Source organism: Fringilla coelebs (assembly GCF_963513975.1).
Source record: "Fringilla coelebs genome assembly, chromosome: 6".
Classification (NCBI taxonomy): Eukaryota; Metazoa; Chordata; class Aves; order Passeriformes; family Fringillidae; genus Fringilla; species Fringilla coelebs.
Window position 1 is genome coordinate 23,863,981 of NC_140034.1, and position 70,534 is coordinate 23,934,514.

At 38.9% G+C, this 70,534-nt stretch overlaps 4 protein-coding genes across 6 annotated transcripts; 2 read left to right on the forward strand and 2 right to left on the reverse strand.

The window, feature by feature from the left end:
- Positions 1–998: 998 nt before the first annotated feature.
- On the reverse strand, positions 999–10,882 carry PNN (pinin, desmosome associated protein). The gene is made up of 9 exons (XM_084207841.1): positions 10,728–10,882; positions 10,361–10,432; positions 9,642–9,710; positions 8,484–8,556; positions 8,306–8,400; positions 6,349–6,430; positions 4,602–4,757; positions 4,381–4,519; positions 999–3,359 (listed from the first exon to the last, which is right to left on the reverse strand). Exons 1-9 carry the CDS (start codon positions 10,838–10,840, stop codon positions 2,074–2,076), a joined length of 2,085 nt encoding a protein of 694 aa, XP_084063967.1. The 5' UTR covers positions 10,841–10,882; the 3' UTR covers positions 999–2,073.
- A 610-nt stretch (positions 10,883–11,492) lies between these two features.
- On the forward strand, positions 11,493–16,762 carry TRAPPC6B (trafficking protein particle complex subunit 6B). The gene is made up of 6 exons (XM_084207501.1): positions 11,493–11,926; positions 12,009–12,076; positions 13,126–13,243; positions 14,722–14,805; positions 15,819–15,912; positions 16,589–16,762. Exons 1-6 carry the CDS (start codon positions 11,846–11,848, stop codon positions 16,618–16,620), a joined length of 477 nt encoding a protein of 158 aa, XP_084063627.1. The 5' UTR covers positions 11,493–11,845; the 3' UTR covers positions 16,621–16,762.
- Positions 16,763–16,840: 78 nt separating this feature from the next.
- On the reverse strand, positions 16,841–25,519 carry GEMIN2 (gem nuclear organelle associated protein 2). Of its 2 annotated transcripts, XM_084207868.1 has the most exons (10): positions 25,379–25,519; positions 24,809–24,893; positions 23,614–23,703; positions 21,653–21,712; positions 21,386–21,496; positions 20,773–20,817; positions 19,987–20,055; positions 18,540–18,650; positions 18,279–18,337; positions 16,841–17,960 (listed from the first exon to the last, which is right to left on the reverse strand). In XM_084207868.1, the coding sequence occupies exons 1-10, from the start codon at positions 25,498–25,500 to the stop codon at positions 17,921–17,923; spliced, it is 792 nt and encodes a 263-aa protein (XP_084063994.1). In that variant the 5' UTR covers positions 25,501–25,519; the 3' UTR covers positions 16,841–17,920. The 2 variants fall into 2 exon arrangements, with proteins under 2 accessions (XP_084063994.1, XP_084063995.1); XM_084207869.1 differs by lacking the exon at positions 19,987–20,055.
- Positions 25,520–28,620: 3,101 nt separating this feature from the next.
- SEC23A (SEC23 homolog A, COPII coat complex component) lies at positions 28,621–56,914 on the forward strand. Of its 2 annotated transcripts, none has more exons than XM_084207930.1 (20): positions 28,621–28,717; positions 32,163–32,402; positions 34,173–34,230; positions 34,487–34,573; positions 35,764–36,000; positions 36,100–36,179; positions 37,070–37,214; positions 37,557–37,715; positions 38,521–38,636; positions 40,009–40,132; positions 41,220–41,300; positions 43,002–43,091; positions 44,322–44,428; positions 45,386–45,539; positions 46,268–46,345; positions 47,305–47,466; positions 48,923–49,009; positions 50,484–50,639; positions 51,219–51,284; positions 55,475–56,914. In XM_084207930.1, the coding sequence occupies exons 2-20, from the start codon at positions 32,182–32,184 to the stop codon at positions 55,562–55,564; spliced, it is 2,298 nt and encodes a 765-aa protein (XP_084064056.1). In that variant the 5' UTR covers positions 28,621–28,717; positions 32,163–32,181; the 3' UTR covers positions 55,565–56,914. The 2 variants fall into 2 exon arrangements, with proteins under 2 accessions (XP_084064056.1, XP_084064057.1); XM_084207931.1 differs by having other exon boundaries at positions 28,648–28,725.
- Positions 56,915–70,534: the final 13,620 nt, after the last annotated feature.

The window sequence follows — 70,534 nt, forward strand, 5'->3', positions numbered from 1 at the left end:
ACCATCCAATTTTTTCCATAACCCCTGTTAATGTGTTGCTCTGAAACAGAGGTTAGAAGATTTGCACACTGACTCCAGTACCAGCCATTTAAACATGTAAATGCACTACAGCAGTGAATCACACAAGCTCAAAATAAGAAATGCTAAAATTATTCAACATTACAAAAAAGTGTAATTAATTTAAAAAACTATAATGGCTTCCAAATGCAATCTGAAATTAGTCAAAACATGTAGACCAGTAACATTTACTCAGTTATTCAGTATTATGGGGTTTTTTTGGTAGAACATTGTTTAACATCTTCAATAAGTAATTTGAACTTTCTTTTGTCCTTCAAAAAAAGACACCACATTAAACCACAAGATTTCTTGAAGGGAAGGAAACATTGTTAGAAAATACTGACAAGAATAAAAATTACTCTGTTGCAGAGAGACAGACGCAGATAGGATATTGAAGTAGCAAAGGGACTGAAGAATCTGAACTCCTTGAGAAAGGGGAAGCCTGTGTTTTCCCACTGCCTACTTGTGCTGCACTCCATCCCTTACTAGACACATTTCTTGAAGTCATGACATTGAGCATTTCAGAACACATAAATCTGTCACTACTGTTGAGTTCAGATGAAAACTGACACCAAGCTAGAACCTGGCAACCACCTTCCAGAAAAACAGGGCGTACGTGGCATTTGGTACACTAAACCATGCTTGTGTGTCCTTCCATACTGAAATCTTTCTAGGATTTCCTGGTCTGTGATTTGGCGTATCAGATAACACAATTCTCTTCCTGTCAAGACAGCATAGATTAGAGCACTACAGTTTCATAGTCAGTTAATAGACAATTAAAAGCCTTAAGAATAACTTTGGATACAGAGCTCGTAAGGTACAGCCACCTGCAATTACAATTCATACTTTAAATGTAGAAAGCCTAAGGTAATACACCTGTTAATAGAAAAGATCATAGGCAACAAGCGAGTAAGTAGTCTACAAAGCCACATTTATTTGCACATGTACAGAACAGAGTAACAGATGTTATTGTTTTCCATACAAAATTATATAAAAACAGTATTCACCTTCATAGATAACACTATACCACCTTAGGTTTATTAAATACATTCAGAAAGCATTCTTGCACGCACACAACATTAGTATTAGGTAGTCCCAAGTAACTCCAACACTGCAATGTAATTATTCCTAGTGGTATGAAGGGATCAAAGATTAGTTTGCAACTAAAACAAAAAGAATCCTGGTTGAGAAGCAAGCTGAAGTCTTTCTTCCACTGGCCACCAAAACAAGGATTATCATTGAAGAAATTAGCTATATCTAGAACATAGATGCAAATACTACCACAGCACCTGCAGAAAGCAGGTAAGAGTGGTTTTCCAGACTGACTTGAGCTGCCTTGGCCAGTGTTAACATTCCCATTGAATTACTGCTTGCCTATGGATCGGAAATTTTTATAAAACTGGAAGATAGAATTGACTAAGAGCTTGCAGTTACAGAAGAAAACAAAACGTAGAGATTCAAATCAATTACTTTGCCTTCCTACCCAGCACTGGAGAGATTATTTGCTTTACTAGGTCTTAAAATGCTCATTCTTGCAAGGAATAGAGGGGAAAGGCAAAATTTTGTATTTCCTGCAATGCTGCCTTCCTACATATAATCTAAAAAGAGGAATTTAATTGTCAACAGGACATCTCAAACAATTTATTTAAAATGCACATTTATTTCTACAAAAAAAAGTGTATGATACAGAAGAAATGATCACATCTACTTTAAAGGTTTACCTATTAAAATATACAGAGGATCTTAATGAGTACAGGATATTTAAAAAAAAGATGCAAAGGAGTGTTAATCTTTTATTTTTACATTTTCAGGAACTTCACATAATTTTGGTAAGTAACCTTTTACAAAATTATGTAAAAAGTACAAGAATGCCTGGTAAACAGTCTGCATTTTTCCAAAAGATTTTTTACAGCATGCAATTCTTAAGGCAGCCTTCTCTTCCTCCTTACAAGGAATCCTTTCACTCAAATAATCTTCTGCTGCAAAGATTAGGCTAAGGAAGCTTGGTCTCTTCTGTTAACGCCTTTTGTCTTTCCTGTCTGATTTACGGTCTCTTTCACTCCGTGAAGTTCTCTTGCCTGACCGACTACTTTCTGATATAGATCTCTTTCTATCAGACCTTGAACTTTTATCCTTTGAGCTTTTAGTATCTCTGCTACCACCTTTTGAGGACTTGTGACTTCTGTCTACTCCTGAAGCATCCCTTCGCTTCCTGTCTGTGCTCCTTCTGCGTTTTCTATCTCTGTTATGCCCCCTGCCTCGGCTTCGACTTCTACTCTCACTACTGCTAGAGCTACTGCTGCTACTGTCCCTGCTCGTACTCCCACTTGTAGTGCTGCTGCTGGTGGAACTGCTCCGACTGGAACTGCTGCCAGTACTGGAACTACTTGCACTGGTAGTACTGCTTGAAGTGCTACTGCTACTACTGCTGCTGCTACGGGCATGACCAGTTTTGTTCCCTGCCCTACCCCTGCTTCTACTCCTAGTCTTACTCTTACTTTCTGCACTCGGTGTCTGATTCTGCTCTGCCTGGGCCTCAACCACCTTTACAGACACCACAGCATTTTCATCCTTGTCTGTCTGGGGCTCTGTATCCTGAGTGGACTGAGACAACTGAGGTGATTGTGCTAGTGGCACAGACTGCGGCTGAGATAGAGCCTCAGCCACAGATTCTGTCTGAGCTTCAGGTGTTTTCTCCTGTGTTTCTTCCAGTTCAGCATTATTTTCTGTTTTAATACCTTTCTCCTTCTTGGGAGAAGGAACACTACACACTTTTTCTGGCTGAGCATCACACTCTGTTTCTGGTTCTATTTCTTTGCCATTTTCATTTTCTACAGGTTCTACACTGTCTGCCTCATTCATTTCAGCCACATCCTGATCATTATCCACAGGCTGAATGTTTTCACTTTCCTCTTTTACAACTGTGACCTCCTCATGCTGACCATCCTGTTGCTTGTCATTCTCCCTCACCTCAGTAGGCTCTTCTACTTTCATCTCTATGTCATGTTTCTGCTCATCCTCTTCCTGTTCTTTTTCTGCATCACTATGCCCTGAACCTGAACCTATTTTTCCCTTTTCCTCCCCTACCTCCTCCATTTCTACATCATTGTGCTGATTACCTGTCTCCATCTCTTCCACCTGCTGAGCCACCTTACCCTCTTCCTGCTCCTTGTTCTGTTCTTCCTTCTTTTCTTCATTCTGCACCTCCTGATGTTCTTTTTCCTTCACAGATTGTCTTCTGGGTCTGGCCTCCATTTTGTTAATCTGCTCTGCAAATTCATTTCTCCTGCTTTCAAAGAGCGCTAGGGAATAAATGCATAAATAATAGTTAAGATAATCTACAGACACTGAAGTCTACTTACCCTTTAACTGTGAGCTAGTAAGTTATCAAATTGTCTAACTTATAAACATTACAACCTTGTCCTTTCTGAAGTAGCAAGCCATTCATGCATAATGAAAAAGATTGCTAGTTACCTTAAGAAAACAAAGCAAAGGGGAGAGTAAGCTCAGCTGAGTATTCAAACAGTAAAGCTCTAAATCTAAGCTAACAAAAACTTTTTGACATCATTAAAATCAAACCAACCAACAGTATATCAAAAGAATACCTTAATTTCCCAGTATTTACCTATTAAGGTTATACCTCCTAAGGCAAACAAAAGACAGTCAAAAAAAAGCAAAAAGCTAGCTAGGTATTAAGAAAGCTTAATAACTGTAGGCTATCCAGACAGGTGAGTTATCTTCTCTTACCCCCAACCCCACAAAATAAAGAAAAGCACCTAAGAAAAAAACCAAACCAATACATTCTTAGTTAAATAAAAAAAGAACAGTAAGACTACCATCAATCGGAGCATTTTAAATTGTTCTCCAAAAGAAAAATATAGTCATCCTGTGAAACAGAAATGAACACACATTGAGGTAAAAAAAATCATCATACATTTATAATGGTATGATTAAGAAAACACTTCTCAAATGCTTTGTAAACACCTGCAGTTCCTTGCGTCTTCACAGAGTCTGCCTTTTCAAAAATGAAGTTGCTGCACTTGGGTACATCTGGGTACTAAAGCCAATATAAAGGACTGTTTTAAACACATACTTCTGAAATTCTGCATACGCAACTTTTGACTTCTTGTAAGAGACTCAAATCCCATTCAATACAAAAATAAGTCACTGAAAGATTAATTTCCACTTATGATGAACACCTGCTTAAGAAAATAGTTTGTCCTAAGCAAGAAATTAATGTATTTAAGCAGAGACTTAAAGTAAATTTGTATAGCAAACAAAGGGAAGCAAGAACAAGGACCTTTGTATCACAAAGACCCTTACCATTCATCTTTTTCTGTGACTCGTCCATCAGCTTCTGCGTAGCAGGACACATTCTGCCAGGTATGTAGAATAAATGAGGTTTTGTCTTTGTTCTTATGTATTTAATTATTTTAGCATTATGTTCATTCCATTCTTCTTGCTGAGAAAGGAAAGAAAATAACCCTGAGATACACAAGAATTGTTTAAACAAGAGAAAGATCAAGAACAAAACAAAAACTCACCAACTGAGCAAGCTCAACCTTTTGCTCCAATAACCGCAGCTCTGTCTGTTTAGCACGTCTTTCTTCAAACAGTTCTCGCCTCTCATTTTCAACTTGCTTTCTCTCTTCCTCTGCCTGCACTTCAAGTTTCTGCTCAATTTCTTGTCGTCTCTTTTGCTAAAATAAATTAAATTTTTTTTTACATCAAGAGAAAGTGTTCTAGTTTGATCCACTTAAAAATCTTCAATTATTTACACCATTAAAGGCATTCTAAAAACACATTAGGAAATACCTCCTAAACTACAGCAAATGGAAGAAAAGAGTGTCACTGCTTGCTGGCACCTAACTTTTTGTTGGTTTAACTATACAGTTATGGGGCCCTGTGAATTTCTGTGTGCTTTTCTATCTTTCAGTTTGGACTTAAATTTTCAATATAAGCTTCAATAAGTTGGGGTTTTTTCCCCCAGTGGCAGAAAATAAAAGGAATGTATTTGAGCTATCAGGGAAATCAGGTAAATTTCTCACTTGGGAGAGAAAGAACTAAATTCCCCCAGAAACAAATGAAGGACTGGAGACTGGTGTTTGTGACCAACAAAAATTAGATTGTGAACACTTCCAGTATATTATTTGCTAATTATATATATTACTACTATCCAGGAATGCCGTTTGTATGCCCTAGACTGCCATGTGCTCAGATTGTTCATAAAAAAATAGAATTTATTGCCTGGACGACAAAATAGCTGTGTTGTAAAACTCCTCAGGCCTCGACTCTGATTTACTGCAAGCGTTTATGTATGAACAAAAAAAAATCTCCATAGGCACTCTCAGAAAAATTTTATAAGGAGCAGTAACTCTTCCAAGTCTCTGTGCAAACACACACTGCTATAAATTAGACAGGACTCCATGTTTCTAGACCATCCTGATAAACAGCTTTTTGTTCTAATGCAAGCAGACAAAAGTGAACTTTGGTCTTATGTGCCACATGAAGGGTTAGGTAAACCACCCAAATACTGCATCTGAAAGTAATCAATACCAGCACTCTGAGTCAGCTCTGCTGACACTATAGAGAAAACGTTTTAAGTTTAAATCTTTCTATCTGCTTCAACTGGACTGCTGAAATTTGAACTTTAAAACATTGTTTTTAATCTAAAGGTTATTAGCGTTAACTGAATAACTCATTTAGTGCCACAGTAAACAAGTACCACAGCCTTCACAAATTAAAAGGGAATAAGGTTGCCACCATCCCATATACAAGTTTTTTTGAAGTAATCACTAAGCTATACAAAGCCTTTGCTTCAGTACAATCACACATTTATTTATTAAGATCAGAAATCCTCGTTATCTGTACTGGAGCAGAAAATACATTTTTAGACAGATAGCATAACCAAGCATAGATTTCTGTATACTTGGTTATAATTTAAACATCTGGAACACACCAGGGTAGGCACTGCTGCATCAATACCGCATCTCTACTATTTCCAGAAATAGCCTATGACTTCCTAAATAGCTACCTGTTTAAATTCCATTTAACATTTCCTTTTTAGTTTCCACAAAGGTCAGAAACAGGGTTACAAAGTCATAGTAAGAATGCCTCTCCTGCCTCCCACCCTCATTCCCCTGAAAAAACAAAAAAAAAACCTACATGCACTCTCACCAATTTGCTGCACCTGCAACCTACACTGTAGGGAACTTTCATTCTTACTTGAAATAACTTAACCAAACAATTTTGCTTTATTATTTACAATCTGATAGAATTAAAAGTAAGTACCCTCTCAGTAGCAATAGCAACTGTGGACTCCTGTTTAAATTTTTGAAGAGTGCCCATCAGCAAGCCAAATATACGTCGATTCCTGAAAAGAAACAAACCCACAACAAAAAGAAATTTGAGATTCAGTTCAAGTACTAAGATTTTCATTTGTCTAAATAATCAGAGAAACTTTCCACCCCAAGGCCATTATCAACAGAAGACATACTGTCTGTGCCAACACTCCAGGATATAATTTACAGTGACATATCATTTTGCTTATGAGTAAGACACAGCTCTTATGTGTAACACAGAACAGCTAGCACTGGCAGAGCTGGAAGCCTGCACATTTTTCATCTAGAAATAACACTAAGGAAATATTTTAAAAAATCTTAAAGCAGAGAGTACTGAAGAAAAAAGCCAAGTAAATACAGTGTGAGCTATCAATAAGAAAGCAAACTGGGTTTTCTAAAAAGCATAAACTTCCCTCTCCACAATCTGCTTAGACTATTAAGGAGAAATGGAGCCGCAGGGGAGTGAAAGCTTATCTATCAGAGCTGCCCAACAATGAGACTGTGCTGTGGGATGAAAACAGAACTGCTCTCATCCGATTAGGTGCTGTTTTGAGAAAAATAAGTAAAAATCTTCAACAAATTCCCTTCTTCTGAGCAAGAACTAGTTTCTTGACTTTCACCTTCAATTTATTTTTATTCAATCCAAAATTAAGTCTTTACAACCTCATGCAGACTTTCTTGTTTGCCTTGAACCTGAAAAAGTGAGAAAGGAAATGCTACCATCTTCCCGAAGTACCACTCTATTACAGTGGCACAATCCTCACATGGAAAGATAAAACAATGTTAAATAATAGAAACAGGAATAGAAATTGAAAGCCAGAGATCACTGAAAGTGCATTTGTATATGAATGACATCCCAGAAGACATTGAGCAAAATCAGGAGTTCAGAGGATGTTGTCCTCTTAAAGAACCTCCCTCCACCACAATTCATAGAGACTAATACTGGTTTTCTCATCTCCCTAGAGACTACTGAACTAAAAAGCAGTAAAACTCCAATTCTGAGGAAACAAGCTTTTAGTGCCTGAAGATCTAAGAAGTTCAGTAAGAATTTTGAAGTCTCCCTATAAGGGAAACAATTAGAACCTAGTAAAGGAAGACTCTAAGTGGGGTTATAATTAAAAGAAGTAAGTAAAGTGCCAGTTTTCTGTGCCAGTTGATCTGTGGGGACTTATCAGAGAAGATTTCTATAGTTCCTTTTACCAGTTCTAATTCTTCTGTTTATTTGGGATATAACTATCACTGCACCAGGTGACTTGCAGTCTGAAATGGATGGAGTCCAGGAGGTCAAACACAGTTGCAAATTTGATTTTCCAGTACCTCTTTACCAAAAGAGCTGCATTTCAGTTAGAATTTTAACAGCCCTGAGAAAAATACAACATAGGAAAAAGGAGATACACATAGGAGGAATCTAAAAAGCAGCAGGTGAAATGAAGGCAAGACTGTACACACAAGAAATCAAAGTAACATGAGAAAAGAAACATGATGGAACTATTTCATTTTAAAAAAGAGGCAGAGGGGGTGAGGAACCATACCCAAAAACCTACTTCAACCAAAAAATAAATGATGAGCCAAGACAGCTGTAATAATCCAAGACATTAAGCAAGCAATGAAGCTACAGATATTTCTGTCTTACTCAAATGACGTGAAAACACTAGCACTAGCAAACCTGTTCCTGTAGGTGGCCTGAAAAGTAGAATCCACGTCAGTTATGTGAACAATGCACAGGTTGCTGCTTGTGAAGTATTTTCAGAGAATACTTTTTAAATTAAATTTTCTACCATAATGGTAACTCTTCAACATGATCTTTGATACACAACAGCTTGTGTGCAATATCTTTTAAATCTAAAGCTACTTTCTATAGCAGAACTCAGAAGTATCATGTTAGTGTAAAAGAGATTTCTGCATACCTTTGTTTTCCTTTCTCATCCATATTTTGATCTTGTATAAGGTCTCGACGTGTTCGTTCTTTGGAGGTAGCAACAACAGAAGATGGCAACGCTGGCTGCAAGAAAGAAAAACAAATGGCTTTGTTCATCGTGTTGCAGGTAGGTTTGCTCTTGCACAGCTCCATTTACTATATATTACCTTTTTAATATCATCATCCTCTGCGTCGCTTTCTTGGCGTGATTCTCTTCTTGTCCGACGTTCTCCACCCAGCCTGAGGAGGAAAGCCAGTGGTCATCAGAGAACATGTATTTAGGACAGAATCTCTTCCAGCATGAGAAAAATACAAGCATGTCTAGTCAGAAGAACCAACACTTGGGTGAGAATCTCCCCACTGTTCCAACAACCAGTAAGCAACATTCTACAGAAAGAATCTATTGTTGATGAAAATCAATGAGACAAAACAGTTTAAACTTGCAGAGTAATAAAAACAGAAGAATCCGCAAATACCATAATTGACTTTAAAAAATACATCTGGAATTTATTATTTTAAATGTTTGTGCATTTCCAGAAACCTCTAAAATGGCTACTGGTATAAAGGGATCATTAGACAGATTTAAATGCATTGACATGGAAAGGTTGGTGTAATTTCTTAAACAGGAAATGCTGTTCAAGTTACATACCAAATACCTATGGAAGAGAAGCAGATGGATTACCACTTGAGACATGTATGAACTAAGGCTTTGACAAAGAGCAAGTTAAAATATATAATTTAAATTAAATAAATCCTAAAATAAATAAAGTTGAAGCTTTTTCCAGCTTTGTGGCACAGCACTTTCCTGTTTCCCAGCTTCCTTTTCTGCTAACTCAAAAATTCCAAAGTAAGCTTTGCTTTGGTCAAGAACTACCACTGCACATTAAGTGCCCACAGCACTTAAGCTCACTATTATCTGTCACATCTGATAAATTTGAAACCAGATGTGAAAACTCAAAACCCGAGTCCATTGTCACATTGCCTGTATTCAATTTGTTGAACAGGTCTCAGTCATAATTAATTTGTGTTCACTGCAAACAAATGTCACAACTAAGAAGAATGTAATATAGCAGATTGTAAGCCAAATAAAACAAATATCTTTGCATTGCTATATCTTTATATTACTGCTACCACCTTTATGTTGCTCTAAGGTATGAAAAAGATTTCACGGAGTGATTTGCTGTCATCCAAATTATTCCCAAGAAGTCTTTAATAAGTCATCTCCAAAGAAGACACTGGAAGTCCCCAGTTAGTACCAGTTTTTGGTTTACTGTTACAAATTCTCATTCAGAAAAGCAAGTTGGCTGCATTAGTTTTTCACTCACCTACTGGATGCACCTTCAAGATCCCTCTGCTTGGCTGGGGGTCCTCCTCCACTATCCGAGAATCCACGCCTAGAAATAAAACACTTGTGGTCTTAGAACAAGTTAGGTTAATCCCTAGACCACTTCAAGTCTGCACAAATGAATTATAATTTTGCTTTGTAGTCATGATTAAACATAAATTTTACTCAGCTCTATCACCATTTACTGTCAGTACTGCAGTTGCTTGTGAACCATCTAATTTCACCTTGAATTTCTGCACTTATTTAACTGAGTAGCTACATTGAAACAAACATCCCATTGTGTTCAAATAATCTTATCTGCAGTAATTTTCAGGATGTGGTTTTATCCACATGTATTTTAAAATCCCTCCTAGAGCCCCTACCAGTTTTTAAATCAGCAAGAGACTGATTTTGAACGACTTCAAAGACAAGGTCCCAGCCACCACAGTAACTCCATTCATTTTGACGTTTCCCTTATTTTTCAGCCTAACAGCTGAGAAGGTCGAGGAAAGCCACCCATTTAGACTTATTTCAACTCAAAATGAAAAGATGATTTAGACTTAACCCCCAAAACCCCGCAGGGCACCTCTGGCGCTCATTCAAACAGTACCGCAGCGAGCAGCGGAGGTAAACGAGGAACACACAACACTCAGCGCAATGGCACGAACCACTGCCAGGGAGAGGATGGATCAAACTCCGCTGTCCGTTCTGCCTCCTTACCTTAGCAATAAGCTCCCGCGCCCTCTACCTCCACCGGGGCCTGCGAGGGCTAACAGCCTGTTTTGGGGGGGCCTGAAAGAGACAGTAAGCGCTGTTAGTGCTGCCTGCCCGGCCCCGGGGCGCCGTTGCCCGCCCGGCCCAACGGGCCTGCGGCCGCTCCGTCCTGCGCCCCGCGGCCGTGCCCCACCCCCGAGGGCCAGAGCTCCCCCATCGCCGCCCCAACGGAGCGGGCACGGCCCGCAGAGGGACGCGGGGACCCGCGGCCGGCTCCGCGCCGCCCGCCCTGCAGGCCCGACGCGCGCCCCCCCGCCGCCCGGCCTTTCCTTCGCGGGACAGCGGCGCGCCGGGCGCTCCCCACCTCACTCACCTCACATCATTGGGGTCCCGGCCCGTGAGCTTGCGGATATTCTCGTCCACGTGCTTGAGGCTTTCCTTGGCTTTCTCCAGCTGCTCCTGCAGCGCGCGCACCGCCACCGCCATCCCGCCCGCCGCGCGGCCTGGCCGGGCCCCGCGCGAGGCAGCGCTGGGAAACAGGGGGAACAGGCCCCGCCCACTCCGGTGGCCGCGGGCCCGGACGGCGCAGCCAATCGCACCCCGGTGGCCCCCTCTGACCGCCAATCACCGGGCTCGAGAGGAAGGGGCACGCCCGCCAGGGCGGCTCGCCAAGAGCGGTCACCAATCACAGAGCCCAGTGACAGACTGGCATCCCGGCCGCCCAACTAGCGGAAGGCTCTGCCTGCTACCTCGACGAATTAATGCAGGAGCCCGCCGGAGTGACGTGACACAGAGCTAATACGAGCTCAAGCGTCATTTCCTTGTAACCCAATCACAAAACCACTTCGCGGCCGCTTGTTCCCACCCACCCGGGACACATCCTGCTTTCCCACTCTCAATGGGGCCGAGGAGCTGGCACGCTCGGGACTAGGGCGAGAGCCAATCACCGCTGAGCTGCCAGACGCGGCTGTGCCCAGCGAGCCAATAGACGGGGGCGTTACTTGGCGCTGGCCGCGGTGGCGGCATGACGGGCGGCACGTGCCGGGGCCGCTCCTGCCCTCACACCCGCCCGGAGCGGCGCGGCAGGGCAGCTCCGCCCTGCGCCTCAGGCACGGCGGCGAGCCTTTAAACCACGCTCTTCCCCGGCTGCAGCCGACGTCGCTCTGCGGCTCCCCGCGGCGGGCAGGGGAAGGCACGGGCGCTCTCTCGAAGGCAGTGACACACGCGGGCCCCGCCTGGCTCCAGCAGTAGGGTGGGCGGGGCAGCTCCGCAGGAGGGGCGCGTTTGATCCCCGCCTCCGGCCTTCGCTCCGGACCCTGCGCTGCCGGCGGCGCCCGAGTCCGCGGACTCTGCAGAGCCTTAACCCGAGAGCCCAGCCCCTTTCCCAGAGCTTGCCCGGCGGGGAGAACCGGCCCGGCCGACGCTGCTGGGCCTCAGCCAGGATCTCCCGCGGGTGTCCGGGCCCGTCCGGAAGGGGCGGCGGCCCCTGCGATGGCGGACGAGGCGCTGTTCCTGCTGCTGCACAGCGAGATGGTGGCGGGGCTGTACCGCGCCGCCGAGCAGGGCGAAGGGGTGAGTGGGGCCGGGGCCGCCCCGGGGCCGTCCGGCAGCGGCCGGGGCTGACGGTGCGGCCGCGGCGCCTTGTGTCTTGCAGGAGAACGGGCGGTGCACCACCAAGCTGGAGAGCATGGGCTTCCGCGTCGGGCAGGGGCTCATCGAGAGGTGAGTCCCCGCCGGGCCCTGGCAGCCGCTGCTCGTTCTCGGGGCTTTCACCTCGCCGGTAAAGCACACCTGCCCGGGCAAGGTGTGGTGGTTTGGCTGGACGGAGAGTGTGTTCCTATTACCATCATTTTCTATTGTTTTGGCATCTCCTCTTTTCGTATCTCATTCTTGTGGGGACCTGTGTTTGTGTATCACGGGACGGTTTTAGAGTGTGTTGTTTTCCTAGTGCTTCCCGTCATGAAAACCGAGTAAGAGAACATGGTTACTTTTAATACTTACAGTTATCTTTAATTCTACTTTGTGTAGACTTTTGCACGTTTCCTGTTTCTGGTACGTTTTGTGGCCTCGTTCTTTTTCTGATTTACTTCTTGACCGTAATTTTATGATTGGTCCTTACTCTATTTCATTTTTGTAAAGTGCCCTCAGCCCTTGCGGCTCCGCGACTGAGCAGCTCGGGCCCTTTGGGGACGATGTAACTCCGGCGCCCTCGTTCCGAGGTCGTGTGCAGACTCCTGGGTTTCTGAAGTCATGCTTTTGTTGAATAAAGTGGTCCTTTGGTGCCAGATAAAGACCCTCAATGACGATCCGAAATAAGCAAGAGAAAGAAGTCCCTTCTGAAAAATGGGAACAAGTTTTATATACTTGTTCTTATGTTAGAGCTCTTTTGCCTAATTGAAGGACACCTTTCAAGAAGTAGTATAGGTGTGAGCATTTTGTTTATCTTCTATTTAGATACTCTTTTGAAGATAAAGCTGATGGAGCCCTTTCCACCTTTCTGTATGTCAGCTATGTTTGATACTCCTGGAATTAAAACAATTTATTCTGCTATCATATTGAGGATACTAAGATAACACTGTGTTGCTCTTAAATTAAAATACTTTATGAATGGACAGTGAGGCTAGAATGATACTGTACAATGGTTGGAAAACTAATTTCTATAATAACCTCAAAAATGATGTTGTATAGTACCATTAAAAAATTATTTCTGTGTTTAATTGGTCAGGTTATGTGTACCATCATTATTTATATATTTCTCACTTTTCTCTCAGGTTTACAAAAGACACTGCCAGGTTCAAGGATGAATTAGATATTATGAAGTTCATTTGCAAAGATTTTTGGACAACGGTATTCAAAAAACAAATAGATAACCTAAGGACTAATCACCAGGTATTAATGCTATAGATTAAGATTAGAAAGGTGGTGAGAGTTTTGAGTTGCTAGTGCATTTTTTGTTTTTCTTGATCTAGAATTAATTGCCAGATAAGAAACCCAAAATGTTCCATATTTGTTCTGTTTAAAAAGTATGTTTTTCAATATTCATATTATTGTGTAGCTTTAGAATGCACTTTAATAATTGCCTATGATATCTTTATTGCTACTCTGTTTGAAAAGACTAAATGCTTTGAATTTCATATGCACTGTTGCAGTGTTACAGAAAGGACAGTAATGATTACAGCTGATGAACATTTAAACAAGAACTTTTTAATCTGTCTCTTAATAAATGTTAGTAAAAAAATAGTGAAAAAGTGATGTTACTCTCTAAACATCTATTTAAATAGAATAGCTGCAGTGAAGTGATTTTTTAGTTTGAATAATATTAAGAGTTTTCAGCAGTTGAGACAGTTGTAATCTATTGAAAATACTTGTATAAGAAACATTGGAGAAACTTCTCAGATTTGCATGTTGGTGACATTCGCTGTATCCATGTGCTTTCCTGTATCAACAGCCACAGTTCTTAATGCCAGATCAAAATAACTTAAGGAGCCATTTTACTAGAGTAAAATATCTTTTTTCTCATTGAATAATTTGGTTTTCTTATGGCTACTTCCCTGTTGGGAATGTTCTTCTTCCCAAATTAGGAAGAAGAGAATTTGTACAACGATTGTGCCAAATAAAATAGGTTTTATTTTTCAGTGACTTATCAAGTAATAAGAGATAATTATTACTTTAGAAACCTGGGGTTTAAATTCAAAAAAGCTGCAGTATTGACCTTAAGGTCTTAATTGTACATACAGCCTTAATTTAAGTTCATGAAATTCTGAAGTAGCACAGTCAGTAGCAAGGAAATTAACATGGCAGATGTAGCTAAAGCTTTACTGTGTTTATACTTAATTTATGAAGATGCATATTGTTGCACTAAATTGTATTGTAGAAAACACCAGACTTTTACTTTCATTGTCTGCTGGGTGTTGTCGCCTGTACTGCTATTAAGAAAAATAATTCCCACTGAGTTTGAGAATAAGAATAGAGATGTGCAAAACCCAATGAAGATGAAGATTTGTATGTAAAAATCAGTATGCATTTGATACATTACCAAAGACTTTCTAGTATGGAACTTTTTTTTCTGGTCACTGGAAGGACTCTTCCAAGAAGAAATGTACATAAACATTTTTAGGGGTAACTGATCATATTGTTATCTAGGGTTTTTTTTTGTATACTCACAATTAAGTGTACTTTCTTTTGCTATTCCTTGTAAGTAAATAATACAATTTAAACTTAAATCACATATGTCTTAATCTACAATTTTATTTTTCAGCCTGACATCATATGTATTTTATCTACAAATCAAATCCATTCACAGAAAATGTGGATTTTATATTACTGCACATTTAACTAAACCTCTCATTTTTTTTCTTTTTAAACAGGGTATTTACGTCCTTCAAGACAATAAATTCCGTCTCTTGACACAAATGTCTGCAGGAAAGCAGTATTTAGAACATGCACCAAAGGTACCCTTCGATTCTCTGTGGGGGAGGGTCTGCCAGTTGCATTTTAATTACCTTCATCTATTAATAACTATACATTTTGTAATTAAATAGAAACTTCTGATGGGCACCTAAAGACATGCCTTCAGAACATGTGTGCTTTGTAGAAAGGCACCCTGTTTCAGAACAGCGGTTTGATTTATAGTTCAAAAAATGGTCTTGGTTATTGTGAAACTTGCTGCTGTTACATTTGAGTTACTTCATGGTGCAAGTGCTTGTCTGCGCTACCTGCCACTGTCACACAGATTCTTTCTCTTCAGGAAGCATGTGTTCTCAGAAAGTTTCTTAAAAATTCCCAAAACACATTTGGAAGATGCTATTTGTTACATAAAACAAGCTTCTGAGATGATGTGAATGTTCAGAAAGAAATTCCACCAATTAAAATTAGTTTTGAGTGCAGATGCTGAGTTATGGTAATAGCTCAGGTAAAATGAGTACCTCTGCAAAACCTATCATAGAGCACTTTGGTTCAGGTGGATTAAAAAATGGGACATTCATTGATTCTTGATCTTAGTCCTCCCAACTGGCTGCTGTCCTTGGATTTTTTTTTTTTTGTTTTTGTGTTTGGTGAAATGTTTCTTCTATTTTGCAACACACATTTTAAATATCTGCAGGTGTTTGTATTCTAAGGTATGGCCTGCACAAGAATGCTGTCTTGAACTGTTTCTCCTTTGTTGACTTCAATACCAGTTGCTAATTTCTGCCAAGTCTTGTGAATAATTGATTTAAGGATATTAAGTTCCTACAGGTTTAATGGAAAGAAAGGATGACTCAAAATACTGCCTCTAATGAGAACAATCTGCATAGTGAGCTCTACCAAATACTGGAGATATCTACTAGAGACCTGGCAAAGTCTCTCAAAACCTCCATGGTTTTCTGTTGTCCAAGTATTAAGTTGTGTTCTTGAGTACTTATTTGCAATCTTTATCAACAAGCTTCACTGTTAACACTCATCTGAAGTGCAACTTTTTATTTAGTATTTAGCATTCACCTGTGGACTAATCAGAGGAGGTCTATCAAATCTGGGAATAAAGAGTATTGTAACAGCTGAAGTTTCATCAATGCCTGCATGTAAGTAATACTTGGAGTATTCAGTTATTAGCTCACTTGGTAACTTTCCTGACTGTGTTGCTGTTATAAGCATTTTTCAAGGTGGGATTTGTTTGAAGCTGCTGGGCCATAGGAGTCCATGTGAACTTAAGGATATGGCTTGCTACTCTATCTTTTAGTATTTAGAAAATATTACTGACAGAGGATAAGCCTCCATGATGTTGAGTGGAAAGCAAAACTAAAAAGTTGTATTTACATTTAGAAGCATCAGATGTGTCAGGATGTGTACCCAGAAGGTTATTTGCACAAGTGAAGCTCTTTCTCTATAGAAGTCATTAAGGATGTTAATAAGTAAAGACCATTGTAACTACATAAGCTGCTCAATTAAAAGTTTGCACAGACTTAGCACAAATTTTAGGTTTAGCTGACAGAACTTCTATGATGTGGGACATGGTCAACTTACAGACAAAAAGAAAAGAGAGAAGCTGTTCAGCATGGAATTAAAATTTAAATGCTAAATTTAAATAATGGCTAAATTCATTAATGCTAAATTGAAATAATGGCTCAACTGCTTACAATTAACTGTAAGATTGAAATGTTCCTTACTATTCCTTTGAAAAAAATTTTACAAGAAAATAATTACTTGGAGAAATAATTCTAATGGTAATAATGTGATCTGACTCTGCTTTTCCTTCAGGTAAATTTCAGGTGATGATACAGAAGATGTAGAGCACATTCAAATCCGGGTATCTACTTTAAAAAGCCTTTGTATGTGGATTCAGTATCTTGGCTCAGTCTTGTATATAACATGTAAATTATGGCAGTGTGCAGCACAATTCCAAAATATATAATAAATGCTCATAGAAATAACTTAACACTATGCTTGTGTCTTGGTATGAAATTTATTCTGTACTAAAGTAATACCTTATACATGGTAAAATCTGTGTACTCTACATATTCAGCAAAACATTTCAATTACCAAAAGAGCCTGGAAGACCAGAGACAGAGTTTGAGAGCAGAGAAGAATCCTGACCAAGACTAAATTTGAGTAAGAAACAAATGCATGTTGTGTTGCCCGACTTGAATGCCCAAGTGTTACCTTTCCCCATTCACTCCGAACTGGGAGGCAGTGATTGCTTTTGTATTTCTTTGATGGAGCCCGCTAAGACGTGAGCTAACAGCTCACACATCATTAAAGATACTGGGTGGAGACCTTTGTTTGTAGTTTGGGGCAGTAGAAGAAAACTTGTTTTTACATAGTTCAGGAGTTTCTCCTGTCCCTGAAATTAGCAGCTGTTCCTTGTGTCAGAATGATTTATACCTAAGGTCATCTATACTGGCCAAAGAAGGAAATTTATTCCACCTTGTTGTGCATAAACTCAATATTAATTGTTTTTAATTGCTATCTACGGTTTACTTCTGTAATGTACTACTCAAAAAGTAGTAATGTTTACATTTTACTGAAACAATTGTTTCACTAACATGCTGGCTATAGTTGAACTGCTAAGAAGTGCTAGAGCTCAGGCACCAAACTTGATAAAACACATTCAGCCCTAACTCTAGATTTCTATAGGAAGGCTGCCATTAAATAATATGGAGTAAGAAAACCCACAATGTTTAAGAACAGTCTTTAAAATCCTTTAGTTTTATTTAAAAAGTCCTCAATAAGTCTATTAGAAAAAGAATAATAATTTGTAATGTAACCTCAGACTTCACTTAATAGCAGTGTCCATAGATTACTCAGATTGTAGAAATTTCTAACCAAGAATGTAGTTTACAAAGATGGGAGCTTGAGAGATCATGCTGGACACTTCAGTTACCACTTTACAATGATGGTGATGATGGTGTTGGAGACACTGACAATCTCAGCTAAAACTCAGCTGAAGTTATTCACAGCTGTCCCAAATGCATTAGTGGGAGGGTGTTCTGAAGGGATTGTGTAATAGTTCAGGTCTGAACAGTTCAGTGTCTTGCTGTTAACTCTGGTAATGCTGTGGCAATGCAAAATACTGGATGTTCTCAAAACAGCCTAGGAAGGCTCGTCAGCCAGGTCACGTTGATCAAAGTACCTAGGAATGAAGTGGAATATGGTAAGAAACTCCAAAGCAATATATTCCTTACTTCAAGTTGTCCAACCCATTGCTTTCTAGCTCATCTTTTAGTGCTTCTATCATAATTATGGCTTCATGGTTCAGGGGGCTCATCTCTCTTTAAGGAATACGCTTATTTTGTTCTTAGGTGTATCTTAAATCCTTTCAGTTAACTATATTTGTTGCATTGGGCCAGGGTACTTTTATTTACTTTCACTTTTAAAAGGATTTAGGTTAGTACAAATAATCACACATTTATGCTGGACATTATTGGTTGAGGTGTATAAGTTGCATTACCTACTAACTAAGCAGATTATCAAGTTCAGAGCTGATATTTGTTCTTCATTCTTGCTCTCCTGGAAAAGAGAGAAATATTACAGCAATTCTTTTGTTAGCTGCATCAAATAGAGAAGCTGTTACATGCCATGTTATGTGTATTTCTAGTCTTCCCTACATTCTCAAGCAAAATTAAGACATGAAAAATTAAGACTTCTGAAAAATGATCCTCTTTACCTGCTAAATTCACCAAGTCCTCTGCACAGTTTTATTAAATCTTACCTCCAGTGCCCTGACTTCTGAACATCGTCTTGCCAGCTGTCGAATAAGGGAGTGAGCTTCAGGCAGCAAAGGTTTTTCAAGGCATGCCAACAGTGCATAAAGCCATCTACCCTGTGAAGGTTCAAATAAAAAAAAATTTAATTCTGAGCATTTCCTTGAAGATTCAAGCAATTCATGTTATATAGAGCAGGACTGAAGTGTAGGTCTCAAAACAAAACTGCACTCAAGTGCTATATGCAATAATTAAATTTTCAAAACCACATTAGACACTACATGGTAGTGAATTCTGTGTCTCTAGATAAGATTCTTGTGAGCCCTACTCCTGGGTTTCCTGGCATTTTTTTGAATGCCGGCTAAGATATAAATTATTACAGCTGATGCTATTATAGTCTGAAAGAAGGATTATTTTAGTAATATCTAAACTGTTACTTGGCTATTAATGTTTCACTTCACCATCTGTGAAAAAAACATTCCTGAAGACTGAATGCATGAACTCAGATCTTTATGGAATTAGTGGTTAGATCTTGAAGATTTGCACCACTGTGAAAATATGACCTTTGAGTTTTACATCTCTGAATTCTACTGCATTCTTACAAACCTAATTTCTGGTACCAGTCTAACTTCATAATTTAATCACAGTGTCTAGTGGCCTTCATTCTGGGACCTAACCTAAAAGTCATTGAGCACATTATCTGCAACAAATATACTGGTTAAAAAGAAAACAGTCTTCTGCAGGAAAGGACTGAACATGAAAGGTCTTTAAGTGACTGAAAAAAAACAGTGAAACTATGCTAAGCATCTTGTTATTTTTCATTACTCTTTTTCTTTGTGGTACTGAAGGGGATGAGAAGCATCCATCAAGGTGCTCTGTAGATATGGTGCTCTTACACAGCTGGTCAATCTAGTTGAAGCCAAACTCCACGCCAATGTGGCCTGTCAATCAGGAGTTCTTAGTAGGTTTGATTTGTCACCTTTATGAATGCAGCTAAGCCTTCTGGTCTGTCCTTACTGTGGAAAGATTAAATGTGTCTTTGCCAGCACAGTGTAATGTGCCTCCAAACTAAACTGGAGTTATTGGTACAAAGTGTGCAGCACCCTGACAGAACCAAAGCTGCTGTGATCTCTCTCCTCTCCTTAACCCTGATACTCATCAAGCCTCGTGGCTGAAGTTATGGGGCGAGTGATACAAAGGGAGTACTGAGGGATACAGAGGAAGTTTGGGTACTTTTTATGTCAGTATCTGTTAAGTTTTATAATTTTAGCCTTCCTAGAACAAAGGTGAATACTCATTTTAGTATCTAATCAAGAAAGTTTTGAAAGCAACAATATGATACAACCATCTAGAGAACTCTTTAGAAAATTAAAATAATTTAATAGAAAACTGCAAACAATTTATTCTTTGCTTAATGTATTCATGTGCAAGTAGTTAGAATAAGTTAAAAATTACCAGCTCTGGAGTAAATTTTTTCTCTCCAAACCAGCTTATCAGGTATTCTAAGACACTGGTTACTGTTGCCTTCAAAAGAGGAACAGAAAGAGACAATATAGTATCTGCAATGTTTTGTTTTGCTGTTCTTCTACCTGAAGGATTTTATTATATAAAAAGTATTTCTACTCCATAGTATTTATTCCAGTTTGAAGTTACACGTAAGGGTAAAGTAAGTGTTAAAGTACCACATTTTGGAAAGAACTTTGTATGAAATGAATTAATTGCCTGTGTTAATGAAAAGTTACGGGTAAGTAGCTACAGATTGGGAAAGTAGCATCACACTGACTGGTTGGTTGGTTGGTTGTGTATCATGGTGGCAAATGGGAAATGTAGTAAAGGAAAGATAAGTGTGATTCTTCTAGCCTTGCAATGTACATAAAAGTTCACAATCAAATGGAACTGCACTTAGAACACTAAATGAGAAATTTAAAAACATTGTAAAGCACCTATTAGGGTATTCAGCAAAAATTCAAGTATTAACTGTTTGAATTAAATGTGCTATAGAGAAACTACAACAACAAAATACTTTCAGAACTAGTAATGAAAAATCTATGCTTGTAAAGTTATTTGTAGCTGAATGTGAGATAACAGATATATTTTTTCCTTCTGAGTGTACAATTAATAGAATCTGTAATAAACAAATGCCTACTCTAGGCAAAGAAAAATAGGTAAGCCCTCTGCAACAGAACATGAGAAATAATGATTTAGGCAATGACACTATATGATTCTAAGGGGCAGGCTTACCTGATTCATCCTGCTTACAATACTTAGCAAAGGGGGAAAGCCCACCTGAAAAAAAAACAAGTTGGAAAATGCAAACATTATCACAAACATCTTTGTTCTAATTTAGAAGACACTAAGATTTTAATTTGATGTTCAGACACTTGTAGTGATTTGAAAGTCTGTTCTGAGCTTTGAAATTTATTTTAAAAGTATCTTCAAGAAAGTTACAGGTCCAGTGAAGTATCAGAGCACCTTGCTTCTACTGTTACTTGCTAAAGTTTTGGTTTTACAAAATGATGTCATAAAGAACATGTTTGTAGGGTAACCACGTATCACTATGCAACAAAACACTAAAGCAGACTAGGAAGAAAGCTTCCATTCTGTTCAGTGAGAACAAACTAATGACTTTAGCTGACAAGAGATGAAGGAAGTCTTCAAATTTTGACTGAAAACACAGACTTAATTCCTGCTTCACTTGGTTTCTGTACATCATAAAAAGATGTACACTGGGACTTTCTGGGCTCACCAGAGCTTACTTTCTATTTGGCACAAAGTGGTAATAAACAGCAGAATTGTTTCTGGTAGTTAGTCTAGAAAATACCTGCTGAAAAATAACTAGAAGTCCTATACTCACCTTCAAGTAATCAATTCCTAAATTTTCATTATCAGATAGTGCATCTATTTCTGAGTATACTCTTTCCCCGAGGCAGAACTTCTTCCAGCCTTCTTCATCCTCTGATTTTGGCTGAAATAAATAAAAATAAATGAAAACTGTGTAATACTGTGTTTTGAAGACACTGGAGAAAAGACTTAAATTGTTGCATGCAACTATAAAGCAAGATTAACTGGATTCAATAACTGGGAAAACAAACCACAGAGCACTGATATGAATTCTACTCACCATAGTAACATTGCTGTCCAAATGTTGTGACCGCCAGTGATTCCTGTGCTTGTTCAGGCTCTGAGAAATTAAAACAAAGTCAAATCCCAGTTTAACTCTGCAGATATTTTATCCTAGCCAGAAAGGCATGAAAACTATATTTTATGACTTTCTATAAATCAGTAGATGTATAGCCAGCACAACTGGCTAAATAATTCCCATGTCTCTTAGCAGAAATGTAATTAACAGTCTCATGCTGGGATTTTGGAAGTAATGTTAAAGCTGAAGGCATTTTGAAGTCTATTACATAAGGTTAAGCCGACGTAGTAAGCTTCAACAGTCTTCTAGACTTTTCTTTTTAGAACAATCTTAAGAAAAAATCCACTTTGATTTAATCCAAAAGTACACATAAAGCCAATATCCTGTTTCCAACAGTGGTCTGTATCTGTATCAGAGGTCTACAGAATTGTTTGAAAGAAGGCAAGTGTGCTTTCTTAGCACATTTCTTCTACCTGGCAGGAAACCTGTGTAAACAAACTGGCCTGCCTAACAGTTACTTGTAGAGAGCTGTAAATGTTCTGTAGCAGAAGGAATTTGTCTCCCACTCTGCTTGTTCCTGTAGCTGTATAAAAGACCACTAAAAACGCTCAAAGTAACAGCAGCTGATGCAGTGGTTGAACAAGTGAATTCTCATGCTCTTTTTTAAATACTTTTTAGGAGAGTCTCATATTTTACAGTGTTAATTTTGGCACTGATAAGACAATTGATTTGAGCATAAAAGAAATACCTATTCAGTGAATAAGCCTTTAGATGTCAGTCCCCTTAGTTCTGCTAAAATCTTAGACTAAGCCTAATATACAGGATGCAATGTGACCCCTCGCAGAAACAGGGGTACCTCAGTTACTGTTTACAATGTAGATGCAGTGGTACAGATCTCCTCCTTCACTAAATTTTCCTCCCTGAAAAGAAACATGGTGCATGAGCTCCTGCAGAGTTCAGTGCTAGAGCAGCTCCTAGCTGGTCACACCTCAGTACTTGAGGTACTCCTACACACTGGAGTCACAAATGACCTCTACTTACATTTTTATTATATTTTCCATTTCACCCTGTTTGAACTGTGCATAGAGAATAGAAGAATCATAGATTTGGGTTGGAAGGGACCTTCACAGGCCATCTAGTCCAACCCCTCTTCTATGGGCAGGGACATCTTCAACTAGATCAGGCTCAGAACCCCATCCAATCTGACCTTTAGTGTTTTGAGGGATGGGGGATCCACCCCTCTCTGGGCAACCTGTGCCGGTGTTTCACCACCCTCATTGTAACAAAATTCTTCCTTATATCTAATCTAAATCAACCCTCCTTCAGTTTAAAACTTTAGTAAAGCTTAGCTGAACTTAGAACCTTTACCCTTTGAGACGGCTTAATTTTCTGTTTTTGTTGTGTTACTTCAAGCAGGGTGCAAATATATCAGGAAAGATTTAAGTCTGTGCTAACTCGACAACCTTACAGATACATTTTACCAAATCAGTATGTCTCCTCATAATGGGTTGCCACCTCTGTCAACAAGTCCTTAAATGGACTGTATGAATGGACTTTATGAATCTCCTGATGGGTTAGAATCCACTTGGCTCTTAGTTCATGTTGAGTTCTGCAGAACATTTCCTTCTAGCATAGTGTTTTAATATAACTGCAGATCAGAGGGTTTTTTGTCCTTCCTCAACTATGCCATAGCATTTAATCTAAATACAGACATACTTTTGTTGAAGGAGAATATCTTAAACATGACTCCCAAGAGTTTTATCAGAGGTTTAAAAGCCACACAGTATATGCTCAATTAGCTTTCAAGAACTTAAAACTTTTGCCTATAAACATCCATCCTGCTACAAAATCACAACACTTCTATACTACATATAGTTATCCCCTGTAGAGCACAGATATGTTCTATCCAGACCGTGCCAGGCCCCTCACAGACTATCTTGTACCTGACGAACAGCTGAGAAATTGGCCACTTGCTGCTGCTGCCACTTGAGCGTTGGAGAGTATCCTTCAGGAGCAGGCTGACATCCAGAAATCTGAGAAAACACTGGCAATAATTATAATGTAAAGAGAGTTTTATAAGAAGAAATCTTAAGAACAAGAGAATCAGTAAATGTTTACTATCAGATAAATAATATCCTTGAAATCTTCATCTAAGAAAGGTAGACCATATCCAAGGATGAGTTAAGATTTTGGTTTAGACAAAATTTTTTTTGTTTAACTTTTTTCATATGTACATAAGAAGGAAAACTAAGTGTTCAAAATACTTTGTCAAAGAATTACTTAAGGTCTTCCTTTCAGCAATTGTTGTGCTTTAATCTCCCTGCTCATAAAAAGCAGGATGCTGTTTCCTTATCTGGGACAGATACTATCAATCTTCTTTGATAGTGAAGTAGATATAACCTCTTTAAAGATTAGCATGAAAGAGTTACTAAACAAAATCTTTCTACAAGTGTTTAAGAATGTCACTACACACAGATGAGACAGATGAAGAGAATGGCTACAGAAGTGACAAGGTCAGATCAGTACTAGAAACTTCCTTTGAGAAATCTTATCGTGAAATCTCAGATTACATCATTGTCATTGGAGAAAGGCAAACTATTTGAAAGTAGATTAAAAACCAAGCTGGCAGGGCAGTGCAGCAACAAAAAAACCTGCTTCAACAGATTTGTTGGAAAAGTAAGGAAAAGTTCCAATAAAATATTCCTCCCAAAAGGAAAGAAGTGGTGCTAGAGTTTCATCTAACTTTAGTAAAGTTTAGCTGCACTTACTACCCTTATGCTAGATATAGACCTAAACCCAAAGACAGGTATGGATATATTTTTCTTCTAAAATGTATGCAGGTTTTATGATTAAATAATTGTGAAATTTAATGCAACATTTGATTTCCTCAGACAGTAAAATAGTCTGTTGCATATCGAATAGTATGGGGATTATCAATTTAATCAGTGAGAAAGACTGCTGTTAGCCAGCAGTTGAGCAGGGGTTTCTTCAAACAGATTTAATTCTGTAGATGCTTTTAGAATCTAGCAGTGCTATTTAGTTATGCCAGTGACTCCACCAAATTAATACAAACATCATTATAGTAGCATCTTCCCCCTTTTTTCCCCTCTCAAAACACGCAAAGGCTCTCAAACTTACTGAAATGTTTACTGTCGGTTTCTTTTTCAATTTTCTGGGATCTATTTGTGCCACGACCACGTCAGGACATCGAGCTGCTTCAATCCTACAAAACAGAATCAAGTGGACTGCATTTTTTCTTTTCTGTAACAGGTCGATATATACCGGATGTCTTTAAAATATTCATAAAATCATGGAGGGACCAATGAAGATCATTGAGTCGAACTCTATGCACAGGAAAGCCCAGAAATCACACTCTGTGCTCGAGGGCGCTGTCCAGATGTTTCCCGAACTCTGCATGCCTGGATCTGTGACCGCTGCCCTGGGGATCCGGTTCGAGTGCTCAACTACCTCTGGGTGAAGAACCTTTTCCTGATATCCAGCCTAAACCTCCCCCGACACGGCCCCCCGTTCCCTCGAGCCGTGTCACCGGTCACGAAAGGGAAGAGATCGGTACCGGGCCCTCCTGTAGGTGTGTAAAACACCGACCCGCGGCCGCCCTGGCGCGCCCGGACACGGAGCCCGGCCCGGCAGCACCGGCTCGCGGAGGGGTGACGGGCCCGGCCCCGGCGCGTCCGCCCCGCCACTCACTGGACACGCTTCAGATACTCCTGGGGCGTCCTGGGAGGCACGGTGGGGTCGAAGTCCTCGGCCAGGTCACAGTCGCCCACGGGCAGCAGCCGCGGCATCAGCTCCTCCAGGCCCGGCTCCATGGCCGCGCCGCCCCGGCGGCAGAGCCCGCCCGGGTCCGCTGCTCTCGCGAGAGCGGCGGGGCGGGCCCGGCCGCGGCCGGCGGCGCTCCCGCGGAGCCCTCGGGCCGGACCGGGCCGTGCGCCCCGGAGGGAGCCTGCGCCGGGCGCCCCGATGGGTCACGGTCCGCTCTGGGCGTCTTGGTGCCCTGGAAATCACCGGAGGGGAATAAAGGAAATACGGCCAAAGAGCAGTGGCAGACAGGGGTTTGCCAATTCATCGCCCATCAAACTAGGCCTGTTTTTGTGGTGAACAGGTGTAAACCTTTAATGACGTCCTTCATTAGGCTCTGTGCCATTATTCTAATACACTGTAGTTTTTGCCAAAGGTTCTTTAAAGCTCACCCATCAGTACGCTCTTAGTTTACCTGTGAACACCCAGTATTCATAATTGTCCCTTCGTTGAAATGCTTTGAGATTCGTGGTTCAAGTCAGTTACATAGAAGTTAATGATTATAAATTTACACAGAGTTCCTATTCTGGAAGGGTCACACAGAGTTGTTGCTGTGTGAGTTTTTCTGAGGACTATAATGTGGGAGCATCCACATGCCAGAGAGGAAGGTAGCATTTGCAGGAAGGGGCATTGTTTCCCAGGTAAGATAAAGAGCTGTAATCCTTTACGTTGCATATTATGAAATTCCTGTTACACAGAATGTCCATCACTATATTATCTCTCCAATTAGTTCTGTATGCAAAGTCTATTTAGATTTAATATTTCAGAGTAGTTTTAGATACATCTGACATAAGTTCAAAAAAAGCAATTTTTTTTTTAATCCCCTGCAAGTCTGTATTTCAGTAGTTCTAAATAAACATCTACCTTAACTCCTCCTCTCCAATGGCTTTTGTTTGTTTTAAGCTGTTTCCAAAAGCACCTACGTGTACCAGTGAGTTTTTTTTCCTCAAACCCGGATCTAACGTCCTACTTGAGGACGTTATACAACAATTGCAGTCACCACTAGAAATAAAACGTGCCTACTTAAGCCTACAGTGCTAACTCTGGGAAGGCTGATGATCAAAACAAAAACTTTGGTGAGTCCACCTATATAAAGTTCTTTTCTAATACTTTAATAATATTCAGAACTTATTTTTCTTATGTGTTGTAAAGTCCTGAACTATGAACAGAAAGAGAATCCACAGGTATAAATACACTTTAAATATACTTTCTATCTTTAGATTACTTTTTCTGGAACTTTCCATTGGTACTTGTTAAGCAAAGCAACATATTAATTATTGCAGGTAGTCTTCCACAGGTAATAAAATTGTTCCTAACATGTCTTACCAACAATGCTGATGCAATGGCTAGCAAATATGACTCAGTGGAGAAAGAGGAAAGTGAAACTGGAAATATATATATTTTTCCTCAACTGCTTAGGCATTAAGGAAGAGTACTTATCCAAAGAAAGAGTAAGCTGCATTAACGGATATGCCCCATTGGCTTAAAAACCAAAACAAATAACAAAGTAACACATAAATTCTGCATAATGAAAAATTAAAATGCTTTCAAATCTACATTCTAGATATGAATATGGGGAGCTAACGAAATATTTTCTTATAATGAGTAAATGAGTTTATTTTCTACTTCTTTTCTTTCTCCTTGATTTTCTCTGTGGTTTTACCATCATAAGAGCTGCATGACTTTTCTTTAAGTTTAGAGCATTGAATTATTATGTAATGAAATTTGTGCTGAAGATTAATTAAAAATACTGAATATATTTTATTTGTAGTGAACTTCCAGAGTAGTATACTTTACTTTTTTCCCTTCTTGCCCTTTGAGTGTCTTTAAATGTCAGTTGCCTCTTTTTCTCCTATAGAATTCATCCTGCAGTTTAGACTTCAGGACTTGCCTATATTTTGGGTAATTTTCTGAAAATGCTTCACAAGGTATTTGAATGCTTTTGAAATTACAACACTAAGTCACTTTCTGTGCATCTGATTGAAGTTTGCAGTGTTGTGGGGTTTGGGGATTGTCTTTTTTTTCTTTTTTTATTTTGAGTTCAGAGTGAGGATGGTACATGTCAATGGCAAGCTCTTGCTTAATACTCCCACAAATGGCAGTGAGATTTGTGGGTGAGAAAATTTAAAATGCCTCCCGTAAATTCTGCTCTTGCTTAACTGTTCATGTTTTTAGTCTGAAGAGGACTGGTAAACCAGACTGGAGATGGTAATGGCAAAGAAATTCTATCATAATCACATCTGACATATAAGAAAAGAGGATAAGGTTATTTTAGTCATTTGTATTTGCTTGGTGGTCACAGAATGTTTTCTGAGTCGCAGTAGGGGAGGGAGGATATGGTAGTCAGCAGAAAGTTTTTCAGTCGTTCCCCATGTCTGGATAAATTGCACCAAGACATCTCAGGAAAGACAGAGGTTACTGTTCTGGCCTTTCATGTCAGGCTTTTTAAAAACAATTCCTGGAACTGAAGAGTCACTGTAACTTGAGTTTGGGGATAAAAAGCTGACCACACGAACAAGATAAAGGGTTGTTTCAGGCTAAAACCCTGAGCAATATAATTTCAATATATTTCTTTTTTCCCCCAGGCACTCAGAAGAAATACGTAAACAATCTTCCAGATTAAAAAGTTGCCTTAAGTACACATGGTGGAAGATGGGAACAGGCCGGGTGAGCTCAAGGACTGCCGGAAGCCCGGCTGTTTCGATCCCGAGGAATTCCGTGCGGTCAGAGCAGCAGCGGTCAGAGCAGCGCAGCCACCGGCGGGGCCGCAGGCAGCCCCGGTACCGCGGGCACCGGCGCAGCACCGGGGAGCCGAGCGCTGCCGGCGGGGAGAGACGGCAAAACCGCCCCCGGTGGTCGGGATGCCTTTTTTCCTGAATGGATTTGAGATCGAGATGCAGACGACCGACCTTCAGAAGAAAGCCGAACAGAGCAGCGAACACACACACACGCGAGCAGGAGCTGTCAAGGCGGCGAAGCGCCGGTCGGAGCTGCGGGACGGCTGAGGCCGGCCCCGCTGCGCTGGCCGGGGAGGCCGGGGAGGCCGGCGGGCTGCACCGGGGGCGGGGGAGCGGCGGAGCTCAGCCCGCCCCCGCTCTCTGCCCCTTGACGTGGCGCGGACTCTCCCATCAGCCATGTTGATGCGTCGGCAGCGCCGGGGCGGCTGCGAGCGGGCGGGCGGGGAGAGCGAGCGCAGCGGGAGCAGCGGCGGCGGCGGCCGGGACGCGGGTGAGCGGGTAGGGCAGCGCTGAGGGGGCAGCGGAGGGTGCGGGGAGCCCGAGCCGGAGGAGCTGGGGTGCCGCGGGGAGGAGAGGCGGCAGCGCCTCTCTCCCTGCTGGGAGGCACGGGGGACACCCCGGGCCGCGGGGCCCCGCACGGCTGCCGGACCTGGAGCGAGCGTGGTGGGAGCTTCCTCCGTCCCCTCCGTGGCAGTGGGGGATCTCCGGGTGCCCCAAACTGCTCTCGTGGCCCCCGGCGGCCGGAGGGTCCGGGGCTACCGCTGGCCACTGATCAGCCCTGCCCGCGGCCTCCGGTGCGGCGGGGAGCGCCCGCCGGGCCGGGGCTGGGCGAGCGGCCCCCAGCAGCCCCCAGCTCGGCCGGGGCTGCCGGCGCTCGGGTAGGGCCGGCGGGGCACGGCCTTTCCAGGCTGGGGGTAAAGGGCGGCACTCTCCGGCAGCGCCGGTGGTGCTCCTGTCCCGGAGCTCCCGGAGCTGAACCTACGCTGCTGTGCCACTGACGGAGGTGCCTTCCAGTGTAGCTAAAACTACAAGAAAAGCAGGCCCTGCTGCGTTTGATTATGTGTTGGTTTTTTAATGTAGGTGGGTTATCACATACCGGGGTTGTTTAAAATAAAAGTTTTCAGTGAGAGGTCTGGGAGAGCAGATTTGGAGGATGACTGCATTTGAGTGGTGAAAATGTCAGCAATTTGCTTTAGATAACTATTTAAACTATTCTGCTCGTGTATTTAAGTTCCTTCTTGGAACTGAAATAAATTTGTATTTGGTATGTAATTTGGGCATAAAAAATTAATTAAGGGTTTATTATTAATCTCTTTTACCAGGTTGTTAGTGCCTAATAAACTGAGAGAATAGGTGTGTTGTAGGAAAAGTGTGCAGTGAACTGTACTCTCTTAGTGGTAGTTAAACACATGGTGCTAGAGGGACTTCGATCTATCTATGCTGTAACTCTTACAGTGCTGTAGAGAAAAATATTTTGGTTTTGTATATGTGTGCAGGGATTAGGAGATATTATTTTGGGGATATTCTGTATTGGGACATATTTATCTGTGGTCTGCAAGCATTTAAAGATGCTGATATTCAACCAGTGACTCTCAATGCAATTCAAGTGTGGCTTTTGAGACACACAGTTGAGATTGTCATAGTGTAGGGTTGCAAGCTACATTCAGCCATACCAGTGGGAGGGATGAAGCAAACCAGAAGGGGCTTCTGTTTTTTTCTGGATATCCTAATCTGCAGCAAAGGTAAAGCAGTGACACCCCAAAGTGGGAACTGTTGCTGTTCAGCTGTTCTGAAAATCCCCTGTCTGAGGTGTTCTGAGGTGGGCAGTGTGTATTTTGTGGCATTTAGGTGTCCAAAATTTGGTGTGTAGCCTGTAGGCCAGGGAGTTTGTTGTTCTTGTATAATGCAATATGTCTCCACACCTACCTCAGAAAATGTGTCTGCATAGCTGTAACAATGGTACTGAAAGTACTTTGTCAGACCAAGAGTTCCATATTTCATGAATGATGAAATAGGTAAGCATTATTGGCTCTTGAAAAGGAAGAAAAGGATAGAAGAAAAGGTGGAGTAGAACTTGATTATTAGCCACTTTTGCTTTCTGAATAGGAAATCCATACTTAACAGAAAATAACAGTATTTAACACAGTAAATCCAACAAGTCGTTTATGTATCTATGTGCATGTGATTAGTCACTGCACAGTGGTGTTTGTACATTGCCCTTTAAGGAGCAATAACTGGGTGGTAAAAGTAATATCCATGTACAGCCATTTCAAACGTAGCTAGAGCAAAATGTGGAGAAAACGCTTTGAAGTCCAGGACAGAAAGTGTGACACGTTGCAGTGTTTGGAGCTGGATTTTGTGAGTCTATAGGTGCTACCAGTGAATGGCTGAAATAGCCTTGAGTTACAATTTTCTCTGTTTTCTCAGGAAATAATTTTTAAATTGAGAGATTATTCAATTTGTGTTTATAGTGGAGATAGTTGCATTGTGCAGATTCTTGCATTAATATACCATTTTTCAACTTTTTTACAAAACATGGATGGATTTTGATTTAATAAGAGAGAAATTTTTTGAATTCTATATCCTCTTCAAATGTTCTTTCCTCTCTTAGCTGAGTTAATTTCTGTCTCTGATTTCTCTATAGTAATTGCAACTTCCAGATATTCTCTCTTTTGCTCAGTTTTGTTCCCCTGCTTTGCAGAAATTTGAGTAAAAACAGTGGTGGAAGTGCTCTTATGCACAAAGTCCCTCATGTTCCTTGTGTTGTAATTGCCATGATGTGTTTAGATAGGATCAGATTTGCTCCTAATATCAGTAAGACGTGTCTATTAAAATATTGGCACTTGATTATTTCTTAGGGATATTAACTGTGAAATGCAGCACTTCTCTTTGCTTTATGTACTTTGTTAATCTGTTTTCTTAAAAGTTGCAATTACAATAAAAGCAATAAGTTAGGCTATTATTTAAAAGAACTTGAATAGTTTTTAGCTGTCACATTGCATTAAAGGCGCAATGCCATTATAATTTTGATAGAAGTAGGCTTTGATAAATTGAGAGTTTCTGTGAGTCTCCTGTAATGGATGTAAGGTCAGAACTAAGAATGTCAATGTGCTTGGGAGAATACCTGATTTAAATGCCAATTCAGGAGGGTTTCAGCATTTATAATAGCTGTTCATTAACTTGTTGCAGTATAAATTGAGACCTAGGAGTATTTCTGCTTCCCTTTAGGTGATTCATGTGGGCTTTTACAGTAAATCCTTAATTATTAGGGAGTGTGAGTTTAGATATCCTAGTTCTTGGAAAAGCCTGTGCTATATGTTCTGTAAAAGGTACTGTGTAGTGATAGTCTGGAACAGTGTGTATATAGCTGAGGAATTTGGGATTGGAGGGAGGGAGTGCTCCTTGCTGACCATACCAGATGTTCACAGGTACCTTTTGAGCTTTTCAGATGTGTCTGTGTTCCCCAGTCCTCCCCAGCTTCTGAGTAATCATAGCAGAACATTTTGAAAGGCTTAAGTCAATGGCCAAAATGGTAAATTTGAATTCAAAGAATTGTTGAAAAGTGTTTCTTGGTACGTAATATATTGGAATATGGCACTTGTATTTCTTACAGAGTTACTTCCTGGTATTGCTGTAGGAATGTACTCTTGTAGAATGTCATGTTGCTATCTATTCCTTTATGTTTGCATGTAGGCTGCATCATGAGATACCAAAAATATGGTTAGAAACTCTTTAAAAAAATTATACAGCAGTATTTTCTTTCCCCTTAGAATGCTGCACATTGCTTTTAGGATTTAAGAAGCTCTGCTCTGTTTTATTGACTGTAACTCAGTTACAGTATTTGAATGTGTGACTGTTGCTACCTGTATTCAGCATTTAGTAGTTAAAAGTCATTGCATGTCACCATTCTGCTGACAGTTATCTTTTTATTTTAGTGTTAGAGAGAAGCTGACCATGACAACCTTCCTGGAATTTATCCAGCAGAATGAGGACAGAGATGGAGTTAGATTCAGCTGGAATGTTTGGCCTTCGAGTCGCCTGGAAGCTACAAGAATGGTAGTCCCGGTGGCTGCGCTCTTCACGCCCCTGAAAGAGCGGCCAGACTTGCCTCCTATTCAGTATGAGCCAGTGTTGTGCAGTAGGACCACGTGCCGAGCTGTTCTGAATCCCTTATGGTAAACTTAATGCATATTATTGTTCCAGTTCTTTGCTTTAGAATCTTGATCATGGTGCTAGCTGAATTCTGTGCAAGATCTGGTGTATGGAAGTTCAAGTACTCCTCACATCATTATACAGTGCAGACTTACAGGCCTTAGAAGGTTCTGCCCATAGATTTGCATATGTAACATATTTACTGAAAACATTGCTTTCATTTAATGAGTCGTTTCAATGCACTTAGTATTGATTAGGTATGTTATTTTTCTGCAACTATACATCTTTGGATTTAGTATACTCTTGCATTTTGCCTCTAGAAAATGACTTGGGTAAAACATTACAATACTGTATCTTTTGAACTGTTGGACCCTGATACAGTTTAATTTCCAAGTGAAATAAACTACATTTATTACTGACATTAGTTCATCTGTGGACCAAAGCAGGTTGCCTCTTTTAGTTAACATCAGAAGTAGGCATGAAAGAGGGTAGAAAACTGTTTAAGCTTAAGAGTGATGTTGGCACAAGCTCAAGTGATTGTGGACTAGTCATGGATAAATTAGGGTTCCAAGCAGAAGACGTGTTTCATATGTCATTCCTGTAATAGAAGTATGGAAAAGAAGCTGAACAGTTTCTAGGTTGGAGTTTGATAGGCAAGGGAAGGGTCCTGATTGATAGAGATGCTGTCATGCTGTCAGAGAACCTGTAGAACACATTTAATGTTATGAGTGACTTGTCCCTGCTTGGGAGAAAAGACAGCTTCAAAGCAGATGTAAAATTGTGTTTCAGTATTAAGCAGCCACAGTGGCTGCTGGGAGTCAGACTTAGTTGAGGCAAACTTTTTCAGAAGCATTATCTTTTATTGAGGGCTGGAAAAAAACCAATGAGAAGACAAAGTTTTAAAGAGTCAGATGCCAACATTACAGTGAACTGTGTGCATTTTTCTGTGTTGTATGTGCTAGTAATGACTGGATTTTTTTTCCCCTGAAAGGGTGGTTGGAAGCTCAATTTGAGGAGACTTTAGAAGCCCTTGTGACATTTTGGGCTAGGTAATTTGCAGCCTCTGTAACTGGTAAAGACAATTAGATAGCAATAGATCTGTGTTTCATTTACAGCATGCTGGGACTTACCTCAAAATTCAGTGATATCTTAAAAATGTTTTGACAGGAGAAGATGTAATAGCAAGAAGTGTACATTGAGAACTCTTAAGGTGACTTTCCCTTAAGATGTGATTAGGACTTTAGGACATTTCTGTGGTGTGAAGACAGAATTTGCATTTTTTTATTTTAACTGTCTGAATACTAATAAAAATATAGACAAAAGGAGGTAGACTCATCATTTGAAAGCAATGTTGTTTTTGTTACAGAGGTAGCTGTCTTGTTGGAACCTCTTTTTTTGGGCATAATGTATATTCAGGCTAGTCCCACAGTCTGACAGCTAGAGGCAGAAAAAAGATGAAAAATTCAAAGCTAGGGAGAGTTTAAAAGATACACTAAAACCATGGAGAAAGGCTCTAATATAGGTGCTGAGTCTGTATTTTTAAATTTCTTACTTGCATCTTTTTCCTGAAGACCATTCTTCCTCCCTAAACACAATAATTTGCCTGATACATCTGTGTAAGACTCCAGATACTGTTTTCTCTTTGTAATGTGGGTATTTATGAGAAAGTATATTTGAAAGAACTTTTTTAAAGTTGGTCTGTTTTTTAAAGTTTTAAAGACATGTATTCTAGGAACAGTGGAGGAAAATGAATTGTTCATGCTATATAAACTTTTCCTGTTTTATTTTTATAGCCAAGTGGATTATCGAGCAAAACTCTGGGCTTGCAACTTTTGTTACCAGAGAAACCAGGTAAGAAAAAGAAAAAAATCTGGTATATAGAAAGTAATTTTTATGAGGTGAAATGAAAACCTTGATTTTTCAAATTAGAGTTGCAAACTGAAATTGACAATAAGAGCAGGAGTGTGCAATTGTATCTTCAGACATTGCATTGAGATTTTTTCTGTAACAGCAGTAGTGAATATCTGTTGAAAAATGTCTGGGTTTTTTTTCCTTTTAGAAATTACAAACTTTTATTTACATTTAATTTCTATGGTTTTATTTGCAGTTTCCTCCTACTTATGCTGGGATATCTGAAATGAATCAGCCAGCTGAACTTTTGCCTCAATTCTCCAGCATTGAATATGTAGTACAGGTAAAATCATTAAATAGAATATTGAACATATAGCACCTTGCAATATATAAAAAGAATAAATTTCTGTTTTGCTTCTTCTCTCTATTTTAGTGACTGTGAGTATTTATGTGCTTGTTAGTAGATTGAACATTGATGCCATCAGTTGGAAAATGAAAACATTTTATAAGAGCATTAGGATGGCTTATAAGACTGGTTCAAAAAGAGTTCTCCTCTAAAGGTGATACTTCTATTAGGTCTGTGTCTTTACAATGAGTTTAATTTGTGTTTGTGTCAGGAGGCTGCTTACCTCTGTTGCTTGCTGAAGTAATTTCAGTTGAGATTTTACTATTCATTCACCTCTCATTAATAATTTGAATTTAAGTTTGTATTTGAATGATGAGTAGTTAGTTCTAGTGCTGTCTGGTGTGGAGACAACAGCTAATACATATTCAATTCAGGTGTTTGAATTTTAATATTCATCCTTTTTCAGGATAGAGGTTACTAGAATAGAAATTAAAAATGGACCTAAACCTCTAAATTGCAAACATTTGCAATTCCAAATTTTCAACCTCCAAATTAATTTTTGAGGATTAAAATTTGTAAAACCTCAGTTTTGTAAAATTTGTAAAACTTCAGATTCATAATCTGAATCCTCCCTGAATTGTTATAAATTTTAATGAAAGGAGGAGTGAATACTGAACAGAATCTGTACTTTTTGCTGACTCCTTTAATGCAAAGTAGATGGAATGTTTGCTTACAGTACAGCAAAATTACTTTAGATAGAATAAAAAGTACTGATGATCTCTAGAGTAAAATTAGCAGGTGAAATGCCATGGACTGTCGTCAGGCTAGAATCTTTTATAATTGTGAATAGTTTTATGACTGTTATGTTCACTTGGAGCAATAAAAAGTCATTGTATTTTAAAAGATGTATATAATTGGCTCGTGCTTCAAAAGTTTTTGATATCCTGAAAGGATTTTTTCTTTTCTTCTGTTGTAAGCATTTACTTTTTGTGCAGAGTTTAGTTTGGTGGGGGTTTTGTTCTGGATCTTGATTACCAATTGAGAGAGAGTTAAGTTAGATGGAACATTGACATTACTGGTATGACTAAAATGAAAACTTCTACAAGATGTGCTTTACTTGTTCAGTTTTGATCCTCTAAATATTGCAAGGCTTGTTTTTCATATGATTTTAATTTTGTTTCTCAAAGCGTGGCCCTCAGATGCCGTTGATATTTCTTTATGTTGTGGATACATGCATGGAAGATGAAGACTTGCAAGCTCTGAAGGAATCCATGCAAATGTCCCTCAGTCTCCTGCCACCAACGGCGTTAGTAGGTCTTATTACCTTTGGCCGAATGGTGCAAGTTCATGAGCTTGGCTGTGAAGGAATTTCCAAAAGTTATGTCTTCAGAGGAACAAAGGACCTCTCTGCAAAACAGCTTCAGGTAATGAACAGAAGCAAACAAAAAGAAGTCATTAAGGTGCTAATGGTGAAGTATTCTGTAAACAAATTTTGTAATGAAATCTTATTTATTTGGCTACAGGAAATGCTGGGGCTTACAAAAGTAGCTGTTGCACAAGTCGGTCGGGGTCCTCAGGTGCAGCAGCCACCACCTTCTAACAGGTAATCTACTTTAAACATCTTAAAACACATACCTTGACTCCACTAATGTACTGGAAAACCTAGGTTTTATGATCATTAAAACAATAAACTGACAGCCAAACTTCTTGGTCAGGCACAAATTTACTAGTAGACGGTTTTTTCCTACAGTTTGTACTGGGAAGAATTGACTCAATGGGTAATAGTAATATTATCTGGATGATTTTTGGAAGTGCTCTGAGAGGCATGTTATAGATACATAAATAATAATAATAATGATTTTTCTGTTGATCGGTGTGCTGGAAAGTGACAATAGATGCTTTAGTGCCCCTTATGCAGATATCCAGTTGTGTTTTCCTTTTTTTTCCCTCTTCTATTCCTCCCCTTTGGTCTCTCATTTGGAAATTGCAGGCTGGTGTTTGATTTTCCTGTGTATTTCACTGTGACATAGAAGAAATTATTGAAATTACTGAAAGACAGTTTTGCGGTCTCTGCCCTCTTAAAACTAGCTCATATGTAGACTGCTTGCAGCAGCATGAAAGAGATCTTACTATGTTAATTTTTCTCCTGATCTTTGATTGTCACTGAAGTAGTGAAACATGTTTCTTTTTGAAATTCATAGGTCATCATCTGCTCTGTTCTTTTTACTAGGTAGGGCTCTTTCTGGATAGTGGTGGTATCTGTAAGTCTGCAAGTTTCAGTTTTGCAAGCTCTTTGCTCAACTTCTTAAGCTGAGTGTGTATGTAGTAATTCCAAACTGCTTTATTTTGATGAAGCAGAGACAGTGGTCTGAATTCAGACCGGAATCTAGAATTAGACATCGCAAATATGTCTAATATATTGCTAGTGAGCAATTGATAAAGTTTTTTATTAAATAACTTTAATCTAAACTACTTCCATGTATTTGTTTCCAGATTTTTGCAGCCAGTGCAGAAGATTGATATGAATCTTACTGATCTTTTGGGTGAACTACAGCGGGATCCTTGGCCTGTTCCACAAGGAAAACGGCCCTTACGTTCCTCTGGAGTGGCCCTATCTATAGCTGTTGGGCTCCTTGAGGTAAAAGTTTTAGCTGCAGCTGTGCTAAACTACAGCTAGGTAATTTTCTTGCAAAAAAGCTTCCACAGTCAATATGTAAAAACCTTACTAATTGGTGTGTGTTAGATTTGTAGGATGATTCTGGTGAATATCATCCCTTACATGCTTAGAATTTCATAGACATATACGTATTTTAATAAAGCAAAATTGAGACTTTGAATTACCGGCAGATTTAACTTCTGGGAGTGAAAAAATGCTGTTATTGTTACAATTCTATCAGTGTGATAAATATCCACATATCTAATTCTTTTGTTCAGTTTTCAGCAAAACCCAAAGGTTTTATTTGTCTTTTATTTCCCGCAGTGCACTTTCCCTAATACTGGTGCACGCATCATGATGTTCATTGGAGGACCAGCGACGCAGGGACCTGGCATGGTTGTAGGGGATGAATTGAAGTTACCTATAAGATCATGGCACGACATCGAAAAAGACAATGCAAAATATGTGAAAAAGGCTACTAAGGTAAGAGATGCTCATGGGATCTCATACATATTCCTCTTAAGTAAGCATTTAAATTGGTGGGCATTGTAAAATGCGGTTAGTAATAGCAAATGTATAAAGAGGTGGGAATTGCATGGTTTTGTTCACTGCGCTCTGAATAGTGGTACATCTCAAAAATTTCTTCAGAAATTTCAAGATATTGAGTTAGGACTTGTCTAGCTCACATTAAAGTTCTTCAGAGTGTTTCTCTGGTTTAATTCAGAAATTTATGTGACCAAATGGTATATCTAGTGTTGTAAGGCTGGTGCTTCTAAGACCGGTGCTTAAAACTGTCTCTGTAGTTGGGGAAGGATTAGGCTGTAGAGTTTAGTCATATCTAATTTAATTTAAAATGTACGTTTGGGTTGGTGAACTGCATCCAAAACTTGTTGAAGTCGTCTTGACTGATTATAATGGGAGCTTAAACAATTAGCTCAGTTGCAGCCATCTCTCATTGTAGGTACTTGAGATTAGAATACTAAATTCAGTTCTCTGCTGGATCTAGCACTAAACACAATGTTAAAAAGGACGATGATCAAACTGATTTTCTAGTTTAAATAGCAACCACTGTTCCTCTTTAGTGGGAGTACAGATCTCTGCTGATCAGGAAAAAAAACCCAAGTGTTGAAAATTCCAGTCTTATTAATTTTAGGAAAAATATACTTTTATGTGAATAGAATCTGATAATGTTGTTTCAGAAAAATTTTGCGATTTTAGGATTTAATGTGAAGATGAGGAGAGTTCACATTGTAAATTGCCATGAACTGTATTTTCATCTTGTATTTAGCATTTTGAAGCCCTGGCTAATCGAGCTGCAACAAATGGTCATGTTATTGACATCTATGCATGTGCATTGGATCAGACTGGTCTACTGGAGATGAAGTGTTGTCCCAACTACACTGGGTATGTGTCTGTTTGGTTTTTTTTGTAGTATATGAAGATGCGGTTTAAAATTGTTAAACAGGAAGCACCTTAAAACAATTCTGCTATTAAAAAAAAGTGCAAACAGACAAACTCTGATGGCTACATTTGTACTGGAATTTTTGATTTGTTACCAGAATTTTGGGCTTAATCAGAAGTGGGTTTGCTGTTTTCTTTTCATGTGATGTTTTTGAGGCTTGGATAACATGGATATCTCTTAAACAAACAATTTATCAGATACACTGTTTCTGTTTTTCTGTGTGTATCTGTGTAAGTGGTAGCTTTCAGTAAAGATGAGGACCTGTCCATATTTTTCTTGTTCTTTAGAGTGGTACAAAACCCTCTGTTATTCTTTTTGTCTTGCTTATACTAATCTTTTATATATTGTCGTTTATAGGTTCAGATAGTGGTTTAGATGACTATCAGGTACAGCTCCTGAGTTTCAGGCCAGCTTGGCCGTGCTAATCACTGCTTCTCCTTGGAGCTGTGTGTATAGTCTTAGCTTGGGAGCTTTCACTATTCAGGATATTTATGTTTAAATTTGATTTTACCTGCATGTTTGACACCTGTTCCTTTTCTGAATCAAACTCGAGTTGTGTTTTTGTTTGTACTGTTTTGCTCTTTCTGTCTGCTCCTCTGAGTCACCTATTTCTGTAGCCTTAATGTATAGTTTGTTTATTTCTCCTACAGCTCTTCTCTTTTGGTTTTGACTGCATCCTGCATACAGGGAAGAATTTCTGATTCTATCCATGTCTATTTTCTTCTATTTTGTAGTATCCACCTGGAAACTTCTTTTGGGTGTAATGTTTGACCTATTGACATGTTTTACTGAAATGTTTTAATTAACATTTTTTGATGACTGAGAATAATATCTCCCATTAATATTTTCTAAAGGCAGGGTATGATATTTCATGACAAGTGGCAACTGTTGCAGTTATGTCCACAGAATGTCACCAAGGATAAAAATAAATCATGCTTCTTGAGCATAGATTTAACCCTGAAGTAATGAATGAACTACACAAAATACTATAGTGTGGAATTATGACTATCAGAAGTAGACTTTGTATGACCGGAACTTGAGAGATAGTTTTGAAAGTCCCCTACACTATTTTCCCAGTGAAAGATTTGTTATATACTATACTGACCTTAAGATGCATAGGGCAAGAAGCTCACTTCAAACTTTCATCCCTAACATTGTAGCAAAATACTACTAATTTAACATTAGTCTGTTTTACGAAGCTAAAAATATGTCTCACAGTGAATTGTCTTTAGTTTTAGCCTTTAATAAAAATTAGCTATGTAAATAGCCTAATTCAACTCACGGGTTTTGTTTGTTTGTTTTGTTGTTGTCTAGAGGCTACATGGTAATGGGAGACTCTTTCAATACATCATTATTCAAACAAACTTTTCAGAGAGTATTCACTAAAGATATGCAAGGACAATTTAAGATGGGATTCGGTGGCACATTAGAAATAAAGGTAAGCATACAAAAATGCAGTCTGTTAGTGAAACAATGGAATAGGATGGCTACAAACTGGAATCTTTGCCCTTTTAAGGAATTTTTAGGAACATGCTAAGCAGATGCATTAAGTTTGGCCTGTGCGTAGCTGTACATAGTCTTAGCTATCTTTCTGTAGTTCTGGGATTCTGTAAATGTGAGTTAGGTATAATGGTAGTTCTTCTCACCTTGCATTCAATGTGAATGTTTAGATTTTGATATCAGTGGTTTCTTGGTTTTAGGTAAGTCCGTTTCTCTATATACTCCAGGACAAATTTTCTTTCACTTTCCGTCCTTACCAGAATCCATTCTGGCATTTTAACAATGTTGTTTTTTGCCTCCACCATTGTGATAAACTTAGAGCTCAATATGCTGTAGGCTCAGGCACTGCCTTCCTTGATGTTTCTTGAAAAATATTTCAATCCCATATTGTAGAAGAATATGAGACTATTTTTATTTTTGTTAAAATTCTGTTTAAATTTTTATTAATAGGACAAATAGTTGAACCCTCTATTTTTTTGTATACATATTGATGCGAATTTTGTTGAAAGATCCCAGAAAATATAAAAAGAGAGCCCCCATTCTAGAGGGATGTACAGATCACTTCAAAGAGGAAAGTGACATTGGAAGATGATAAATAACTAATTTAACAAAATATGTTTATGACATAGAGTAGAAATTCTTTATCAGGAATGTGTAGGCTTATCTTACAGTACAAAGTCTTCAGTTCTTATCTTACCTTTGAATATTTTAATCCTTTCATTAGAAAGGAAACATTGCCCCGTATACTTTCTAGGCTCCTATGTTTATAAATCAAGAAGCTTTTCTCCCTGTTTTAATTTATGTTCATGCTGTTAAGATATACTAATTAGTATAGCAAATAAACATAATTAAGTGTAGGAACTGAGCACATGAAAAGTGTCTCCAGATGTATCAAGCATTATTATAACCTTTCCCAAAGGTATCAGTAATGTAGTATGCCTTGAGATTTTAATTATCTAACAATAAAATGAGACTGAATTCTTTAGCATGGCATGTTAATGTATATTTTTATTTGAAATATGAAGACTTCAAGAGAAGTAAAGATTTCTGGAGCGATTGGGCCCTGTGTCTCTCTCAACTCTAAGGGACCTTGTGTCTCAGAAAATGTAAGTAAACTTTGCTGAAAATAAAGGTAATGTCCTTCTATGGAAAAACAGGATTTAAGATTTCTGAATTTGAAGAGAGGCTGAAACTTCCATAAATGGAACAAAGTGGTCAATTTTTACCAATTTTAAATTAAATACATGCAAGCTTACATTCATTACTAGGTCAGATTCAATTGTATTAGACCTTGCAGATCCCTTGTTACTTGTTTAGATTTGTCTCCTTGTTTAGATTGTTTAAATTTAGTTGGTTTAAAATTATTATGCAAAAGTTATATGATGATGTAGCTGAAACCAGTAGAAAATGAGTTAGCATGCTTTATTGTTAAAATCAGAGCTGTGTCCTTTTATCCAAAGTGAGCCATAAAAATACATTTTTTAGAAAGTATTGACAGAACAGCAGGACACAAGACTGGAAACATCCCTTTTATCTGAACTCTGTCTTCCCATTTTTGTAGCTCTTTCACCAAATGCATACTTAATTGATTGAAAGATCCAGCTATTGCAGGCTCATGAAGTAATACCTTTAAATTATATTAGACTTAAATGATCACTTTTTTCCTTATCAGATAATATTATGAACTTTGGATTACCAATAAAAAAAACAATTCCTACAAGTGACCAAGATGTCTTACATTTGAGAAGTTTCACTTTTGTTCCTAACAATCTGCATAGTAAAGCACTTCCCAGTATGAAAATGCTCACAAATGGCCTGCTTTAATCAATCACTTTTATTCCTTAAATTTTCCTTGTATTTATGACTGCATCTTTGTGAATATAAAAAAATTCAATATAACCAGCATTTTTTTTTTCTTGGTGATCTGGTAGAGATTTTTCTCATTTCATCGTATATATTGCAATAAAATTAAAAACCTCAAAAACAAATAAAAGGTACATATCCTTATTTAAGTTACATATCTATTTCATAGGAGGTAGTAGAGATTCACTTGTGAGGTTGCTTTGCAGTCGTATCATGATTAGTTTTTATTCCAAACCCTTTTTTGTTGAAATTATCTGAATTCACATTTGAATATGAATAAAATGCGAGTGTGTGCAGCTCATTTCAGTGGTAACTGGACAAGTCCTCTAGCCATAATGCTTTCAAGTGAATACAGGCACAGTGACAATATTGCCAGCATAGTTTTCCTTAAAAGTTTTATTTGGTTTCCCTGTGTCCATTATGGATGATGGATTACTTTAATTGGTTTTGCTGGATATTTATGTTGCTTTGATGCCAAAAAGGAATTGTCAGTTGAAATATGTTGCTATCTGTGTAAAGTTACCTTGTTAGTTACTAAAGACTGTGTAACTAAGTAAAATGCAGTTTGTAAGCTATTACTTAAAGTTTTACTGCTGCACCTTGGAACAGTAATTTCCACTTGCATGTGCTTTTTGCCTCTGCTTAAGCAAAATCTGGTATTTTCCTGTTTCTGACTTGCTTTTTCAGTCTTTTTCTAATGCCAGCTTCTGATCTTTCTAATATATTAATTATTTAAAACAACAGTCTCTTTTTTAAATATTATTATTCCGACATCCAGCGCTGCAGTTGCTTTGCAGGAGTGTTTGTCTGGGAAGATGACAGAGTGAGCAGGGAGACAGCTTGGGAGAGTAGTTGCAAACAGTTATCTATAATGGCTAGATGCTCTATTTCACAAACCAGGAAGTACTTCTGGTTTATAAAAGTATTACAAAATCTTTCTGCAGGAGATTGGAACAGGAGGCACTTGTCAGTGGAAGATTTGTGGTCTTAATCCTACTACAACACTTGCACTGTACTTTGAGGTGGTAAACCAGGTAATAAATATTTGTCTACTTGTCTACTAAACATAGTAATCTTATTTTATATGACTGTCAAAGCTTGTATTTTTATATGATTCCCCAAGCACAGTAGCAGGCATAAAAATGTTGCCATTTTGTGTTGTCAAAGTTTAGAGGTGGACACTAACTGCTTAATGATGGGCTAATCTTCTTGTATGGGATAATGACCCCTAAAGAACTCTACATATTTTGGTTAGAATTCATGATCTCTAACTCAAATTTTTTCTTTTAGGTTGTTACTTATTGAATGTATTTTAATTGCATTATGAGGAAATGCTGCAATCTGTGTATTTAAAAGTGCTTTTCAGTATTTCTCTGATGTTTTAGTTACAAGGTAATTACTGCACAGTGTTGTATTTTAATTTATTGCTCAGTATTTGCAAGCAAAGATTGGTTTCATTAAAATGCGTGAAGGACAAATAGTCTGATTTCCTGTTTCCCTGAGGAAAAAGAGGATGAAAATATGAAGAGCAAGTATGGTACTCATTCTCATACCATTTCTTATTCCAGGAAGCAGCTCAGGAACTAAGCTATATATTTAGCATGCTGTATTTCATAGTTTGTTATCTATGCAACAGTTTGAAAACTTGAACTTATATTAGCCAGGTTTTGATTTTACTTGTATATTTATGTTGGGCTCATTTTATTAGTAGCTCCAAAGCTGGCCTAATTATTTAGTGTAATAGTTGATTTCAACTCTCCTTCTCTTTTGATTGTTTATATAGCCTGTTAACCTGTATTTTCACTGAGCAGAGTTTTGAAATTTCAGTTTACACTTGGATTCCAGTCTTTGTTTTGACAGTGCTATTAGAGATCCACTGATCAACATTTTAAACTAGTATTTCTTATCCTGTAATTCCAGTGAGTCATATGGTGTTCAAATAGAATGTGGTGAAACCAGGAATTGTAAGGCCCCTTGGAAAATGTAGTCTCTGTAAGTGCATGTGTAAGGAGAGAGCATTGGTTGCTTTAAGGATATCTGGGGAAGCCAGCAACTGCTTCTAACATCCCTGAACAATCTCCAAGTTGATTATCTGTGTGTAGTAAAGGTACTCAACATAACAAAAGTACCAGACAAGGCATAAATAGAACTTGGGCTGCCTATTGGAAACCATGTTTTGATTTTCTGGTAATTAGTTATACATTTTCAAATTATACTGTAAGATCTTGAGATTCTCTTTCATTTTCTTTTCCTTTTGTACTTAGCACAATGCTCCCATTCCTCAAGGAGGACGTGGTGCAATCCAGTTTGTGACTCAGTACCAGCATTCCAGTGGACAGAGACGTATCAGAGTGACCACAGTTGCCAGAAAGTATGTTTTACTTGTGGTGTATATCTATATATATGCCTTTTCCTTTGTAGATTTTGTAAGCAGTCTCTTGTTTGAGACAGTTTCCTCTCTTGTTCTGCGGACCATGTTTTTTCTTGAGAGGTTACAGTGGCTGTATAATGTTATTGTAGGAGTGCTCTGAAGAAAACCAAGTGATTTTAGACGAAGGGGAAGATTTGAATGAAATTCTGTGGCCTAAACTGAGGATATGTTTGGAGTTAGGGAATGGCAAAAATCATTCATAACTTAGCTGGAGAATGCTAACTGCAGTTCAGAGGGATATAAATACATGGTATTCCATGTATTTCCTTTACCTGCAGTTTCCTTGATTCAATATGCTTCACGATTTTAGGAAACAATGTTTAGCATTTTGAGTACTTTACCTTGACTTTTATTTACTCTGAGCTGAAGGAGGTCATTGCTTGGTTAATTCGATGGAAGATTCAGTATATTGAAAAAAGCATTGCCTTAATTGTTGAAAAGACTATGTTGTTAACTTAATCAGTTGTATTAGTAGAATTCTGGTGACTGATGAAAGGTCCAATTAATAGTTTAGTCTGTAAATTAAAAAGAACTGGCAAAGTGCACAAGAAAATTGCTTATGTGGGAATGTATGATTAGATTAGTGGCTGGTGTTTTCTGTAACAACCTTTCATCATTAATTTTTAAAAAAATATGGTACCTGTTTTATTTGTGACATTATATTTTATTTCACTGGTTGCATGGCATCTGTACAAATAAGGAACATTTCTAATTAAAGAGTGGTTAACTGTGGGAGGCTGCTCATTCTATCTGCTTAATAGGTTTTTTGAAGCTTCAGCGTGAGTTTGTTAAACTGCTAACTGTGAAGGTTTCTTTGCCTTAATTTTGAAGGGATGCTTTGAAGTTGGATTTTTTTCCTTTCACTGTGACACAAATCCCTGTATTTTTATTTTCCAGCTGGGCAGATGCACAGACACAAATTCAAAACATTGCTGCATCTTTTGACCAGGAAGCTGCTGCAATTCTCATGGCTAGATTAGCAGTGTACAGGGCAGAGACAGAGGAGGGCCCTGATGTGCTGAGGTGGCTGGACAGACAGCTGATACGACTGGTAAAACAAGCTGTATTGAATGACTCAGATGGGTTCCTTGTTTGTAGACGCAGAAGTGATTACATAAGTGTTCAGTGATAGCTTCTTTTAAAATAAAAGCAAAATATGAATTGAATGCTTAATTTCCACATGAGGTTATACAGAATTAACAAAAATTTTCTATTTTAAATTTAAAAAAGAGCAGGTGTATTTTCAGTGTATTTTTCATTTATATATTGTTCTTCAATATATTGTAATTGTCAGGAATTAAGAGAAATTTTAGCATGTGATTAACAGAAATTATAATTTTCTCTACTTTCTGTTGTCTCTAATGATATTGTAGAGTTAATATTTTTAGCAAAAAAAAAAAAAGGAGGCAAAGTATCTAGAAAACTTTTTTTTAATTTTCAAAAGTTCAATTTTCTGGTGTTTTTAATGTATTTTAATTTTTATTTGTAAGTAATTCGTTATCAATAATTTAATTTTAAACAATTTCTTCTGGGCTGCTTAATCATTTAAGTCTGCTTAGTGATTTTAGAGGGAAAAGCAACCAACACACAAAGTTCTTAAAGCTTCATATGCAAGAAAATCGCTACTTGTTAAAAAGAGAACTTGTGTCAGTGTTTTTGCTAGGTTTCTGTCTGTTGTCAAAGTTGCAAGCACCACAAATCATGTGCCTGTTAAAACCAAACTTACAGTACTCTGCAAGTATATTTCTTAATATAGATTTTCTTTCTTGTTTACTCCAGTGTCAGAAATTTGGAGAATATCACAAGGATGATCCAAGCTCTTTCAGATTTTCAGAAACATTTTCACTTTATCCACAGGTGAGTTTGTCTATAGGAAAGTTTGTCCACAGGGATGATAAAGAATGCTCAGTGAAGAAAGAGTCTTTGTAGCACTGAGTACAATAAGGCATATCAGGATGAATAGACCCCCTGTCCCTAACTACTGTCTGGCATATGACATTAGGAAAATCACTTCTGTTGTCTGTGCTGCTGGGTCCCCTTTTGTCCTCTGCCTTTGTAAATATCTATTTTGTTTCTCCTACAATGAAATCCTTATTTCACCTGAATTTGTAATTCATATAATGACACTTCTAAAAGGGCTACTCTGATGAAGAAATTCAGAAAACATGAGGAAAATAAAAGTTGCTTTATTGTTTCTCTCCTGTATGATTTATGATACTGACCAGAAAAGAGAGACTTCTCTGTGAAGTGAACTTGACCTTGACTGTATTAAACTTCAAATAGTTTCTTTGCTAATAATCCGTTCTGATAAATTTCTCCCTTCTCTTAGCTCCAGATACTTCACTTTTGGACTCTCCATGCACTTCCATGATATTTCTGTTTCAGTTATGTGCTAATCTGTCTGTAGGTGTTAAGTGTTGTGTAGAGAATCAGCAGGTGGAGAATTTGTTTCAGCAATGAAAGCATATGCTTTTACTAGCAAAGTTTGACTTTGCTGTGGTTAATGTTCCTTTTTCTGTTTATATGCTATAACTTAGTTGTAGAACAGCAACCTCCCTCATAGGAATGGTAGAACTTACAGTAAAGGGAGCATTTCAAAGCTTATTTGTAGGTTTGCCTATTCTGATACCTTTCTTCCTGTCATAGGAGTGTGTAAAAACTAGCAAAGGTGCCTACAGAGATTCAAAATGTTAGAGGAGCTGGGATTCAGTTTTGTTGTGGCATTGGTCTCATGCAGTTTGTGGAAAATATTTCTCTCCTTGTACAGCTATTCTTTTGATCTGTCAAAGTTCAAAACAGTGGTTCTTGTTTTGCAGTTCATGTTTCACTTGAGAAGATCTCCTTTCTTACAAGTTTTTAACAACAGTCCGGATGAGAGCTCCTACTATCGTCATCATTTTATGCGTCAAGATCTAACCCAGTCACTTATCATGGTTCAGCCAATTCTTTATGCCTACTCTTTCAATGGACCTCCAGAGGTATCAGTAAAATAACTCCATAGTGGGTTAAAAGGTGCTTTGTTGAGAAAGAGGTGATTGCTGTCTTCACTGTTACATGTTATGAAATGTATTGGTTTAAAATTTATTGTATGAGAAGTAACATTCATTTAATTTAAAGCAGCTATGAACAAGGCATATCTCAGAATTTTGATGTAGCAGTCTTGAGAATAAAAGTCACTTTGTAAAGAGGTTATGGTTTAAACTTAATGATGGTACTTTTTTGTTAGTTTTTGAGAGCTTTTTTTGGCTTTGTGGAGCCAGAATGTAAATATAAACAAAAATGATTTTATTTAAAAATGTACTTTCACTGTTGCTTGAAAGAAATGTTGGGGTTTTTTCTTTAAATGTACAAAATTTCGTCAATTTTTTTGCCTCAATTCAAAGCTAATTTTAATATGGTTCCCATTATGTGTAGATTTAGTAGAGAACCTTCCAGCTGACCTTGTCATGGTGCATTCTGTATAAAGCTAAAATAAAAAGCTAGTCTTCCAAGAAGCTTCTGAAAGAAGTGTCAGGCACTTCTTTGTGTCAGCAGATAACAAAAGTAGTCTGTTACGTAAAAGAGAATGAAGCAGTGAAAACAAACATAGTAGGCAAGGATCTCGGCAGGTTGTATTTCTAACTTTTTTTAGGATTTTTTTTTTAGATTATTCACGAGGATATCAAAAAAGGACTTTTATAAGTGGCGCTCAAATGAAAGTAATAAGGTGGTTTGTGAAGAGCAGCTTTCAAGTCTCCCATGTATGAAAACAGAGTAGTTCCGTTGGTGATTGAAGGATAAATATGATTAAACAGGAGCTGATGTCTCAGTGTAGAGTGAATAATATTTTTTTCTTGATTCGTGGAATAGTTAACATTTTTGTTTTCTCTTGTAATACCGATTCAGTTAAATCCTATAGCACTGATACAGTGTTACTACCCTTAAAAAGGTGACTGAAAACCTTAAATATGATATTAGATTTCATAAATCACGAGTATTTACTAAATACAGTATTGGGGGATATATATGCACAGGACTAATATGCTGCAAGAACAAGACTTAAGAAGACCCCCAAACGACCCACAACAAACCCCATCCTACACTTGAATAACTGCTGAATCCTTATGCATGGAAGTATTATTCAAATTAATGGCATTGTATGGGTAAATACGGAGGTACATTAAAGACTAGTAAAGTGCATAATAATGACAGGGGTTTCAGCTCTTGAATGCATTTTTTATTGCTTTCATAAAGTATCAGATGTAGAATCAGGCAGGATAACTTCAGAATGAAATTGTGTGGGTTGCAGATGTGTAACGTGAAAAGGAGCAAATATGGAGCTTTAGTAAGTGATTGAAAAAGTTCCTAAGTTACTGATTAAAAAATCTGGCAATGCCATATGATTGTTCAATTCTGCATCAGTTGATAATTTTTTAATTTATTTTTAAATCTTAGCCTGTTCTTCTGGATAGCAGCAGCATTTTACCAGATCGCATTCTCCTTATGGACACCTTTTTCCAAATCCTTATTTATCATGGAGAGGTAAGAGTTGTCATTTCTTACATAAATACTCTTTTTCTGTAGGACTGCTACATTATGGAAATCACTGGAAGTCAGGCTCCAGTTCTCATGCACCTCAGTGCCTGACCCTCTCATCTGCATGGCTGACAGCAGAGTTGTAGTTTGTGTTTGTTGTTTCGTAGTTTACATGTCTACATGCAGATACCTGACATGACTTGACATCTTGGTCCTGTTCCTTATGATGAGTTTGAGATGAATTAGCTTCCATATGCAGAGTATTTTTTTAGATCAATATTTTTCCTATTTTAGAGAGTGTTATACCCTGCCTCCCCCTTCTCCCCACTTTTCTCTCATTTATTTTAGAACTTTAAATTGGTTCTTCAGGGATGGGTAGTCAGAACACCAAGTTTATAGTTACCCTTTGTCTGTGCTGTCCTGGAGGAATGGAACTGCTCCTGCTAGTTTGGTAGATAGATATTCCTTAGTAATAAAATTAAAGTGCTTGTGACTTGTTACTGCTCTGCTTCCCTGGAGGGATTGAGCTGCTGCTTTTTACTACTTTGCAACTGTAAATGGTTCACAGCTGAGAATTTGAAAAATTCTGGATCATGTCCTTTTTGCTGCACTGATAAAAATATTTACTAAACTTCAACGCTTCTTGGGTAGCAGAATATTACCTCTTTTTTGTAAGGTGCTATCAGCAAGCAGCAGTGGTGGGCTGCTCCCTGAGGGAAGGGGAACAGGCTGAGCATCACTGCAGGGTCTTATCACTGAGAACCTGTCCCCACTGTACCTGAGCAAGGCAAGCAGAGCGGTTGTGGGCTGTAGTCAGACTCAGCCTTCAGTCCAGATCACCAGACAAGTTGATGGGGATGAGGCAGCTCCAAGCTCTGGCCATGAAGTCAAGTCCCTGAATGGGGGGTCCAGATCAGTAGGTACATGGCCTGGTCCAGGCATGTAGCTCAGGCAGGAGCCAGGAATGAGCCCCTCAGTTTAAAAGCAGCTGCCAAGCAGAGGAGGGAGGAGCTCCTGCTGAGGGTCCCTCCAGGGCTTTCCTGGCAGCTGCCTGTATCAGTGAGCTGACCTTGTGCAGCCAGCTTCACTCCTAGAGGGTAGGGAGGTTGTGCTACAGACTCTGAAAGGTATCAGTATAAATATTTCATATATTTATTCTTCTTATTTCTTATATGTCATAGACATATATATTAGAGCTCCTCTGACCTCCTTCAATCAAAATATTTGTCATGTAAAAGGTGACAAAAAAAGAGGAAATACAAATGGACCACAAATTGTTAAGAGTTTGAAAAAAAAAAATCTAGTAGCATGTTACCTGCACATCTTGGCTTTTAAAAATTAACTTGCATACTTACAGGGCGGAAAAGGATGAGTGATAGAAGAGGCCAGCAATGGCACATTCTCCTCTGAAAAGACCTGTGTATCCTCTAAGAAAGTTTGGTGAATCAGTTCTAAACTTCTTTCTTTCCCCTGTCCCCAGACCATAGCACAGTGGCGTAAGTCAGGATACCAAGATATGCCAGAGTACGAAAATTTCCACCACTTGCTACAAGCTCCAGTAGACGATGCCCAAGAAATTCTCCATTCCAGATTTCCAATGCCCAGATACATTGATACAGAGCATGGAGGAAGCCAGGTATGGTGAAGTGTATATTATATAATCTTGGAAATTATATATTAGTAATTTTGTGAGATATCTTGGGTAGTAAACATCCATTTCTCTGCTAAAATATACATAAATTGCAAATGAATGTTTTGACTCTTAAAGCTTTACCAGAACAAGATATTTAATAGTAGCTTTCTCCTTAATTTGTGAATCCTGCTATTTTAATGATCCTGACTTGGACTCTCAGATTCTTTGTGTAAGGTGCATAAGGCAGGAAAGACAGTACTTGTCTGGGTCACTGAACCAATACCAGAATTATTATTTGTGTTATTTAAAAAAAAAATTATTAATTAATGTCTTGTTGATATCCACATTAGCTTTGCTAGTGCTTGAGAGACAAAAGCTTACTTTCAGCTGCATCAGAAAGTTGTTACCAGTTCTTCATTAGAGCTGTGGAATCAGTGAGTGGCTTTATTTACAGAGGTGTTGTTTGCAGTGTCTGTATCTTCGGATAATAGAAATGACATATTTCATACACAATTTTTTTCTGAGCTCAGGAAAATTCTGTTTGAGAAGATCAATTTCTTGTCTTTGCTTTATTTTTTAAAGGCTCGTTTCCTGCTTTCAAAAGTCAATCCCTCTCAGACTCATAACAACATGTATGCATGGGGACAGGTGAGTATGAATCTGCTGATGAAGCTTGTATGCATGATTTTTTCACCCCTGTTTCAGAAGGCAAGTGAAGTGGCACATTACGTACATGTAAATTATAATGCAAAGTTTTGAAACTGAAAAAGAAATGCAGTTTTGGTCTGATGTGATCAAAATTACAAAAGTTAAGAAAAATGGACTTTATTTCTTCAAATAGAAATTATCTGGTTTACTGTTTTAAGCTTCTGTTAGGCTGCTTTCATGCCTAGCCTACTTTCTTAGACAGTGTTGTCTTAAGGCTATGGGTTTGATGTTTGCCAGACAGAGCCCCTCCAAGAACTTTCACTGAAACAGTTTTACAAAGTCAAAAGCAGATATTTTGTTGAGGCAACAGATAAAAAGATTTGGAATAGTCTCTGCTAAGTGCACTTACTGCCATAGTACTAAATATTCTAAGGCTAGACAATGATTGATTGAGCTAAGTATGCGATTTTCAATTCATTAATCTTAACTTCACCAGTAATTAAGTTTAGTTTCATTCTGCTTAGTAGCAGAGATGCAGATCTTACCAAACAGTGCTTCTGCTTTGGAGCAGAAGAGGAGCAAACCCAAAAGCCTGTCTGAAAGGCAGAATCATATTCTTGTCCACACCATGGTGGAATTAGAATAATTTTATACCTGCTGTAGTCAAATAGGTTGTTCCCTGTTGCTGCTGTGAAAGATGTAAGAAGGGCAGCCACTTTATCATTTTCATATTGATGGGTATGTTTTTTCATATATGAATGAGTGACAGTGAGGGTTTAGGCAGCTTTGGTGAGGCTGAGCTGTCTTGTGGATGAAAATTGTTCAAGGGCAGAACAGAACAGTAACACTTAGGATCGCTTCTTCACCTGGCTGAGCCATTAGAAAGGCTGCTTGACCTTTGCCTATGGCCTTCTCTGTAAGTCAGCATGTTGCAGCCTTATATTGTTATCTTCCTGTCCACCTGTATCACAGAGCTTTAGATTTCATTGCTATCAATACCTTCAATACTGGAAATGAGAGTGCTTTCTACACATGAAGTCTAAGGGACTTTTTTGCAGTAGGGGAGATAAGTGTTGAAGGTAGTTATAATCAAGAACTGGAGAACATACCAGTGCCAGTGTACTGGTGTTTTCCAGAATTTTTGTGGCCTGGTTGACCAGAATCAGTTTTCAATTCTCTTCTTTAGGAAGAAAGTTTTGTTCAGAAGTTAAACATTCTATAGCAGCTTGTTTTCTTGAATGTTGTATCTCTGCTCCATGATCATCTTCTACATTTAGTTTCTATAGGGAATAAGTGATAGTGCAGTGTCATCTTCTCATGCAAATCTAATGGCATCAGACATTTGAAGCTACGTATTAACTGTGCTCTTACAGTATTTTGCTAAATGGTGTACAGTGTTGAAATCATGAGTGATTTCTACGGCAGTCACTTTCTGAAGTAAGTTTTATCAGGCTGCATTTTCATAGGGGTGAGTTGGTTGTAATGAAGCTTCTGGCAGTGAACAGCACTGACATCCAGAGTGAAAATACTTGAGAATTTTGTACTGAGTCAGGTCCAGCACAATTTGAACACAAATCCAAATTCTTTTGCTTCCAAAGTTGGTAATCTAACCAGCAGTTCATTGGCACTTCTCTTGATCATGTTTCCCCTCAACACACACACAAGTGCTGTAGTTTGGAAGGTCTTATTTTTAATTTAAACATTACCTGGAGTTTTTTGAAGTTTTCACATTTCCAGTTGTACAGGATAACTGTTTTCTGTTTGTTTAATTAATAAGCTAATGAAAGAGTATTCTAAATGTAAATTAAAAAAAAATCCTTAACTGATCTGTAAGATAATGTTTTGTGCTATCCTGCAAAAGATAGCTGTCCATTTTAATGCTGAAAAGAATTCAGTTCTAGGGTAACATAAGAAATGGTGTATTAACCTCTCCAGGGGCACTGCAGTGTGTGTGCTCAAGATAATATGCTCTTGTATTTGCAGTTTTTTGGGAAAAAAAAAAAGTTGAATCAAGTACTAATTATGAAATGAGAAATTTTATATCTGGGAGAAATTTAAAGCTGAATTCCATCTTGCTCTTTTTTTCTCATGACCTTGCTGGATTGTTTCATATTTTATTTTGTGCACAACTGAAGGTCCACATTGACCTGAAGAGGGCACCCACACACCACTGAAAACATGCTTCAGGAGGTGATGGATTGCCTAGTTTGGTTTTTAATATTCTAGGTAAAGATTTTCTTTAAACTTAAGCAGGCAAGTGCCTTAATAGTATGGAAAGCATTTTCAGAAAATAATGATAAAATTTTTGTGCATATCTATTATATGGTTGGTGTTTGAAGATGCAGTTGAAAATTTCAAAAAGGATCTGTGAGTCCTGATTGACAGTTGCTGAACATGAGCCAGTGTGTGCCAAGGTGGTGAGGAAGGCCAGTGGCACTCTGGCTTGGATCAAGAATTTTGTGTCCAGCAGGACCCAGGGAAGGGATTGTCCTCCTGTGCTCAGCACTGGTGAGGCCACACCTTGAGTCCTGTGTAGAGTTTTGGGCTCCTCACTGCAAGGAGGACGCTGAGGTGCTGGACTATGTCCAGGAAAGGGAATTGGAGCTGGTGAGGGCTCTGGAGCACAAGTCCTGTGAAGAGTGGCTGAGAGAGCTGGGGGTGCTTAGTCTGGAAAAGAGGAGGTTCAGGGGAGGCTGTATCACTCTCCACAGCTGCCTGAAAGGAGCCAGCTAGGAGCTGGTCTCTTCTCGCAGGTGACAAGCAATAAAAAAAAAAAAAAAAACGGCCTCAATATGCCAGAGGACGTTTAGAGTGGATATTAGGAAAAATTTCTTCATAGGAAGGGTTGTCAAGCATTGGAATGGGCTGCCCAGGGAAGTGGTAGAGTCCCTGTCCCTGGAGGTATTCAGGAGTTGGCAGATGTGGCACTTAGGGACATGGTTTAACGGTGGGTTTGGCAGTACTGGGTTCATGGTTGGACTTACTCACCTTAGAGGTCTTTTCTTTGTGAATGATTCTATGATTCTTATATAAGAGAGCTCAGACTTAGCATTTGACAGGCTTGGAAGTAGAACTTTAATCTCATCTTGCTGCCATCAGATGATAGCTAATTTAGTGTGCCTTCCCTGAGAAGGCACACTGTGTATCATAGTGATCTAAGAAATCTTGCTGCACTTGGATTTGTCTCTTGATCATTCACTGGGAACTGTTTCTGGCCAGGTCTCAGAAAACAGCACCAGTTCTGAGCTTCCTCATTAGGAATTTTGTGTCTGTGTTTTGGAAGACTTTACAAGAGTTCCGACAGCTCTGGTTTTATTTGGAAATATGGATGCTTAGTACCTTTGAAGAGGTTGAATTGTTGAGCTGTACAGGAATTCTTCCTATATCTGTGAATGGAAATAGTGGTAGACTGGTCTCAAAGACTTAAGGGAGTTACTGTATAATATCTGCAGAGTTGCCAACTGCTTGTTTATTTTGATTTTGTTAAATTTGGTAAATTTGTTTAAAAATAGTAATTAAAACGTGACTGGTTGGAAGTTCTTGGATTTGTGAAATTGCAAGAATCCACCCAAAAGGTTTTTTTAATTATTTTGTGATCTGATTGCACGTGACTTTCAGCTGCTTTTGGTCCTTTTCTGAGGTGGTGGAGAGCCAGAGGAGAGACTAGGCCCACCTCTCTTTGGGAAAGCCAGATGACCTTCACTTGGTGTCAGATCATACCCTTAGTGGATTTGTTTCCTCCTTTCACCATTTTGATATGTCTGAGCTTCACTGACACATACTGATTTGTTGGTTGTGTCATTTGCATATTACCATTTCTCTCCCTTTTGCTCTACTGAGGTAGCAACGGTGCAGGAACTGTGCTGTGGAAATTCTATTTGCATGTAGAAGTTTGTAAGTTAATATTTGGCAGCTCTTGAGTTTTGTATGGTTGGTGTAAAGAAAGTCATTGCTCTCTGTGTCAATGGAAGAGAACATAGTTGTGGTTTGTGCTTGAATTCATGTAAATGTATGAAAATTTATGTAAATGTACAGTCTGCTGGGTTTTTTTGTTAGAATTTCAGCAATGATACGCTTCTAAGATCTTGCTAAATTTATAAAATGTTATTCAGTGGAACATATTGTGTCTTAAAATGCTTTTTTCTTCACAATGTGTATAATCAGTTCTCTTTTTTCCCCTTATTTCATAGGAGTCTGGAGCACCCATTCTTACTGATGATGTCAGCTTACAAGTATTTATGGATCATTTGAAGAAACTTGCTGTCTCAAGTGCTGCCTGAAATTCTGCAGTGCATTGGAGGCACAGATAAACTGCAGCCATATTTCAGCTTTTTTCTCCTTTACCCTTTTCCATGTCTCTCTTGACAGTGCTCTGATATGCACAAGCTGCCTGACTAGATGTAAAGCAGTGTTGTTTTCAAAGAAAAGCTTTGTTATCAGCAAATGTTTTAATGTGAACTGCAGTTTGTAAAAATTACAGGTAGTAGATTAAGTTATAAGCAGAGGGAAAAGAACAGTCATTTTGATTACTGTGATACTATAATTACTTTGAGATCATTTGCAACAGCTTTGAGATGTAATTTCAGTTTCTTGTTTAAAATGGTGGGGGTTGATTATGCTCTGCAGTACAAAGGCCCGTTGAACAATAAAGGAAATCTTTGGTGATGTCTGGCTTTCCAGACTGCCATGTGATTACTTTTGTTCACTCAATCTGAGCCTGAAGTGAACAAAGCAACAACAAAAAACCTATAAGAATAGTATTAACTCAGTCTTTTTATTTAGGCTGATGAACTTCTCTTTCCTGCAGAGATATTACTGTTCATGAATTGTTTATTTTAGGGGTATTTAATTTCAAGTATTTCTTCCCATTTGCCCTATTTGTTTCTTTGGGAACAGAGTTTTTCATTATTTCAACATAAAGAATTTGAGCTAAAAACATATAAACTCCACTGTGTCACAAAATTTAAATCCACATGTATTTGACCAAAGTCTCTATTATCAAGCACAGTAACAGGTGAATATGCTAAAAGTTAACACTTTCAGCTTGAGCTAAGAAGAAATCCTACACTACCAAAATGAACTAAGAGAACAGGCTTCATTTTGTCTTGGTGAGTATAGTTAAAAATAAAATTTACCTTTTTTTACTATTGCCTTATAATGTTATTACACTAATGCATGACACTGCACATCTGCTTTTTGTTTCTGCATCCTTTTTGTTATGAATCCAACAGGCTATAGTTCTTGTTGAAACAGTATTACATAGAATATGGTGTAATTAATTTGATATTTAGTTCATACTTGATTTTTTTGGGGGTGGATAAATTAGTAGGCTCTCCCATTTACTTGTTGAAGTTTACACATAAAACAGATGTTTACATAGGTAATAAAACATTTTGACAAGCAAAGATGTGAAGTGTGGTAGTGGGCAATAAAAAAATGTGCCAAGTCTAAAGGAATAGAGAGTTCATAGGAAATTCAGTTGTTTATTGGTGTGATAAACATGAAGATGGTTTTTCTGTTTTCTGTAAATTCTTAAAAACTTGATTCAATCATTTGCTCTCCATTTCTGTGATCTAAATGAGATGAGCTCCTTTTGCCTCAAAACAAATAAAATACATGTTTTTCTCTTACTTTTGTATTTATTGTGCTGGTTTCTGTCAGTTCTTGAAATGAACTGTAGAAATAAAGGTAGTAGTGATAAAATTTAGAATAACTTCACTTTTTTTGTTCTTGTAATAATTGGTATCAAACTAATTTAACTTCCAGTAGTTAAATTAGATAACTAATTTTAACTTGTTAACTAATTTAAACTAATTTAAATTAGTTAACTACTTTAACTACTTTTTTTGTAACACTAAATATCTCCAGCTTATTTGATAGTTAGGTAGTGTGCCTTATAAATGAATTCATCACCAAGTCATGATAATGAATGGGTTTTTTGTGCTTTCCTTCCTACCCTTTAACCAGCTTTCACCTTTTAATAGTTCATTTAAATCCAATTTCTTAGCAACATTAGCTTATCAAGTATTTAATATTGCCAAAGACTTTTTTGAAATCCAAATATGTCTGATGTATCATCTTTTCCCTGCTGCTTATTCACCTTTTCCAGAGACTCTGTGGTTAGTGAGACAGGATTTTCCTTCTTAAGAAGCATGTTGAGTCTTTCCAGAATGTCCCTATCTATCCATAGGCTCATAAGTCTTATTACAGGCTCTACAATTTTCCCAGGGGTTGAGATCAGGCTCATCAGTGTGTAACTTGCAGGATTCCCTCAACAGCCCTTTTTGTGGATGAGAGTGACATGGGCAGTGGTCTGCCAGTCATCTGGCCCAGGGACTGCCTGTGATGGTAGTTCCAAGTGTTCACTGGCATGTCTGCCCTTCTGTGTCCCACTTCCTTTAGAACTCCTTAGTGAAGGCCATCCAGTCCTGGTAACTTGTAACCTCTCATTCATCTACTTGATCCAATACCTCTTGCATGTTGGTGTAGGTGAGGTGAGCTACAGTAGGGGAGGGAAGCCATTTGCTCACTGAGAATTGATCAACATTTTAAATTAATGTGTTTGTAGGGTTGTGCTATGGGAGAAAGTGGTTTAAAAAAGATTAATTGCTACAATTTGAAGTCCTTGCTAGTGCCTGTATTACCAGGTTTCTTGGTGAAGAGTTTCTACCAATCTGCAATATTCAAGTCACTCATGGTTGATCTATTTATGATTTTTTGAACATTTGATTTTGGCTGGAAACAGATCGGAAATCGGATGAAGAGTTGGTCAAATATTTTTGAAAAAAAGGCTTGGAAGAGCTAACTTTCTGCAGAACAAGGGATAAAACAGAACTGACTGTTCTATAAAGGACTGGCAAGTTAAAGACTGAAAATTATCCATGGCAAATCGGAGGTAGGGGAACAAGCAGCCAGGTGCTGCTTTCTTCATGTTTTTAGGCAGGCTGTGGGTTTGAGAACAGTGCAAGATCTGTTCTTGATCTAAGTTCCTCACTTGACATGTGTAAAACTGAAGCATTGCCATCTGGGAAATACATTTTTCTCAGAGAGCAACATGGGAGATTCTGAAGTTAAAATTTTGCCAGGATCATAAAATCAGATGGAGCTCACAGCAATATAGCAGCTGTTCCTGTTCTTTGATGTTCTTGTGTCTGGTGTTAGGACATATAGAAAAGCACATTGTGATTGACAGTGCTTACATAGTGCCTGGTATATAAGGTACTTTTATTATGGATGATGTCATATATATATATATATATATATATATATATATATATATATATATATATATGTATATGCCATTAATGTGTTTAGATCAGCCCACAACACAAAGCTCCTATTGTCAGTGTCTAAAATATTAGCTCATGTAAGTGTGAGAGCTACCCTTTATTCAGGAAGAGAAATGATCATTAATTATTTTGAAACAAAACCATTTAGAGCAATAGAAGCCATAATCTAAAATGTGGATGATAATTTAATATGTATAAAAACCTTTAAACTCTGAAGTATTTCTGACTGGACCTCAAAACCAGAATCATTGCCATCCACATAGATTTAAGTATGCTGGAAAGAAGGTCAGAACATCTTTGACTGTGCTCTGGAAGAACAGTGCTCTGTTCTTTCACTAGCAAGTCATCAAGTCTCAGCTGTTTGGTTTGTTGCTGACTCTCAGCTCTTTCTGATAAATGTCCTGGCTTGGCCTCTTGGCTGCTCCTGTTTCACAGGACAGAGGCTGGTGCAGTCAGTGTTTTAAGAACCTTTGGAAATACTTGACAGTAGCTTAATCTGTTGCCATACAGCTTCAGGATCTCTTTTTTTTTTCTTTTTTTTTTTTTTTTTTTTGAGAGTCTAGGAGTGTTTTTTTTTAGCTACTCTCAGTTTTGTATTTTCTGTTTTTTTTGTTTTTAATATCAACTGTTAATAATTTGCTTTCCTCTTCCTGAAGAAAAAGTACTGGATTGTTAACTGTAGACTGTCTTCTCTTGCTTGGATGGGATAACTTCCAGTTTTAGACACAGATTTAACTAGGTCAGCCAAAAGTTGAAGTTAAGTTGCTGAAAGGCATGTGGATTTGCCTAGAAATACAAGTACTGTTAAATTCCTAGCACTTCACATCTTGGTGTGTGTGGAACTGTGACATCAATGAGTGGTCCTATGGCTGCCATCAGTGTTAGGGAAATTGCATTTCTCAAAGTTCCCTCTTTTCCTTGGTTAAATAGAATAGTTGGTGAATAGTGATGAGAAGCCTATCCTATTCAACCAAATCTAAGGCAAATTATTAGATTACCTTCTGTCAGATTGTGAAGCACAATAGGATTGAGCTCAGTTTAGCTTTTGGCATTTTGTGTTCATACAAAAGTTAAATGTTACATGAAAGCCAACAAGGCTGAACAGAACAGATGGAAAAATTAATGAAGCTGTTGCTCTGCTCTGAATTTAATCTAAAATCTTGTTTAAAATAGCAGATTGTTCCTAATAGTGTAAGCTTTTGTCTGAAGCAAGAACTGTGATGCTAAAAGATAAACAATTTAAATAATGTGCATAAATTGATTTTAGAAAAAATGAAGCAAAATAATCCCCACATACATCAATAAGGGAGGCTGTCCCCAGTTCTTACAGATTGTCCATTTTGTGGTCCTTCCATCCTTTTCTATGACTGCCTGGAGGTATCCAGCTGTGTGGTACACTTGCCATGAAGCAGGGTAAAACTTTGCTTGTTGGCTGATGTGTGTGGAACAAGCAGTAGGCTGTTCTTTGGCTTTCTTGGGGAGAAATATGTACGTTTTGTCATGATCTGCAGTCAGCTTAAGACTGTTAAGACAGCATTAGAACTGTTAACATTTAGGGAATGTTTCTTTGGCTAGAGAATGGCCAAAGACCAATATACCAGTATACCTTGCTAGAAAAAGAATGTGTATCTTACAAAGTCCAGGCATGGCAGCCCTGTCATAGTCTCACTTCCTGAATACTGGGAACAGACAGCCACTCAAGGGACTTAGCACTTTCAAAGCATGTGTATAAATTATGTGATCAGGATGACTTGCAACCATAATGGTTGTTTGAAGTGGGGTCAAAATAAAATTGGGACAGCCTCTGAACTCCTTGAACATGCACTTCCTTCTGGGTTAGAACTCACCTCTTTGTGGTTACCAACCTTTCAACTTCAGAAGACATGCCAGTGACTCATGTACCAGAGTTCATAGTCTACAGATAGCTGATGGAAGTTTAGCAAGGGAGCATAGCCATGTGTAAAAAACTGAAGCATGGCAGAGACCCAGAAAAGCTCAGGTGGCACTAGATTGGTATGAAGTAGCCCTTGCATTTAATAAGTACCAAAGAAGAGGATTATATGTTTTTAGCATTCAAGTGTGAGTTCCTTTTCAGCTGCATACCATGAGCTGGTGTGGATTTTGCTGTTTTCTGTAGCAGCACAGATATGTTTGAGTCTTGGCTCTGAATTGTTGTGAACATTTTAAGGCCCTATCCTCTGTGACCTGAAGCAAGTGCTTCCATGGGAGAGAGATTTTTTCCTTTTTTATTGTGTTTCTTCCTGCTAGATATGTCAGCATAACAGGGTAGCTTGCATTACCTGTTGAAACATGAACAGTTTAAACTGAGCTATCCTAATCTGCAAACAAATCACACCTGGCTAATGAAGTATTTTTATAAGGATTTTATGGCACTGCTGGTCTTTATTCATCCTTGGGTGTACTTTTGTTAGCCCTGTTTTTTAAAAGGACATGAACTTTTCTAGAAAACTCATAGGAAGTTTATAGGTGGGCAGAACACTGCTTGCTGTGTTTTTCTGGTGGGCTGTGAAATGGCCAAAAGAGCAGTGAACAACCGTCAGATCTCTTCTTGCTACCACAGTTGCTGTCTCTGTGGAAGCCCAGCTGCTGACACTTGTTTGTCCAAGAGCAGATGTGAGAAACAAACTGCAAGGGGAGGCACTAACAGCTGGCCAAGCTGGCTCTCAAGGGCCAAGCTGGGGCTTTTAGTTTCAGGGCTCATGGTTTCAGGCAAAGCTGCCAGTCTACTTAGGATCAAAATGTGATCCTCCCATACAAGTTGCTGTGATGTTTCCTTCCACTCTGGGTTTACACACTGCACTGAGGGGGAAAATAGCCCAGGTGTGATGTGAGCAGTGCTTGAGCATGAGGGATATAACTTCTCATTTCAGACTTGCTCCCACTCATCTGCTAGAGGAGGAGGTAAATGGAGATGACACCTGTGATGGTGTTTGCAGGGGTCTCAGGATGAGGGAAGAGACGAGAATATTGACTCTATGTTGCAGAAGGCTTGATTTATTATTTTATTATATATATTATATTAAAACTATACTAAAAAAATAGAAGAAAGGATTTCATCAGAAGGCTAGCTAAGAATAGAAAAAGAATGATCACAAAGGCTTGTGACTGACCCAGACAGTCTGAGCCAGCTGGACTGTGATTGGCCATTAATTAAAAACAACCACATGAGACCAATCACAGATCTACCTGTTGCATTCCACAGCAGCAGATAGTTTTTGTTTACATTTTGTTCCTGAGGCCTCTCAGCTTCTCAGGAGAAAAAATCCTAAGGAAAGGATTTTTCAGAAAATATCATGCTTACAGACACCCTTTAAATGATGGCATTGAACCAGACAATGAAACTGTTCTCTGTTTTTGGCCCTGTAAAAGCAGAAATGAGAAAGCTAACTTACTGCAGAACTCTGAAGAATCTGTATTTTGTCATTTAGAAACTGAGGGTTTTATCACAGTCTCCTTGGAGTTAAAACCATTTGCAGAACATCCAGCATTTTCTCACTGGAGTGCAGATGGGGCTGGAAAGAGAGATTGCCATCAGCTTAGTCCCCACAGCCGTACTTGCGTAACAAAGACTTTGCTCAGGTGGGTCAATGTTTTGCTGTTTCCTCTGTGAATGACATGTCAGCCACAAAGGATATTTAAACATCTATTGAAAACGTACCATCTCTCACAAAAATGTAAGATAAAATTTGCTCTGGGATATGGCAGAAAAAGCAGCTGAGATTGAAAGCATGTGACAGTGTCTGGGATTCTTTGCAATAGCAAAGAATTTTAAATTAAATGCCCAGGTGATGGAACAAGTTAGCTATGTGAAATGAAGTACCTTGGAGGTCCCTGCCAATCTAACCAGAGCAGAAAAATCCTTGCTATGTTCCAATCAGGAAGCTAATTTAATGTGAAATGCTAGCAAGACACCCTGGAGCTTTCATTTGATTATGAGCACCAGTTTGGCATCCTAGAGCAAGCAGTTGTAAGTGGCAGTTTCCCAGGAAGGCAAAAGGCCCCAGAAGCACAGCTGTGCCATGAATGGGTGGTGGAGCAGACTACTGCAGCCCTTGCAGAATAGGTTATACAGTATGTTCATAGCAAAAAGTTCTTAATTCTGTTTTCTGATTTTTGGCCCATCAAAAGCAAATTGAGCCAAGTACACTGTGATTGCTATTTTTATAATTTGGCTGACTACAATAAAATAGATGGTTATGCTGAAATTTTAGTGCATAAATGTTCTGTTACTTCCTTTCCTTTGTGAATATCTGAAATTGATTTACTTTGTACTTAGGAGATGTGTTAGTCGCATGTTGCCAGGATACTTTTGATCACAGGTGCACAAACTGATGCCTGCAGCTTCCAGATTGAAGTGATTCAATGACTTACTAACCTCATATCCTCTTTCTGGCTCAGGGATATGAAAGAATTTTCCTTGAGAAAGGGAGAATACAATCCTGATAGGTAACTGTAGAAAATGGATGGATTTGGTAATCAGATGTGAACTGCTGCAGGGTAGAGGATCCTTTTACTGTATGTGCTACTTTTCACAGAATCACAGGAAGGTGAAGATTGGAAAGGACCTCTGGAAAGGACCTTCTTGTTCAGCCTGTTCAAGCAAGCCCACCTGCAGCTGGTTACTCAGGATCTTGTGTAGAGGGCTCTTTTTGACTTGAAAAGGAGTTGAAAATTTACAAATTTGAAGACAAGTCCTGGCACAGGCACCTGTTATCCAACATAATTGTAGCCCAAATGGAAATGGTCCCATAAACTGCAGGAGGTGGATCAAAATCTCTCTGCTTCCTATGCTCTTTTTGGCATGGTGCAAAGCTATGTGTATAAACACACAGGGAGTATTTTTTGAGAGATGACTTTAACTGAAAAGAAAACACATGTGCAGGATGCTTTCAAAGACTTAATCCATCTTAATAAGTAGACTGAAAGCAGATTAAAGAAAAAATTAAGTTGTTCCCTATGTGTGAGTATCTTAAATACATGAAGTGACAGGTCTGCAGAGTAGACCAATTGCATCAGTATGAAAAATTGTACTTTGTCCTAGTTAAGTAATGTATATAAATAAGTCTGGATTTATTTTTTGAGTTGCTATATTTGGTAATGTGTGATATAATGCCATTCAAAGCAGAGCTTGAAATAACTTGGAATTAAGTTGAACAGAACAAACAGGACATCTGTTTTAGTCAGGTTTCTGCAGCTTCTTAATCTTAGATGCAACCATTTCATTTGCTGAGAGAACTATGTTTCAGAAAGATGTCATACTTGAAATCTGTGTTGTCCATTGCAATTGACAGTTCCCATGTCCTTGCAAGAATCAGAGAATACTTTTACAGCTTCTGCCTCCAGTTTCACAAAGGAATGGAATATTTTGATTTTGCAGCTTTGATCCCAATGGAATAAGTGGTTGCTTTGCTCTGTGTGCAGATCAAATGTGTGTGCTAATCTGCAGGATCAGAGCTTTGGTTAAAAGAAAATGTTCTCTTCTGAGATGAGTGTCAGTACTTAATGCTAACAGCTAAGCCCTTTCCACAACACTCTGGCTGCTATTCCATGTTTTTGTAGGATTGCAGTAGCAGACCAACTGCAGAGAAAATAGTAATATAGATTTGCAGCTTCCCAGTGAGTGGGAGTATTTCCATCACTGCATTACCTTGAGCAGACCTCCAGACGGCAGTAGATACATGAAGCTTCTGGTCTGATTCTTGTTCCAGTTAGTTACTGGTGTAATCCAGTGTCTTAGATTGCTCCTCTTTTACATCCTGCTATGGTTTAACTCCAGTCAGCAACTGAGTATCACTCAGCAGCTTGCTCACTGCCCACCCTGCCTCTGGTGTGATAGGAAGGAGAATTGGAAAAAGGTAGAACCCATGGTTTGAGGTAAGAACAGTTTAATAATTGAAAAGAAATGAAATGAAAGTTGCCCTGCTCCTGCAGTCCTACAAAAACACAGAATGCAAATGACAGGGCTTATCTTTCCTTATTTAGCATTAAGTGCTGGTACTTGCCTCACAATACAACATCTTCCTTTAAGCACTAACAACAATAATAATAGTCATGAAAAGGAGGAGGAGAGAAAGGAATAAAACGCAAGAACGACAAGTGATGCACAATGCAGTTGCTCATCTCCTGCTGACTGATGTCCAGTCCATCCCTGAGCACCAATTGGCAGCTCCTGGCCAGTTTCCCCCAGTTTATATACTGGGCATGGCATTCTATGGTATGGAACATCACTTTGGCCAGTTCAGTCAGCCGTCCTGGCTGGGCTCCCTCCTGGCTTCTTGTGCACTAGGAAATGTCCATGACTTTGGCTAAGCACTACTTAGCAGCATCTAAAACATCAGTGTGCTATCACAGGTGTTTTTGCAGCTGAGGCATGGTACTTGTCACTTCTAGACATTATGTGAGAAGTTTTTACAATGATAAAACTGGTGGCTTTGATGCATGGAGTCACTGTGGTGTTCTGCCTCCTTGTCCACATAGCAAGTAATTTAACTAGAGAAAGCAGATTATCAGTGCTGAGCTGCCCTTTGTAAATCCACATTTTTCTCACTGCCTACTTGTCCTTCAGTTGTTTGGAAATGGATCCTCAAGGGCTGTGCTGCATGGTCTTTCTAGGGACTGAGTTGAAGCTGGCCAGCATTTAGTACCTCAGATCCTCTGCAGCTTCTTAAAGATGACTGCAATATTTAGCCCCTTTCCATGGACTTCCCTGGATCATCACATGTGAATGTAATGATGTGCTTCACAATCATATCCCCCAGGTTTTAATCATCCTTCCATGTGTCCCATCTATCTCTGTAGCCATGAATATACCCAATGTCTCCAAATAGTCCTTAACTCTCTCACTTGTGTGTTTCCTCATTCCTCAAACTGCACGCATGTATGGAGATCTGGAAATGTTTTGAAGACTGAGGCAAAAAAAAAATCTTTCCTTATTTCCCTGTTAAACACCAGTTTCACATTTCCTTTGGCCCTCAGTTTGCTACTAGGCTGCTCAGAGGATTCTTTTCCTTTTACCTTTTATGCCCCTGGGCAGCTTGAGCTTCAGCTGGGCTCTGTCTTTACTGACACCATCCCTGACTGCCTAAGCAATACTTTATAGTTCTCCTTTGCTGCCTTTTTTTTCTGCTTTTTGGATTTATTTTTTCATTTTAGTTCATTAGCTGCTCCTTGCTTGTCAGTTGGGCCTTTTGCCAAAGTTTTTGGTAGTATACAAAATTAGCCCTTCATTTAGAATTCAAGGGAATTTTTTTTGGTACATCTATCCATTTATTATTTTTAGACTAAATTCTGCCATTGGCCAACTCACAGATCTTATGACCCAGTTTTTATGACAATCCTGCCCTGCAGGAGCCACTTTAAATCTGAATGATTCCCTTCTGTTTCTTCGTTCAGTAATTGGGAGTTTTTACTTTAATGCAATGCAGATGTAGCTAAGGTGACATTCACTTGTAACCTTTGCAAGATGCAGATGTAGCTCACATCCAGCTGACCTATCTTTATTCAGATTGCTAATGCATACTTCAATATTTCCAAGTCTTTAATGTCATACACCGCGGAATGTGTTTATTGTCCATGCATATTGCATAAGGCCGTGGCTTTTGGTGGACTCAGCTTTTGATAAAACATTGCTTTTATCTTTGAACACAACACTCAGGGTACACAAATCGAGAAACGAAAATCTTTGTTCCACAAATATCAGAGTCTCTGTTGTTGGCTTGGAATGCTGAGGTCACAAGAACTCAATTTTGATAGAAGGTTTTTATGTATGTGAGGACTATGGAGACCTTACTAAGTTCTTCCCATGTCAAACAGAATTGAAGATTTTTCTGTGGGGAAAAAGAGGTGTTGAAGGTCAGCATATCTAGTAGTGTGAAGTCAAGGCTTGTTCCATACCATGAGTAATAGGGAGAGTGGGCTCAGTAATGAAAAAAGGTGATTTTGACTGTAAGATAAGTCCATAGGAACAAGGTGATAGTGGTAACTTGTGATCAAAGAATGAATTTTCAGATTCATTCCTATTAGTAAGAATATATTGACCCTGTGTTTTGGGTAATAGCTTGAATATATAGCTTCTAATTTTTTTTTTTTCATTCAAAACAGAGAAAATCATATAATAAAAAACTTACTCAGAGCCAGGTGATATAAAATTGCCTTCTACTAGAGGATCATCCGGCGATGGCTTTGGTAAGGGCAGGATTTGATTTCACTTGCCAAGCAGCTGTTGGATGCAAAGGTTAGGCTGCAGACAGGCTGCTGCACCATGAAGCAGCAGTTCTCACTGAGTGATTGAATTAGCTGATTTCCTGAACTGTGGCTGCAGATGTAAAGGCTCAGGCTTGACTTACAGCATGAAATATATGTTGGAGGGAATGAGTTGTAAACCCACAGAGCTCTGGAAACAGGCACTAAGACATTTGATTTCTGTAACACCTTACTGTGTTGCATCAGGAGCCTGCCCTGCACCCAGCCTGGCCATGTCCTTGCCACCCACCCTCCTCCCTCCTGCGAGGGCAGCACAGCCTGGCTGCTCTACCTTCTGTTTCAGGTGGAAGAGCATCTGTCAGGGCATCCTGTCAGAAACTGAGCTATTTGGCTTCTTCAGTCTCCAGGGAAGCGCAGGAACTCCCATTCCAGCAGCACACCCAGCGCTGCGTTCACTCCTGCTGTGAGGCAAGTCCTGGGCTCCTGTCGCTGTGGGCACCTCAAGCACACCCTGGTGCTGTGACCTGCTCCCCTGTGCCCTCTAGGAGCACATCTCCAGGCACAGGGTTCCATGCTGGGAAGGGGCTGGCACAGCTGTTTTCTCCCTGGAGTGCGGTCACCAGACAGTCTGAGCAAGCCTCAGGTGCCACATGCATGGTGAATGTCAGCTGTGTGAGGAACTGCTGGGTGGCTGTACAGTCCTGGTGACATCCTTCAATGTGCCAGCAGGACCTGAGGGAAGGATTTATTTAAAGCTGCCCTATGACTTTCTAGTGAGGGGTAGGTTAGAGAGGACATCTGCAAGGTCTGCATATGATGCCACCCTTATGTTGATGCCACCATTATTCACCCGAGCAGCAGACAGAGCCCGACTCCACTCTTTACAGTGATTTTTTCATTACAGAAAAGAATGCTCATTTTGCTATTTGCTAGAAATAAGGGCAGTTTTCAACATTATCCTGAAACCTGAAAAGGAAGAAAGGAAACAATTGGGAGACAATTTCTTCCTTTCTAAAGTACCAGTGGCTTAACTTCTTTGTAGTTTTTGTACTGCTGTGAAATACCTCACAACTGTGGCCTGATCTGTACAGCAGATTTTTGTGCAGCATTGTTCTTCCTTAAGTGCAGCTCCCTTGTTCAGTGTGACTGCATCCTCAAACGGGATTAGATGAGAGCCTGTTTGAAGTGCAGTGCTGATTAAAATCAAACCCATCTACTTCCTTGTGTATTCAGTACGTGGCTTTTGGAATACAGCATGACCTAGAAAATTTTCCTCTAAAAATCTGTGCTGCTACTTTCTGCTAGGCTCCATAGGAGACTGAGAAAGTTCCTGCAGGATTAAAGACTGTGAACACAGTTATTTAGAACTCACCCTGCCCTGTAAAATCCACCACTCTTGATGCTGATGAGTATTAAGAATGTCTCAGAATGAGTTTCAGGTCTGAGAATGATGTAGCAAAGTCCTGGTTGCTCTAACTGTGCATGCATCTCTGGTTGGAGACTATGTATATTTCAATGTGGAAAAGGATTGCTTTTCTACTTCTGACTGTCAGGACACACACATAGCTGAAGACACAGGTATGCCTGATTTTTGAGTGGCAAGTCACATCCTGGGTGTTCCTACTGTGTAGACCATAACACTTGGAATTCCTTTTATCCTCTAGGTAGTAACCTGTTTTCATAATGCTTTTCACAGCAGATGTAGAGACAGGAATCCTAGGCTTTTGATAACCCTTTTTCCTTGAGTTGCAAGATAAACCAATGCTAACTTTTACTGTCAATGTTGGAAAACAAATCTGTTTTCTCATTATCTACTTTAATGCTAACTGAATGTAACAGAAATCCTGTGACTATTAATCAAATCTATATTGTAGACATGGAGAAAGGTGAAAAAAGAAATCATAAGGCTCTGCAGAATTTGAATACAATGGATTTTTTCCCCTCTACCCTCAAAGTGTAAAACAAAAGCTACAGGTTCAGAGGTGAAGTACTTCAAGAACTTCAAGGAATGAGACTGAGGGAGCTAGAGAACAAAATGTCTGTGGACTTAGTGAAATATGCATGAACATATGGGAAATATGTATCAAATAATTTCATCTACCCAGGGAAGCTGGGAGAATTGTCAGTTTAAACTGCCTCAGTGTTTAGAATCAGGAAACTCTTTATTTTAACATTAGCAACTAATTGTCTTAGATGCCTATTTGTTTAATAACTTTATGTTTGTGGAATGGAAGATGGATGGTGGTCTATTACCAACAGAGTTTGAAAATGGAGTAAGAGAACAGAGGCTGGCTTAAAATTTCTTGAATGTCAGAAATTTTCTGACTTTTTGAAACATCTGAGCTTTTGCTGCTCTCTGAAGTCTAGGGCTCCTTAATGGCAAAAAGGGATGTTGTTTAAATATGTTTTATGTACCCTGAGTTACAGCTGCTCTTCAGTTCTTGACTTTGCTGATATGCACGTAAGTCCAGAAGATAGTCCAAATTCAACTCATCATGTGAGGTGAATGAAATAATTTTCCCCACTCTGACACTGAAAGAGGCACAGAAGACCCTGTGAACATGAAACTCCTCAGACATTTTCTTTGCTCATGTCAGTGTACAGCCTGCAGTTAGAGGTGCTGAATGTGTTCAGCCTTGTTGCACTTACAGCAAATCTTCAAGGGAACAGACTGAAATGTCATGATGAGCCTCTGGTGGTCCAGCTGCAAATCTGAGCTTTGGTGGTTAGGGAAATTCTTGCCATCCTGCACAATTCCCATTCCTATTTGTTCTTAGCCCCAACCCTTCTCTGTTTCAAAGTTTTTGGGGATTTTTATCCTAGCTGAAATCCTCTTCAAGCAAGATTTAAGCAAGATTTAAACAGCCCTTACCTATCTTGAAAAGTCTTCAAGTAAAAAAAAAAAAAAAATTATATGGTGTGGAAGGGAACCAATATTACATATCAGCTGAAAAAGTGGAATAACACGTGGTAGATGCTGCTGAGGGCAGTAGAAACAGGAATAGCCTAATGAAATATAGTGTAACGTACCAGACTGAGAATCTTTCATATAAAATGAAGAGTCCACTCTCTCAGCCATGGTTAGAAATCCACCACAAACGTGTAAAAGTTGCCTCCAGCTTGGTTCTGCAGACCAGTTGTTAAGAAATTCCTCTGAGTATGGTATGATGGTGTGGGCTGCAGGGAGTTTTGTCATGCCACTGTAGATATTTCCTCACTCAACAGAAGGATGGTGTGTGGATACAGGCCAGGAAAAAAATTGGAGCAGCTGCCCCTTAATGCTGGCAAATAATTTTCCTTGAGGCATTTCTGCATGGTCTTTATGCTTGACCTGACAGGAGGAATGAAATCTTTATCAGTCTTTAGATATCTTAATGGGTGTATCATGTAGAAGGAAAACTAAACTGAACTGGTAAACTGCATTTTCCACAACACTAAAGCTTTAATGTTAAGAGGAAGGTAATCTTATCCCAAGAGAATGCTCCCCACCTTCTTAAGGGGAAAGTGTGACACCTCAGTATTCTGGCCTGAAACATGTGTCAATGTAGTAATGATCTTCAAATGACCAAAACAAAAACTGATTATCATTCTTTCTAGAGCTTCCTGTTGAAATTCAGTGTTATCATAGGATTATTACACAACTCTTCTCAGACCCACAGTAACTAAGGTTGCCTTCTGATGCTTTTTGGACAGTAGACAAAATTCTATATCTTCTTGAAATGGTAGCCTAGAGTGCAT

Bases quoted from the DNA above. Each gene is read 5' to 3' on its own strand.
- GEMIN2 (XM_084207868.1), bottom strand. From the start codon at position 25,500: ATGGAGCCGGGCCTGGAGGAGCTGATGCCGCGGCTGCTGCCCGTGGGC. The intron at 21,497-21,652 runs GTGAGTAGAATT...TATTTATTTCAG, and splicing joins TGGACAGCAATGTTACTATG to CCAAAATCAGAGGATGAAGA. The intron at 17,961-18,278 runs GTAATGCAACTT...CTTCATTCCTAG, and splicing joins ATAATCTGCTTAGTTAGTAG to GTACTTTGATCAACGTGACC.
- TRAPPC6B (XM_084207501.1), top strand. From the start codon at position 11,846: ATGGCGGACGAGGCGCTGTTCCTGCTGCTGCACAGCGAGATGGTGGCG. The intron at 11,927-12,008 runs GTGAGTGGGGCC...TGTGTCTTGCAG, and splicing joins CCGCCGAGCAGGGCGAAGGG to GAGAACGGGCGGTGCACCAC. The intron at 12,077-13,125 runs GTGAGTCCCCGC...CTTTTCTCTCAG, and splicing joins GGGCAGGGGCTCATCGAGAG to GTTTACAAAAGACACTGCCA.
- SEC23A (XM_084207930.1), top strand. From the start codon at position 32,182: ATGACAACCTTCCTGGAATTTATCCAGCAGAATGAGGACAGAGATGGA. The intron at 47,467-48,922 runs GTATCAGTAAAA...TTTAAATCTTAG, and splicing joins CTTTCAATGGACCTCCAGAG to CCTGTTCTTCTGGATAGCAG. The intron at 51,285-55,474 runs GTGAGTATGAAT...CTTATTTCATAG, and splicing joins ACATGTATGCATGGGGACAG to GAGTCTGGAGCACCCATTCT.
- PNN (XM_084207841.1), bottom strand. From the start codon at position 10,840: ATGGCGGTGGCGGTGCGCGCGCTGCAGGAGCAGCTGGAGAAAGCCAAG. The intron at 9,711-10,360 runs GTAAGGAGGCAG...TTTTATTTCTAG, and splicing joins CGCGGGAGCTTATTGCTAAG to GCGTGGATTCTCGGATAGTG. The intron at 8,557-9,641 runs GTGAGTGAAAAA...TTTCCTCCTCAG, and splicing joins CTTGAAGGTGCATCCAGTAG to GCTGGGTGGAGAACGTCGGA.